The following is a 72,089-nucleotide window of genomic DNA, read 5'->3' as shown; positions in this document are numbered from 1 at the left end:
ACGCTCACAACTGGCACACAAGCCCAGAGGCCAATATTAATCTCCCTTTTTTCAGGGAAAATTTATAAAACAAAAAAAAAAATTAAATAGGCTTTCTATGGCCCACTATTTGTGAGAGAGATGGCACGCTCAGGGCTGGCACAGATGGCACGCTCAGGACTGGCACACAAGCCCAGAGGCCAATATTAATCTCCCTTTTTTTCAGGGAGAATTTATAAAACCAAAAAAAAAAATAAATAGGCTTTCTATGGCCCACTATTTGTGAGAGAGATGGCACGCTCAGGGCTGGCACAGATGGCACGCTCAGGACTGGCACACAAGCCCAGAGGCCAATATTAATCTCCCTTTTTTTCAGGGAGAATTTATAAAACCCAAAAAAAAATAAAATAGGCTTTCTATGGCCCACTATTTGTGAGAGAGATGGCACACTCAGGACTGGCACACAAGCCCAAAGGCCAATATTAATCTCCCACTGTAGTTTTATCAGGGAGAATTTATACACCCCACAAAAAAAAATACAGAAAAATGAAAAGGCTTTCTATGGCCCACTATGTGAGAGAGATGGCACACACAGGGATGGCACTCTAGCAGAAATGCCAAATTGCCAATCTTAATCTCCCACCAAAAAAAAAACAAAAAAAAAAAACAGGGAATGTCCTACAATTACTATCTCCCTGCCTGCAGTAATCTCAGCCAGGTATGGCAGGCAGCTACTATCTCCCTGCCTGCAGTAATCTCAGCCAGGTATGGCAGGCAGCAATAAGGAGTGGACTGATGCACAAATGAAATAAAAAGTGTGGACAAACAAAAAAGATAGCTGTGCAGAAAGGAAGGAACAAGAGGATTTGTGCTTTGAAAAAAGCAGTTGGTTTGCACAGCGGCGTACACACAGCAATGCAGCTATCAGGGAGCCTTCTAGGGCAGCCCAATGAGCTACAGCGCTGAGGGGAAAAAAAAAAAAAAAAAAACTTCCACTGTCCCTGCACACCGAGGGTGGTGTTGGACAGTGCAAATCGCTGCAGCACAAGCGGTTTTGTGGTTAATGGACCCTGCCTAACGCTATCCCTGCTTCTGACAAAGCGGCAGCAACCTCTCCCTAAGCTCAGATCAGCAGCAGTAAGATGGCGGTCGGCGGGAACGCCTCTTTATAGCCCCTGTGACGTCGCAGACAGCAAGCCAATCACTGCAATGCCCTTCTCTAAGATGGTGGGGACCAGGACCTATGTCATCACGCTGCCCACACTCTGCGTTTACCTTCATTGGCTGAGAAATGGCGCTTTTCGCGTCATTGAAACGCGACTTTGGCGCGAAAGTCGCGTACCGCATGGCCGACCCCGCACAGGGGTCGGATCGGGTTTCATGAAACCCCGACTTAGCCAAAAGTCGGCGACTTTTGAAAATGTTCGACCCGTTTCGCTCAACCCTACCAGCGGCTTTCAACCTGGGCCAGCATTTTCCCCAGATCACCTCCTCTGGGACCCAAACTGACCAGGTCTATACCCTTCACTTTCATCATTCGAGGATCACAACCGTGGAATTTTTTGTAATGCCTCGGAATTGTCTTGAGACTAGAAATATCCTCCGCCGTTCTTGCCTTTTCAATGTCCAGGAAATGTTCCCGGACACGAACCCTTAACTCTCTAGTGGTAAGGCCAATATATACCTTACCGCAGGGGCAGGTCGAGTAATAAATCACCCCCTTCGATGTACAAGAGATAAATTTCCTAATCTCAAAGGCTTTGGACCCATCAAAATTTGTAAATTTCTTACTCTTAACACAATTAGTGCAGGCTTTGCAGCGACCGCACGGGAAGAAGCCTACCAAGTCCTTATTGGTGTCCTGTTTCTTACTTGGCTCATAGTGGCTATGCACCAAAATGTCACGGATGTTTCTTGACTAATATTCTGTATATTTGCTCCAAACCTGACCTGTCGTTATGCCTGGCGTTAGAGGGTTGATAAGGTAGGGGTAACCGTATTCTGCCACAGCGAATGGTGTGCTTGTGGCTGGTTTTGCTTGTCCCTAACGTGTAGTGTGGTTTCGCCAACATAACGGAGCCCACAGGGACATTTGATGACACATGCGACAAAGTTGGAATCGCATGTGAAATACCCCCTAATGGGAAATGATTGGCCTGTTCTAGCATGCATGACTGCAAAAGATTTAATGACGATGAAGCAGACCCTCAACTGAAACAGGGGAATGTGCCACATTTCCTGGTGACCAGGATTTGCTCGGTGGGTAATATTTTGATGCTACCTACAGTGGGGAAAAAAGTATTTAGTCAGCCACCAATTGTGCAAGTTCTTCCACTTAAAAAGATGAGAGAGTCATGTAATTGACATCATAGGTAGACCATAACTATGAGAGTCAAAATGAGAAAACAAATCCAGAAAATCACCTTGTCTGATTTGGCAAGATTTGTTTTGCAAATTATGGTGGAAAATAAGTATTTTGTCATTAACAAAAGTTCATCTCAATATTTTGTTATAAATCCTTTGTTGGCAAAGGTCAAACATTTTCTGTAAGTCTTCACAAGGTTGGCACACACTGTTGGTGGTATGTTGGCCTATTCCTCCATGCAGATCTCCTCTAGAGCAGTGATGTTTTGGACATGTTGCTGGGAAACACAGACTTTCAACTCCTTCCAAAGGTTTTCTATAGGGTTGAGATTTGGAGACTGGCTAGGCCACTCCAGGACCTTCATATGCTTCTTATGAAGCCACTTCTTCCTTGCCCTGGCGGTGTGCTTGGGATCATTATCATGCTGAAAGATCCATCCATGTTTCATCTTCAATGCCCTTGCTGATGAAAGGAGGTTTGCACTCAAAATCTCACGATACATGGCCCCATTCATTCTTTCATGTACACAGATCAGTTGTCCTGGTCTCTTTATAGAGAAACAGCCCCAAAGCATGATGGTGCTACCCCCATGCTTCACAGTAGGTATGGTGTTCTTTGGATGCAACTCAGCCTTCTGTCTCCTCCAAACACGACGAGTTTTGTTTCTACCAAATAGTTCTACTTTGGTTTCATCAGACCATATGACATTCCCCCAATACTCTTCTGGATAATCCAAATGCTCTCTAGCAAACTTCAGATGGGCCTGGACATGTACTGGCTTAAGCAGGGGGACACATCTGGCACCGCGGGATCTGAGTCCCTGGCGGCATAGTGTGTTACTGATGGCAGCCTTTTGTTATGGTAGTCCCAGCTCTATTCAGGTCATTCACTAGGTTCCCCTGTGTGGTTCTGGGATTTTTGCTCACCGTTCTTGTGTTCATTTTGGCCCCACAGGGTGATATCTTGCATGGGGCCCCAGATTGAGGGAGATTATCAGTGGTCTTGTATGTCTTCCATTTTCTTATTATTGCTCCCACAGTTGATTTGATCACACCAAGTTGCTTGCCTATTGCAGATTCAGTCTTCCCAGCCTAGTGAAGGGCTACAATTTTGTTTCTGGTGTCCTTCTTTGGTCTTCTCCATAGTGGAGTTTGGAGTGTGACTGATTGATATTGTGGACAGGTGTCTTTTATACTCATAACAAGTTCAAACAGGTGCCATTACTACAGGTAATGAATGGAGGACAGAGGAGCCACTTAAAGAAGTTATAGGTCTGTGAGAGCCAGAAATCTTGCATGTTTTTAGGTGACCAAATATTTATTTTCCACCATAATTTGCAAAATAAATCTTTCCAAATCAGACAAGGTGATTTTCTGGATTTGTTTTCTCATTTTGACTCTCATAGTTGTGGTCTATATATGATGTCAATTACAGACCTCTCTCATCTTTTTAAGTGGGAGAACTTGCACAATTCGTGGCTGACTAGGTACTTTTTTCCTCCACTGTATCTGAGCTTGGATCATGTAGTCTTTAATGTTATGGGGTCTTCTAGTGCACATGAGAGCAGGTGATTTGTACGCTTCAATTTCTGGTTATGCTCTGTATGCCAGTGTTGGTGAAAAATCTTGTGGATTCTGGGCATGAAATGATAGGGAGGTAGGTGGGTACAAAAGGAACTCAATCAAGCTGTGAAACAAGGAAATTGGATGGGTAATGTCTGTCCCCAAATTTTTTCGACCAGTAGTTCAGCTTGGTGGGTGGATTATTTTGTCTGGAGATCCCTTGGAATTGTGAACTGAGTAAGTTTATTATTCCCAGGCAGACAAGATTGCGCTCCTCATGTATGATTTTTTTTTGTACAAACATATGGTTCAATATCAATTTTTTTTAACCTACGGATGAAAAGAGAGCAACTGCTAGTCTGAATTGCTGTTTCTATCACCTCACCAGACAAAAAATATACATGTCCAATGTATAGAATTAATTATTACAGAAAGTTAAGTTTACACAATCGCATGAAAAAATCATCCAATTTTCATCTAGAATTAATGCATGTTTTTTCATCTGTATTGTCATCTGTTATGCACATCTGTATGACAGCTGATTTTATACATGAGCAGTTAATAAAATTTACAACACAAAAAACAATCTCCTATATTAACTCCTTCAGCCCCCAAGCCTGATTTCACCTTCATGACCAGGCCAAATTTTACAATTCTGACCAGTGTCACTTTATGAGTTAATAACTCTGGAAAGCTTAACCCCTTTCTGCCATTAGATGTACTATTCCGTCCATGTGGGGTGGGCCCTACTTCCCAAGGACGGAATAGTACGTCATAGGCTCCCACCGTGAGCGCGGCCGATCGCGGCCGGGTGTCAGCTGCTTATCGCAGCTGACATCAGGCACTATGTCACGGACCGCCCCCGGCACATTAACCCCCGGAACACCGTGATCAAACATGATCGCGATGTGCCAGTGGTGCAGGGAAGCATCGCGCAGGGAGGGGGCTCCCTGCGGGCTTCCCTGAGACCCCCGCAGCAATGCGATGTGATCGCGTTGCTCCGGGGGTCTCCTACCTTCTTCCCTGCAGCAAATCCCGGATCCAAGATGGCCGTGGATCCGGGTCCTGCAGGGAGGGAGGTGACTTACCAAGTGCCTGCTCAGAGCAGGCACTTGGTAACGCTGCAGCGCTCTGAGATAGATCAGTGATCTGACAGAGTGCTGTGCAAACTGTCAGATCACTGATCTGTATTGTCCCTCCCTGGGACAAAGTAAAAAAGTAAAAAAAAATTTTTAAAAGTGTGTAAAAAAAAAAAGAAAAAAACCTAAATAATGAAAAAAAAAAAAATTATTATTCCCATAAATACATTTCTTTATCTAAATAAAAAAAAAACAACAAAAGTGCACATATTTAGTATCGCCGCGTCCGTAACGACCCGACCTATAAAACTGTCCCACTAGTTAACCCCTTCAGTAAACACCGTAAAAAAAAAAAAAAAACCGAGGCAAAAAACAACACTTTATTATCATACCGCCGAACAAAAAGTGGAATAACACGCGACCAAAAAGACGGATATAAATAACCATGGTACCGCTGAAAGCGTCATCTTGTCCCGCAAAAAACGAGCTGCCATACAGCAACATCAGCAAAAAAATAAAAAAGTTATAGTACTCAGAATAAAGCGATGCAAAAATAATTATTTTTTCTATAAAATAGTTTTTATCGTATAAAAGCGCCAAAACATTAAAAAAATGATATAAATGAGGTGTTGCTGTAATCGTACTGACCCGAAGAATAAAACTACTTTATCAATTTTACTAAACGCGGAACGGTATAAACGCCTCCCCCAAAAGAAATTCATGAATAGCTGGTTTTTGGTAATTCTGCCTCACAAAAATCGGAATAAAAAGCGATCAAAAAACGTCACGTGCCCGAAAATATTACCAATAAAAACGTCAACTCGTCCCGCAAAAAACAAGACCTCACTTGACTCTGTGGACTCAAATATGGAAAAATTATAGCTCTCAAAATGTGGTAACGCAAAAAATATTTTTTGCAATAAAAAGCGTCTTTCAGTGTGTGACGGCTGCCAATCATAAAAATCCGCCAAAAAACTCGCTATAAAAGTAAATCAAACCCCCCTTCATCACCCCCTTAGTTAGGGAAAAATAAAAAAAATTAAAAAAATGTATTTATTTCCATTTTCCCATTAGGGTTAGGGCTAGGGTTAGTGCTAGGGTTAGGGTTAGGGCTAGGGTTAGGGCTAGGGTTAGGGCTAGGGCTAGGGTTAGGGCTAGGGCTAGGGTTAGGGCTAGGGTTAGGGTTAGGGTTAGGGCTAGGGTTAGGGTTAGGGCTAGGGTTAGGGCTAGGGTTAGGGTTAGGGCTAGGGTTGGGGCTAGGGTTATGGTTAGGGCTATGGTTAGGGCTAGGGTTAAGGCTACAGTTAGGGTTAAGGCTACAGTTAGGGTTGGGGCTAAAGTTAGGGTTAGGGTTTGGATTACATTTGCGGTTGGGATTAGGGTTAGGCGTGTGTCTGGGTTAGAGGTGTGGTTAGGGTTACCGTTGGAATTGGGGTTAGGGGTGTGTTTGGATTAGGGTTTCAGTTATAATTGGGGGGTTTCCATTGTTTAGGCACATCAGGGGCTCTCCAAATGCGACATGGCGTCCGATCTCAATTCCAGCCAATTCTGCGTTGAAAAAGTAAAACAGTGCTCCTTCCTTTCCGAGCTCTCCCGTGTGCCCAAACAGGAGTTTACCCCAACATATGGGGTATCAGCGTACTCAGGACAAAAAAAAATACAAAACTGGGGGCTAAAAAATAATTTTTGTGGGAAAAAAAAGATTTTTATTTTCACAGCTCTGCGTTATAAACTGTAGTGAAACACTTGGGGGCTCAAAGTTCTCACAACACATCTAGATAAGTTTGTGGGGGGGGGTCTAGTTTCCAATATGGGGTCACTTGTGGGGGGTTTCTACTGTTTAGGTACATTAGAGGTACTGCAAACGCAATGTGACGCCTGCAGACCATTCCATCTAAGTCTGCATTCCAAATGGCGCTCCTTCCCTTCCGAGCCCTCCCACGCGCCCAAACGGTGGTTCCCCCCACATATGGGGCATCAGCGCACTCAGGACAAATTGGACAACAACTTTTGGGGTCCAATTTCTCCTGTTACCCTCTAGAAAATACAAAACTGGGGGTTAAAAAATAATTTTGCGGGGATTTTTTTTTATTTTCATGGCTCTGCGTTAGAAACTGTAGTGAAACACTTGGGGGCTCAAAGTTCTCACAACACATCTAGATAAGTTCCTTGGGGGGTCTAGTTTCTAATATGGGGTCACTTGTGGGGGGTTTCTACTGTTTAGGTACATTAGGGGCTCTGCAAACGCAATGTGACGCCTGCAGACCATTCCATCTAAGTCTGTATTCTAAATGGCGCTCCTTCCCTTCCGAGCCCTCCCATGCGCCCAAACGGTGGTTCCCCCCCACATATGGGGTATCAGCGCACTCAGGACAAATTGCACAACAACTTTTGGGGTCCAATTTCTCTTGTTACCCTCGGGAAAATACAAAACTGGGGGCTAAAAAATAATTTTTGTGGAAAAAATTTTAGTTTTGTTTTTACGGCTCTGCATTATAAACTTCTGTGAAGCTCTTGGTGGGTCAAAGTGCTCACCACACATCTAGATAAGTTCCATATGGGGTCTACTTTCCAAAATGGTGTCACTTGTGGGGGGTTTTAATGTTTAGGCACATCAGTGGCTCTCCAAACGCAACATGGCGTCCCATCTCAATTCCTGTGAATTTTGCATTGAAAAGTCAAATGGCGCTCCTTCCCTTCCGAGCTCTCCCAAGCGCCCAAACAGTGGTTTACCCCCACATACGGGGTATCAGCGTACTCAGGACAAATTGTACAACAACTTTTTGGTTCCAATTTCTTCTCTTACCATTGGGAAAATAAAAAAATTGGGGGCGAAAAGATAATTTTTGTGAAAAAAAAAATGATTTTTTATTTTTACGGTTCTGCATTATAAACTTCTGTGAAGCACTTGGTGGGTCAAAGTGCTCACCACACCTCTAGATAAGTTCCTTAGGGGGTCTACTTTCCAAAATGGTGTCACTGTGGGGGGTTTCCACTGTTTAGGTACATTAGGGGCTCTGCAAACGTAATATGACGCCTGCAGACCATTCCATCTAAGTCTATATTCCAAATGGCGCTCCTTCCCTTCCGAGCCCTCCCATGCGCCCAAACGGTGGTTCCCCCCCACATATGGGGTATCAGCGCACTCAGGACAAATTGCGCAACAACTTTTGGGGTCCAATTTCTCTTGTTACCCTCGGGAAAATACAAAACTGGGGGCTAAAAAATAATTTTTGTGGGAAAAAATTTTTGTTTTATTTTTACGGCTCTGCATTATAAACTTCTGTGAAGCTCTGGGTGGGTCAAAGTGCTCACCACACATCTAGATAAGTTCCTTAGGGGGTCTACTTTCCAAAATGGTGTCACTTGTGGGGGGTTTCAATATTTAGGCACATCAGTGGCTCTCCAAACGCAACATGGCGTCCCATCTCAATTCCTGTGAATCTTTCATTGAAAAGTCAAACGGCGCTCCTTCCCTTCCGAGCTCTCCCATGCGCCCAAACAGTAGTTTACCCCCACATATGGGGTATCAGCGTACTCAGGACAAATTGTGCAACAACTTTTTGGTTCCAACTTCTTCTCTTACCATTGGGAAAATAAAAAATTGGGGGCGAAAAATAATTTTTGTGAAAAAAAATGATTTTTTATTTTTACGGTTCTGCATTATAAACTTCTGTGAAGCACTTGGTGGGTCAAAGTGCTCACCACACCTCTAGATAAGTTCCTTAAGGGGTCTACTTTCCAAAATGGTGTCACTTGTGGGGGGTTTCAATGTTTAGGCACATCAGTGGTTCTCCAAACGCAACATGGCGTCCCATCTCAATTCCAGTCAATTTTGCATTGAAAAGTCAAATGGCACTCCTTCGCTTCCAAGCTCTGTCATGCGCCCAAACAGTGGTTTACCTCCACATATGGGGTATCGGCGTACTCAGGACAAATTGTACAACAAGGTTTGGGGTCCATTTTCTCCTGTAACCCTTGGTAAAATAAAACAAATTGGAGCTGAAGTAAATTTTTTGTGAGAAAAAGTTAAATGTTAATTTTTATTTAAACATTTCAAAAATTCCTGTGAAACACCTGAAGGGTTAATAAACTTATTGAATGTGGTTTTGAGAACCTTGAGGGGTGCAGTTTTTAGAATGGTGTCACACTTGGGTATTTTCTATCTTATAGACCCCTCAAAATGACTTCAAATGAGATGTGGTCCCTAAAATAAAATGGTGTTGTAAAAACGAGAAATTGCTGGTCAACTTTTAACCCTTATAACTCCCTAACAAAAAAAAATGTTGGTTCCAAAATTGTGCTGATGTAAAGTAGACATGTGGGAAATGTTACTTATTAAGTATTTTGTGTGATATATCTCTGTGATTTAATTGCATAAAAATTCAAAGTTGGAAAATTGCAAAATTTTCAAAATTTTCGCCATATTTCCATTTTTTTCACAAATAAATGCAGGTAATATCAAAGAAATTTTACCACTACCATGAAGTACAATATGTCACGAGAAAACATTGTCAGAATTACAAGGATCCGTTGAAGCGTTCCAGAGTTATAACCTCATAAAGGGACAGTGGTCAGAATTGTAACGTGCAAACCACCCTTGGGGGTAAAGGGGTTAAACGGATCCCGATGATTATGAGACTGTTTTTTGTGAAATATTGTACTTCATGATAGTGGTAACATTTCTTCAATATTATTTGTATTTATTTGTGAAAAAAACTGAAATTTGGCAAAAAGTTTGAAAATTTAAATTTGTTTAAATAACATTTCCCACATGTCTACTTTACATCAGCACAATTTTTGAAACAAAGTTTTTGTTGTTAGGAAGTTATAAGGGTTAAAAGTTGATCAGCGATTTCTCCTTTTTCCAACAAAATTTACAAAACTATTTTTTTAGGAGAAAATGAAAATCACTCACTTGTCTCTTTCGTCCCGCTACATTTAGCCCAACTTGGGTCTCTCCCTAAGGTGGCTAGCATTTATGTATCGCTTTCTCACCGAGCCCCACTCCATACAGCCAACCAATTCCAGCCCTATGCTGATGAGGGCCTAAAGCCCGAAACACGTGTCCACAGGTAGGAATTGGTTGGCTGTGTACATTTAGAAACTAATCCGCAGCATTGACGCTTGGCGGTTCCAAGCGCTGTGGATTAGACTGGGGTGGAAAGAGATGATTTGCATAGCTCCGCCTACTGCAAAGGATTCTGGGTAAACATGTTATTCTTTGTATTATGCTGCTTGCAAGTACTTTCCGTTTCAGGAAAGCATCCACTATGTATTTCCTTTAAGTAGAGGGCTTTTCGGTCTCTTTCGTCCCGCTACATTTAGCCCAACTTGGCTAGCATTTATGTATCACTTGTCCAGCTGATGCAAATATTGAATGGAGGAGATGAAAATAGAATAAAAATCTTGTCCTTTATTAGTACATCATAAAAACAAGTTCACGCGTTTCAGGCAAAACTACCCTTAATCATAGCATGGTAAAAACATATTGCAACCCAATATATAAAGGCACATATCAAAAGGCTACAACCAAAACGCATCAGCTTGTTTTTACGATGCACTAATAAAGGTCAAGATTTTTATTCTATATTCATCTCCTCCATTCAATATTTGCATGAGCTGGACAAGTGAGTGATTTCCTTTTTTACCTGGGAGTCGGCCAACAGAAACTTGGTGGTGATCTGTGCTCTGCACATGTCTACTGAGATTTGGGCTTAAATACGTCTGGTTGGGTGAGCTGATGAAATCCTAGTATTTGCATTTTTTTAGGAACCACATTACACTTGAAGTCACTTTGAGGGGTCTATATGATAGAAAATACCCAAAAGTGACACCATTCTAAAATCTGCACCCCACAAGGTGCTCAAGACCACATTCAAGAAGATAATTATCCCTTCATCTGATTCACATGAATTTTTAGAATGTGGAATTTGTGTTGTGAAATTTCTCTTGAGTATGCTGATACCACATATGTGGGGGAAAACCACTGTTTGCTGTTTGGGCGCATAGCAGGGATCAGAAGGGAAGGAGCACCATTTAAGTTTTTGAATATAAAATTTGCTGGAACAATTAGAGGATGCCTTGTCACGTTTGAAGAGCCCCTGATGTTGTAAACAGTGGAAACATTATTTTAGAAATTAAACCCCTCAGTGAACTTAGCTAGATGTGTAGTGAGCACCTTGAACCCCCAGGCGCTTCACAGAAGTTTATAAAATTGAGGTGTAAAAATTTAGGAAAAAAAATTTTTCCGCAGGATGCCATGTCATGTTAGGAGAGCCCCTCATGTGCCTAAACAGTTGAAACCCCCACAAAGGACCCAATTTTGGAAAGTAGACCCCTCAGAAAACCTATCTAGATGTGTGAAGAGCACATTGAACCCCCAAATGCTTCTTAGAACTTTATAACATTGAGCCGTGAAAATAAAAAAAATACATTTTTCCCACAAAAATGTGTTTTAGCCCCAAAATTGTGTTTACATATGGGTAAGAGGAGAAAATGCAGGAGGAAATCTTCTGTTTGGACGCACAGTAATTGCATGGAAACAAAAAAGCATCATTTGACTTTTTGATTCCAAAATTTGCTGGAATAATTAGCAAACGCCATATCGCTTTTGGAGAGACCCTGATGTGCCTATACAGTGGAAACCCCTCAAAAGTGAAACCATTTTGGAAGCAAGACCCCCTCATAGAACTTATAGAGATGTGTGCTGAGCACCTTGAATCCCCAAGTGCTTCAAAGAAGTTTATAATGCTGAGTCGTGAAAATAAAAAATATTTTTTTTCCCTCCAAATTTTTTTTAGGCCAAAATTTTTGATTTTCACAAGAGTAACAGGAGAAAATGGAACCCAATATTTGTTGTGCAATTTCTCCTAAGTATGCCGATACCTCATATGTGGTTAAAAACTACTTTTGAGGCACAGTGCAAAGCCATATTGGAGTTCAGATTTTGATGGACTGTTTTGGGGGGGCCATATCACATTGGCAGAGCACATGAGGTGCCAGAACAGCAGAACCCCCCTGTAAGTGACAACATTTTACAAGCTACACTTCTCAATTAATTCATCTAGGGGTGCAGTGATCATATTGACAACACAGTTGGGTCACAGAATTTTATACCACTGGGCAGTGAAGAAAAAATGATTACATTTTTACCACCAAAATTTTATTTCAGCACAGATCTTACATTTTCACAATGTGTCCCACCTTTTCTGCTGAATGTAGAAATACTCTATATATGGCTGAACAGTACTGCTTAGCCATATTTCAAAACACGATGTGGACGGGGGACTATTTTCCTGCTGGAGGGCAGATTTTCCTAAAATAGTTTGCGGACTCCATATACAGAGCCCCAAGTGTTAAAAGAGCAGATTCCCCCCTCAACTGACCTCATTTTGGAAATTATACACCTTTGGGAATTTATATACAGGTGTAGTGCCGATTTTAACTCCTTGGATGTTTTCCAGAAATAAGCAGCAGTGCATGTTGCTGAGTGAAAATTACAAACTGCCGTTGTAGTGAGCTTTGTCCCAGCATCTGGCTCAGGCAGATACTCTGCGTCTGGCTACTGCTGTTCTTCCAGGCTCTGCCATTGTAGCTAGTACTGGTCAGTGGCGAGGACTTGCTTCTGGGACTAAGTCCTGCTTTCTCCCTTCTGAGCATGGTCAAAGGAAGACCTCTCATTGGAAGTCAGGGGTCACACGTTGAGGTCCTGAAGCAACTCCCATTGGTCCTCTAGGAACGTCCTGAAGTTGCTGTAACTTTAAAAGGTTCACATGGCCATGCGCTAGTATCAATCTTTGTTATGAGCTTTGCGCCAGTGTGGTCATGTATGCTTGTGGTCAGGGCCTGGCTGAAATAAGCCACTAGAATACCGGCACTTCCGGTGAGGAATTGTTTGTGTGTTTCTCTGACTGCATGACCACTGACTGCTATCAGCTCAGCGGTTAGCTGTGTACTCTTGTGAGCTTAACAGGACACAGTGCTTTTCTTTCACGGCGACACTGTGAAGTAACAGAGGTCGCTTATACCGCCATATAGTGCCATTCGTTAGCAGCAGGTTCTCCTCCTGCACGGTGGACCCCGGGCTGCGAAAGCACAAATAATAACATCTGTATTTACTCAGTGCGTTCCGCCAGCCCTAACACATGCACCCATAAATTAGGTGGCTCTCATCATTACAGAAATGCCAAACATGTGGACACTAAGTGTGGTTTAGGCACACCGTGGGGTTCAGAATGGAGAGTTGCATTGAGATTTGGGAGCGAAGAATTTGCTGAATTTCTTTTCAGAGTGCGAGAAGCAATTTAGCTTTTCCATAGCTTTTGTTCTAACAGTAACTTGAAAGGCCCTTATATTTCCATTGACAGATGATGGACCTGAGTGGGGACTTTTTTTGTAGATTGAGTTGAAACTTTTATTGGGAACATTTTACATAACATTTGGGATCACATTTGTCCCATGCTCTACGCTGAGCACTTACTTTCGGGTTTCCATCTAAATATCTGAGTGGCATGATTCATGAAACCCCTTTTTTTCAGGATCACAGCTCAGACAGTGTCCACAGTGTCTCCATCTGCCTCATTATAGCAAATCTTCCACCGGCGGTTCCACCTGAATCACGTATTTCAGAGATTTGCATGGAAACTACTGTGTAAGCCATTGGAGTAGAGCGCAGGATAAATGCGAGCCGAGGTTTACTGTGATCTTTGGGAGGCAGAATGAAAAAAATCAACAGCAGGTGAAGAAGTGGTTTTATTTATTTTTACACCATTCCTAGTGCAGTATAAGCGATTAGACAACTTTATTCTTCGGATCGGTGCGATTACAGTGATACCAGATTTATATTGGTGTTTAGCTGCTATCACACACTTTAAAAAAAAATAGCATTGTTATATTTTGACAGCTATAATTTTTCCAAATATCAGCCAACACAATCATGTGACAGCTTGTTTTTTGCCAGATGAGTTGACGTTTTTATTGATACCATTTTCAGACACACAAAATTTTTTGATTGCTTTCTATTCCAATTTTTGGGTCACACTAAACATAAAAAACCTTAAAATCTGCAATTTTATTGGGTATATCAAAAAATGGCAAACAACACACATATATAGATATAAGCCCTATTAAAGTCCTAGATCTCCCCTATCCTTAAGTCTGCGTAACAGCGGAGGTTGGCACCCTATTGATATACGAGAAATGGCGACCCCTCTCCTCGGCGGCTGTCCCTGAGTGACCCTATAAAGTCCCTATGATAGACTTAAAGAAATAAAGGGAGAAGCACTCATTCAGTAAACAATCTATGTAACTCAAACCCGACAGCAAAGACAAGAGAGGGAAGATGGGCATGCATAATGGCCAAGTTTTAACATCGATATTGTCTTTGGTTCTGAGAAAGAAATAGAAGAATCCCTATGATAATATAGCATATGATGTTTATATATATATATATATATATATATGTATATATATATATATATATATATATATATATATATACTAGCTGAAGAGCCCGGCGTTGCCTGGGCATAGTAAATATCTGTGGTTAGTTATAGCACCTCACTTCTCTTATTTTCCCATCACGCCTCTCATTTTCTCAATCACATCGTTCATTTTCCCCCTCATATCTCTCTCATTTTCTCCCTTACACCTCTCATTTTCTCCCTCACTCCTCTCATTCCCCCCTAACACTTGTCATTTCGACCTCACATCTGTCATTTTCCGATCACTCCACTATTTTCCCTCACTCCTCTTTCGACGCCACATCTGTCATTTTCCGATCACTCCACTATTTTCCCTCACTCCTCTCATTTTGCACTCACACCTTTTCATTTTCACCTCAGTATATACATGTTTGTCATCTCCCTTATATATAGTATACACCTGTATGTCATCTCCTGTATATAGTATATACCTGTGTGTCATCTCCCCTGTATATATAATATACCTGCTGTGTGTCATCTCCCCTGTATATAGTATATACCTGTATGTCATCTCCTCCTATATATAGTATATACCTGTATGTCATCTCCTTCTATATATAGTATATACCTGTATGTCATCTCCTCCTGTATATAGTATATACCTGTGTGTCATCTCCCCTGTATATAGTATATATCTGTGTGTCATCTCCTCCTGTATATAGTATATACCTGTATGTCATCTTCTATATATAGCATATACCTGTATGTCATCTCCTCCTGTATATAGTATATACCTGTAGGTCATCTGCTCCTGTATATAGTATATACCTGTGTGTCATCTCCTCCTGTATATAGTATGTACCTGTATGTCATCTCTATATAGTATATACCTGTGTGTCATCTCTCCTGTATATAGCATATATCTGTGTGTCATCTCCCCTGTATATAGTATATACCTGTGTGTCATCTCCTCCTGTATTAGACCTCGTTCACACATTATTTGCTCAGTATTTTTACCTCAGTATTTGTAAGCTAAATTGGCAGCCTGATAAATCCCCAGCCAACAGGAAGCCCTCCCCCTGGCAGTATATATTAGCTCACACATACACATAATAGACAGGTCATGTGACTGACAGCTGCCGTATTTCCTATATGGTACATTTGTTGCTCTTGTAGTTTGTCTGCTTATTAATCTAATTTTTATTTTTGAAGGATAATACCAGACTTGTGTGTGTTTTAGGGCGAGTTTCGTTTGTCAAGTTGTGTGTGTTGAGTTGCGTGTGGCGACATGCTTGTAGCGACTTTTGTGAGATGAGTTTTGTGTGGCAACATGCATGTAGCAACTTTTTGTGTGTCGAGTTGCATGTGACAGGTTAGTGTAGCAAGTTGTGTGCAGCAAGTTTTGCGCATGGCGAGTTTTGCGCATGGCGAGTTTTATGTGTGGTGCCTTTTGAGTATGTGCAAGTTGTGTGTGAGGCAACTTTTGCATGTGCTGCAACTTTTGTACATGTGGCAATTTTTCCGCGTGTGCAAGTTTTGCGTGTGGCGAGTTTTCCATGAGGTGAGTTTTGCACTTGTGGCGAGTTTTGCGTGAGCCTAGTTTTTGCATGTGGCGAGTTTTGCGCGTGGCGAGTTTTGAGCGGCGACTTTTGTGTTTCGACTTTTATGTGCCGAGGTTGGTGTATGTGTGGTGAAATGTGTGCTGAGGGTGGTATATGTGTTCAAGCACGTGGTAGTGTGTGGTGCATTTTGTGTGTGTTCATATCCCCGTGTGTGGTGAGTATCCCATGTCGGGGCCCCACCTTAGCAACTGTACGGTATATACTCTTTGGTGCCATCGCTCTCATTCTTTAAGTCCCCCTTGTTCACATCTGGCAGCTGTCAATTTGCCTCCAACACTTTTCCTTTCACTTTTCCCCATTATGTAGATAGGGGCAAAATTATTTGGTGAATTGGAAAGCGTGGGGTTAAAATTTCACCTCACAACATAGCCTATGATGCTCTCAGGGTCCAGACGTGTGACTGTGCAAAATTTTGTTGCTGTAGCTGCGACGCTTCCAACACTTTTCCTTTCACTTTTTTCCCCATTATGTAGATAGGGGCAAAATTGTTTGGTGAATTGGAATGCGCGGGGTTAAAATTTCGCCTCACAATATAGCCTATGACGCTCTCGGGGTCCAGACGTGTGACTGTGCAAAATTTTGTGGCTGTAGCTGCGACGGTGCAGATGCCAATCCCGGACATACACACACACACACACACACACACACATTCAGCTTTATATAGTAGATATAGATATAGATATATATATATATATATATATATATATATATATAAATTAAATTATCAATCTAACTGGTGGTCCATTAGATACTACTTATTTCCAAGGAATTTTAGATGTATGTCAATCAATAAAACATAATACCAATAAAGGTACCACTCCTAATACAGATAGATCAGATGCCCTATCAAGATTATCACATTGTGTCAGACAAGATATTGGGCAGGATAACACAGACACCTGATCATGTCACTGAGTGGCACACTCATTATATGTAGAACAGAGTGCATTCTGCTTTGTGTATTGTGCTTTCTGCAATGATAATATGGAAGGTGGCAGCGGTAGGTTTAAAGAAATACACCTTGTTCCAAATTATTATGCAAATTGGATTTAAGTGTCATAAAGATTTAATTGTTTTGTTTTTCAAATAACTTATGGATGGTATTGTGTCTCAGGATTCAGTGGATCACTGAAATCAATCTTAAACACATGTGATAATTAGTTTTCCTGGTGATTCTAATTAAATGATGTTCCACATTATTAAGCAGGCCACAGTTTGTCAAGTAACATGGGAAAGACTATTCGGCCACCCTTATACAGTGCTCACAAGCAGAAACGGTTGTAGTGGGCCAAGACATACATGAAAACTAATTTTCAAACAGTCTTGTTTACTGATGAGTGTCGAGCAACCCTGGATGGTCCAGATGGATGGAGTAGTGGATGGCTGGTGGATGGCCACCATGTCCCAACAAGGCTGCGACGTCAGCAAGGAGGTGGAAGAGTCATGTTTTGGGCCGGAATCATTGGGAAACAGCTGGTATGGCCTTTTAAGGTTCCTGAAGGTGTGAAAATGACCTCTGCAAAGTATATAGAATTTCTGATTCATAGCGTTACTATACCTGCTTTCTCAGCGCGCCAAGCCTCTCTCCTCTCAGTGCGCTCCATGCACGCGTGCACAACACACATCCATCCTCTAGATCGCGCTACACCCGCCTCCCTCAGCGTCTCAAACCTCTCTCCCAGGCCACCTATTGCGCATAATAACCCAAAAGAGAAATGGACACAGTGAGCTAAAATATAACAATTTTTATTATGTATAATTATTAAACAATAGAGAGAAGTAAAAAGCTTATTTAACAAGATGCACAAAAGAATAAAATAAGAGAGGCGACACTAGTGCCGCACACGGAGCAAATGATGTACTATAGGGGCAACACAAAGACTAAGATTATATGTAGTTCTACCACATTACCAATGTAAAAAGTATATATAAAATATATATAAGAGACAGTCCTCACTGAAAGTCATGTATAATGCATAAATGCAGATAGAGAAAGGACCGGCTAGTAGAATAAAATATATGAATCTATGGCAAGTAATGTATAGTATGTGTGCTCCCAGAGATATTAATACAGGACGATATACACTATGATATGCAAAAAGAAAACAGTGATAAAGTGCCTAGTGCAAGATATATATATCTATATATTCAAAGGTAATCCATACCATAGGAAGAGTGGCAGAATATGTAATACAGCACAAGATAAGCCAAAATAAAGCCAAGCTATAGTGGACGATATATACTAGGATATGCAAAAAGTAAGCAGAAATAAAGTGCTTAGTGCAGAGTATGCCTGAAGTATCTGAGAAGTACAATATGCATAGATAGGGTACCGACCTGGATCCGTGTGCGGGAGAGGGAGCCCCGACGCGCGTTTCGCATGTATTGCTTCCTCGGGGGGCGCTAGTGTGAGAGGGAATGGGGGTCTCTTTATATCCAAGCGGTAGCGTCGGCGCCTGCCCCGGCACTGCACTTACCGGAAGCGGCAGAGTCAGCGTCCAACGTCACGAGACCGCGCCCCGCACTGACGCGTCAGTGGAAGGGGCCGGAGACGTGATGCAAGTAGGACGCGTATCTACGGCAACCCGAGCAAGCCGGCCGTGACATGCGCACACCGCGGCGGACAGAGATGAAAGAAGGAGGCGGACATAGAGATGGTGCCGGGCTGATAGAAGCTGAGGACAACTAATGCCCATGCAAACAATAAGAAGAGATAATAGTGCATATGTGTGGTATAGGGCCTGCAGAGGAAAAATACAATGCCAGAAACACTATAGAGTAAGCACTATAAGGGAAGCACTATAAGAAGGAGGGACACTGTTCAATGGTGGGGGAAGGAACCCCAAATATCAGGAGGCTATGTGATGTGCATATTGAGGTGCAAATATATATAGTTAAATTGAAAAAATGCACAAGTGTATGCATAGAAGAGATGATAATAAAAAGCAATGTGAATGCGCAGTGAGATAGACAGTGAGTCATGGCAAAAATTGATAAATAGATAGCAATTTGAGTACAATAACAAATATTTTAATATTGGTCGATAAGAACCAAGAAGGACCAACCACAAACAAATACAATAAAATACGTAGAAACGCAGTGTAGACACGGTGAGCTTTATCCTCAGCTACATCAGCAACAAGAAGAAGAATCAGTAGACGACTCCTAAGATCAATGGGATGAAACAAAATATAATGAGGACAATCTGTTAAAATAAGAGAGAGAACGATAAGTATCAAAGAAAAAATACATGAATAAAAAACCACAAAACACTAGACTAAAACAGGTTTGATATAGGAAATACTGTATTGATCATAGACCTATAAAAAACCTTTATAAAAATGGAACAAAACTAAGGACCTCATTTAGGCCCTTAGGACGAACGCAATCGATGCAAACTATCCACTGTGCCTCTAGCTGGGCAAGACGCTTCTTCATGTCACCGCCGCGGCCATCTGCCAATACCCGATCAATGCCCCGTATCATCAGAAGCTGACTGTTACAGCTATGTTTTTCTTTAAAGTGTCTAGGTATTGGCTTCAAGAATTCATCAGCCGATGAATTCAATGCCGCTTTTATATCCCGGATGTGTTCCCTGGTTCTAACTCTTAGCTGACGCGATGTAAGGCCCACATAGATGAGTCCACAGGGACATGTGGCGTAATACACCACATGATCGGTGGAACAGGTGATGTGCTGGGTTATCTGAAATTCCTTGGATCCATCGCTGGAGACACAGGAGAAACAACGTTCCAGATTTTTGCATGCAGTGCAGTCGCGGCAGGGGAAAAAACCCCATCTAAGACCCTTAGAGCCAAAGGCACATTTGGATTCTTGGCCTCTATAGTAGCTGTGGGTTAACAAATCACGGAGATTTTTATTTCTGCGATACGTTATGGAGGGTTGATTGGTAAGACAGTTGGTGAGTGTGGTATCATATTTAATGATGGGCCAGTATTTGTTCAAAATATCTCTCACCATTGTGGATTTATTTGAATAGGTGGCTATAAATCTCACCTGGTTGGATACTTGAGTTTCCCTTTTGGACCTCAGGAGGCTAGTCCTATCAATCCTGGATTTATATCGTCTATATATATATTTTTGCAATCTGGCAGGGTACTGAAAGTGATTTGTTGAAGTTTGTTGAAGAATTAAATAGTAACGACTCTAATATCAAACTTACCTGCCATTACAGCCGTGACAGCGTTGACTTCCTTGATGTGCGTATCCACAGGGATGACGACGATCTATTACAGAGTGACCTACATCGGAAAGAGACCTCAGTCAACAGTCTATTACACTCCACATCTGCCCACCCAAGACATCTTAAAAACAGTATCCCCTATGGACAATTTCTCAGAGCAAAACGTATCTGCTCTCAGGACACATCTTACCAAAAGCAAGCAGAAGACATCTCTGACCGGTTCTTGGACCGAGGATATTCCTCTAGGATAGTCAGACGATGCAGGAGGAGAGCTTCCAGGATTGATAGGACTAGCCTCCTGAGGTCCAAAAGGGAAACTCAAGTATCCAACCAGGTGAGATTTATAGCCACCTATTCAAATAAATCCACAATGGTGAGAGATATTTTGAACAAATACTGGCCCATCATTAAATATGATACCACACTCACCAACTGTCTTACCAATCAACCCTCCATAACGTATCGCAGAAATAAAAATCTCCGTGATTTGTTAACCCACAGCTACTATAGAGGCCAAGAATCCAAATGTGCCTTTGGCTCTAAGGGTCTTAGATGGGGTTTTTTCCCCTGCCGCGACTGCACTGCATGCAAAAATCTGGAACGTTGTTTCTCCTGTGTCTCCAGCGATGGATCCAAGGAATTTCAGATAACCCAGCACATCACCTGTTCCACCGATCATGTGGTGTATTACGCCACATGTCCCTGTGGACTCACCTATGTGGGCCTTACATCGCGTCAGCTAAGAGTTAGAACCAGGGAACACATCCGGGATATAAAAGCGGCATTGAATTCATCGGCTGATGAATTCTTGAAGCCAATACCTAGACACTTTAAAGAAAAACATAGCTGTAACAGTCAGCTTCTGATGATACGGGGCATTGATCGGGTATTGGCAGATGGCCGCGGCGGTGACATGAAGAAGCGTCTTGCCCAGCTAGAGGCACAGTGGATAGTTCGCATCGATTGCGTTCGCCCTAAGGGCCTAAATGAGGTCCTTAGTTTTGTTCCATTTTTATAAAGGTTTTTTATAGGTCTATGATCAATACAGTATTTCCTATATCAAACCTGTTTTAGTCTAGTGTTTTGTGGTTTTTTATTCATGTATTTTTTCTTTGATACTTATCGTTCTCTCTCTTATTTTAACAGATTGTCCTCATTATATTTTGTTTCATCCCATCGATCTTAGGAGTCGTCTACTGATTCTTCTTCTTGTTGCTGATGTAGCTGAGGATAAAGCTCACCGTGTCTACACTGCGTTTCTACGTATTTTATTGTATTTGTTTGTGGTTGGTCCTTCTTGGTTCTTATCGACCAATATTAAAATATTTGTTATTGTACTCAAATTGCTATCTATTTATCAATTTTTGCCATGACTCACTGTCTATCTCACTGCGCATTCACATTGCTTTTTATTATCATCTCTTCTATGCATACACTTGTGCATTTTTTCAATTTAACTATATATATTTGCACCTCAATATGCACATCACATAGCCTCCTGATATTTGGGGTTCCTTCCCCCACCATTGAACAGTGTCCCTCCTTCTTATAGTGCTTCCCTTATAGTGCTTACTCTATAGTGTTTCTGGCATTGTATTTTTCCTCTGCAGGCCCTATACCACACATATGCACTATTATCTCTTCTTATTGTTTGTATGGGCATTAGTTGTCCTCAGCTTCTATCAGCCCGGCACCATCTCTATGTCCGCCTCCTTCTTTCATCTCTGTCCGCCGCGGTGTGCGCATGTCACGGCCGGCTTGCTCGGGTTGCTGTAGATACGCGTCCTACTTGCATCACGTCTCCGGCCCCTCCCACTGACGCGTCAGTGCGGGGCGCGGTCTCGTGACGTTGGACGCTGACTCTGCCGCTTCCGGTAAGTGCAGTGCCGGGGCAGGCGCCGACGCTACCGCTTGGATATAAAGAGACCCCCATTCCCTCTCACACTAGCGCCCCCCGAGGAAGCAATACATGCGAAACGCGCGTCGGGGCTCCCTCTCCCGCACACGGATCCAGGTCGGTACCCTATCTATGCATATTGTACTTCTCAGATACTTCAGGCATACTCTGCACTAAGCACTTTATTTCTGCTTACTTTTTGCATATCCTAGTATATATCGTCCACTATAGCTTGGCTTTATTTTGGCTTATCTTGTGCCGTATTACATATTCTGCCACTCTTCCTATGGTATGGATTACCTTTGAATATATAGATATATATATCTTGCACTAGGCACTTTATCACTGTTTTCTTTTTGCATATCATAGTGTATATCGTCCTGTATTAATATCTCTGGGAGCACACATACTATACATTACTTGCCATAGATTCATATATTTTATTCTACTAGCCGGTCCTTTCTCTATCTGCATTTATGCATTATACATGACTTTCAGTGAGGACTGTCTCTTATATATATTTTATATATACTTTTTACATTGGTAATGTGGTAGAACTACATATAATCTTAGTCTTTGTGTTGCCCCTATAGTACATCATTTGCTCCGTGTGCGGCACTAGTGTCGCCTCTCTTTTTTTATTCTTTTGTGCATCTTGTTAAATAAGCTTTTTACTTCTCTCTATTGTTTAATAATTATACATAATAAAAATTGTTATATTTTAGCTCACTGTGTCCATTTCTCTTTTGGGTTATTATATTAGATATTATGGCGGAGCTCTGTATCTCCGGTGCCCTATTTATAGGTTTATTCACCTATTGCGCATGCGTTATCTCCCCGTGATTTCCCCGCTCCTCCGCATTTCCGGTCCCGGCACTATATTTACCTGCTGACCATCAATGACAGTACACATCACCACAGGGACTCTAACGCCCCGGACCCGCAGGTATAGTTTATGGCATTTAGGCCATGTTACTCATTATTTACGCATTCTTTTAGCTCTCACTGGGACCGTGTCCTCTCCTCCTACGTCCTCGGATTCCTTCATATAGTGCCTATGGGTAGGTCCTTCATTCCCCTATCTCTTCCATCCCTCGTTTTTTTCTATTTCCTTCATTCAGCATATCTTTTCTTCCCACAGCTCTTCTTAGGAGCCTCTACAAAAAATTGTTTTCCTACTGCGGTGTCTCCTTATAATTTACTCTATTTCGAAGTCAGTCCTTATGTTTGCACTTCCCCTATATATCAAGGTGACATTTTAATTTTTTTGCCGTATGTCTTAGACTACAAGTGGTGCTGACCATCTGCGCTTTTGCCATGTCTTGCTTATGTCTGCACTATGGAACGCAACCTGCATTCATTCTATTATGGGCATTGTATATTATATGTATAGGTTATTGTATATATCTCCACACGCATTTCTATATGTTTTGGACCCTATTTTATTCGTTTTGTATTGGAATATTTGAACATAGCTTCTGTATAGCACTTTTTGTTTGCATAATGCCTAATTTACTGTGTCTCTATTGTTTTTCCAGTGAGGTTTGATAAAGACTCATTATGGGGTGGAAACATTACCTCAACACCTTTACACTACTGTGGTGAACGCAATAAAATTCACTCATGTTTTGCATTTGAAAATTTATACTTTGAGTGCGGCTGTTTTTTACAGTTAAATAGCTTTTTTGTTCAGTGAATGTGACCTCCTAATGCTGCAAATTCCACAAATGAGCATTTTCAGTTCTTTAAAACATATCAAATGTTTAGAAATTCTACTGTGCCTAATAATTTGGAACAGTGCATTTTGAGTTTTTATTCATTTTGGAGATTATACTGTTATCATTGGGAGGTTTCTTCAATAAAATTCGATGGATACTCTAACGGGTCATTTGCATCGATCACTTAGGAAAATCCGAGAAAAATATCATTTGCATAATAATTTGGAACATGGTGTATGAGTCAACTCACAAAATCAGAAAAGAAGTCAAATGTTGAGAAGAAACATCAAACCCTGCATAAATTGGTTAGTAGTTTGTTAAATGGGTCTATTTATCCCCTATAGAACGCCTCAATGCGTTTCTCCAGACAAGGTTCATCAGGAGGCCAGATAGATGGTGTCTGCGGTCATAAAGAAGATCCCCGATGCTGCATTGTGTGGTGTGTTGGTTCAGTTTTAATCCTCCACCTTGTTAGTACGTGACTTACGGTATGCAGTAGTGATTCGCCATGATGTGATACGTCATTCTCCCTTTAATACTGCATAAGACTGGGACTTGCATAACGTCACTTACAGTGTTGTGCACTCAATGTATTTGGAGCCGCGCCAGGTCTTGGCACCAATACTGCATGAGACCAGGAATCGAGTAACATCACTTCCAGCATGGCGCACTTGATGTATTTGAAGCCATGCCATAGCTTGGCACCGTACGTGGCCCACATAAGTTACAAAGATGCATAGCCATTTTAATAATACTAGATGGTGGCCCGATTCTAACGCATTGGATATTCTAGAATATGTATTTATGTATGTATAAAGCAGCCACATAGTATATAGTACAGGCCACGCAGTATATAGGAGCCATGTAGCATATAGCAGACAAATACTACGTGGCCTGTGCTATATACTATGTGGCTGCTATGTATACATACATATTGTAGAATACCCGATGCGTTAATACAGGCCACGCAATATATAACAGTGGCCACGCAGTATATAACACAGCCACGTACTATATAACACAGCCCACGCAGTATATAGCAGCCACGTAGTATATAACACAGGCGATGTAGTATATAACACAGGCCACGTAATATATAGCACAGCCCACGCAGTATATAGCAGCCACGTAGTATATAACACTGCACACGCAATATATAGCAGCCACGTAGTATATAACACTGCCCACGCAGTATATAATAGTGGCCACGTAATATATAGCACAGCCCATGCAGTATATAGCAGCCACGTAGTATATAACACTGCCCATGCAGTATATAGCAGCCACGTAGTATATAACACTGCCCACGCAGTATATAGCTGCCACGTAGTATATAACACTGCCCACGCAGTAAATAACAGTGGCCACGTAATATATAGCACAGCCCACGCAGTACATAACACAGCCCACATAGTATATAACACTGCCTATATAGTATATAGCAGCCACGCGGTTTCTAACACAGCCCACGTAGTATACAGCAGTGTGGGCACTATATCCCTGTTAAAAAATAATTAAAATAAAAAATAGTTATATACTCACCCGCGGGGATCCAGCATAGATTCAGCAAACCTCTGGCGCGGCTGCTGCCATCTTCCGTTCCCAGGATGCATTGCGAAATTACCCAGATGACTTAGCGGTCTCGAGAGACCGCTAAGTCTTCTGGGTAATTTCACAATGCATCGCCGGGAAAGGAAGATGGTGGCAGGCGCGAGCGCATCGTCGGACGACGGAGGGTGAGAATAGCAGGTTTTTTGTTTTTTATTATTTTTAACATCAGATCTTTTTACTAATGATGCCGCGCCGACTGGGCGCGACCAATCAGTGAAGCGGGATTTAAATCACGCTGCTACTAACCCTGAGTGACCAACTTTTTACTATTGATGCTGCCTATGCAGCATCAATAGTAAAAAGATCTAATGTTAAAAATAATAATAATAAAAAAAAAAAAAAATCAACCTTCTGTTGGTCCCCGGATCCAACCCAGGCCTTTCCCGCTCCTCGCGACGCTCGGGTCCATGCATTGCGGTCTCGCGAGATGATGATGTGGCGGTCTCACGAGACCACTACATCATCGTCTTGCGAGACTGCAATGCACCGCGCGTCCAGTCAGCCACATTGGCGCGGGATTTAAATCCCGCTTCGCTGATTGGTCGCGCCCAGCCGGCATGCACAACCAATCAGCGACACTAGCGCGGGATTTAAATCCTGCTTCGCTGATTGGTCATGCCCAGCCGGCGCGTGCGACCAATCATCGGCATTGGCGCAGGATTTAAATCCCGCTTCGCAGATTGGCTACGGCACGCCAGCGGCGACCAATCAGAGACAGGCGCAGTCCGGCCTGAAGCATAGTTCAAATCCCGTGCCTATTCGTGGCCAGACTATGCCTGTAGCTGATCAGCGAAAGGCGCAGTCCAGCCGCGAAATGGCACAGGATTTAAATCCTGCTTCGCTGATTGGTCAAGCCGGCTGGGTGTGACCAATCAGCGATATTGGCGTGAGATTTAAATCCCGCTTTGCTGATTGGTCGCGCCCAGCCAACATTGGCGCCGGGATTTAAATCCCGCTTCGCTGATTACTCACGCCCAGCCGGCGCGACCAATCAGTGAAGTGGGATTTAAATCCCGCACCAATGTCGCTGATCATCTACAGGCAGGTGCAGTCTGGCCACGAATAGGCTCGGGATTTGAACTATGCTACAGGCCGGATTGCGCCTGTCTCTGATTGGTCACGGCATGCCGGCGGCGACCAATCAGCAAAGCGTGATGTAAATCACGCACCAATTCGCGGCTGGGGGTGGGACAGACCCAGTCCGGCTGCAAATTGGTGTGGGATTTGAACCAAGCTTTTCTGATTGGTCGTGCCCGCTGGCTGCGACCAATCAGCGATATTGGCGCGCAATTTAACCCCCACTCACAGCGAGACGTAGTTCACTGAAGTTTACTGAACAAGTTCTGTCAGGTCAGTCACGGTGCCACGTAGTTCAGTCAAATTTATTGAACACTTTCTGTCAGTCACATTAAGTAATAGTTCAGTTACGTTTAATGAACATTTTCTGTCAGTCACAATGTGACATAGAAAATGTTCATTAAACGTAACTGAACTATTACTCAATGTGACTGACAGAAAGTGTTCATTAAACGTGACTGAAATACGTGGCACTGTGACTGACAGAAAATGTTCATTAAACGTCACTGAACTGTCAGTCATAGTGCCACGTATTTCAGTCACGTTTAATGAACACTTTCTGTCAGTCATAGTGCCACGTAGTTCAGTCACGTTTAATGAACACTTTCTGTCAGTCATAGTGCCACGTAGTTCAGTCACGTTTAATGAACACTTTGTCAGTCATAGTACCACATAGTTCAGTCACGTTTAATTAACACTTTCTGTCAGTCATAGTACCACGTAGTTCAGTCACGTTTAATGAACACTTTCTGTCAGTCATAGTGCCACATAGTTCAGTCACATTTAATTAAGATTTTCTGTCAGTCATAGTGCCACGTAGTTCAGTCACATTTAATTAAGATTTTCTGTCAGTCATAGTGCCACGTAGTTCAGTCACGTTTAATGAACACTGTCTGTCAGTCATAGTGCCATGTAATTCAATCACGTTTAATTAAGATTTTCTGTCAGTCACAGTGCCACGTAGTTCAGTCACATTTAATTAACATTTTCTGTCACTCATAGTGCCCCGTATTTCAGTCACGTTTAATGAACATTTTCTGTCACTCATAGTGCCCCGTATTTCAGTCACGTTTAATGAACATTTTCTGTCAGTCATAGTGTCACGTAGTTCAGTCACGTTTAATGAACATTTTCTGTCAGTCATAGTGTCACGTAGTTCAGTCACGTTTAATTAAGATTTTCTGTCAGTCACAGTGCCACATAGTTCAGTCACGTTTAACCCCTTCATGACCATGGGATTTTTCATTTTTCCGTGTTTGTTTTTCACTCCCCTCCTTCCCAAAGCCATAACTTTTTTAATTTTCCGTCAATTTGGCCATGTGAGGGCTTATTTTTTGCGGGACGAGTTGTACTTTTGAACGACATCATTGGTTTTAGCATGTCGTGTACTAGAAAACGGGAAAAAAATTCCAAGTGCGGTGAAATTGCAAAAAAAGTGCAGTCCCACACTTGTTTTTTGTCTGGCTTTTTGCTAGGTTCACTAAATGCTAAAACTGACTTGACATTATGATTCTCTAGGTCAGTACGAGTTCATAGACACCAAACATGACTAGGTTATTTTTTTATCTAAGTGGTGAAAAAAAATTCCAAACTTTGCTAAAAAAAAAAATTGCGCCATTTTCCGATACTCGTAGCGTCTCCATTTTTCGTGATCTGGGGTCGGTTGAGGGCTTATTTTTTGCATGTCGAGATGACGTTTTTAATGATAGCATTTCGGTGCAGATACGTTCTTTTGATCGCCCGTTATTGCATTTTAATTTTTTTTATTTTTTTAACATTTTTTTCAACTTTTTTTTTTTACTTTTGCCATGTTTCAATAGCCTCCATGGGAGGCTAGAAGCAGGCACAACGCGATCGCCTCTGCTACATAGCAGCGATCTGCTGATCGCTGCTATGTAGCAGAAATGCAGGTGTGCTGTGAGCGCCGACCACAGGGTGGCGCTCACAGCTACCGGTGATCAGTAACCATAGAGGTCTCAATGAACCTGAATGTTTAATGAACATTTTCTGTCAGTCATAGTGCCACGTAGTTCAGTCACGTTTAATTAACATTTTCTGTCACTCATAGTGCCCCATATTTCAGTCACGTTTAATGAACATTTTCTGTCAGTCATAGTGCCACGTAGTTCAGTCACGTTTAATAAACATTTTCTGTCAGTCATAGTGCCACGTAGTTCATACACATTTAATGAACATTTTCTGTCAGTAACAATGCCAGGTAGATCAATGACATTGGCGTGGGATTTAATGAAAGTGCCCGACCAATCAATCAATGAAGCGGTGTTTAAATTCCGCGCCAATTCGCAGCTGGCCTGCGCCTGTTGCTGATTGGCGCATGATTTAAACACCGCTTCACTGATTGGTTGTGCCCGGCTGGCCGCGACCAATCAGCGACAGTCGCAGTCCGGCCGTGAATTGGTGCAGGATTTGAACTACGCTTCAGGCCAGACTGCGCCTGTCTCTGATTGGTCATGCCCAATGTGCCGCGACCATTCAGTGAATCGTGATTTAAATCCCATGCCAATTCATGGCCGGACAGCGGCTGTCGCTGATTGGCGCGGGATTTTAACATCGTTTCGCTGATTGGTCACGGCCGGCCGTGACTAATCAGCGACAGGCATAGTCCGGCCACGAATAGGCGCAGGATTTGAACGACGCTTCAGGCCGGACTGCGCCTGTCTCTGATCAGCCACGACCAATCAGCGAAGCGTGGTTCAAATCCCACGCCAATTCGCGGCCATACTGCGCCTGTCACTGACTGGTGTGGGATTTAAACACCGTTTCAGTGATTTTTTCTGGCCGGCCACAACTAATCAGCGACAGGTGTAGTCCGGCCGCGAATTGACACAAAATTTGAACCATGCTTCAGGCTGGACTGCGCCTGTCTCTGATTGGTCGCCGCCAGCATGCCACGACCAATCAGCGAAGTGTGGTTCAAATCCCACGCCAGAGGTGGGATAGGCCCAGTCCAGCCAAGAATTGGCGCAGGATTTGAATCACGCTTCACTAATTGGTCGCGCCTGCCGGCTGTGACCAATCAGCGATATTGGCGTGCAATTTAACTCCCACTCACATGGACGTAGTTCACTCACATTTACTGAATAAGTTCTGTCAGATCAGTCACAGTGCCATGTAGTTCAGTCAAATTTAATGAACACTTTCTATCAGTCACAATGTGACATAGAAAATGTTCATTAAACGTGACTGAACTACGTGGAAAATTAACATTTTCTGTCACTCATAGGGCCCCATATTTCAGTCACGTTTAATGAACACTTTCTGTCAGTCATAGTGCTACGTAATTCAGTCACGTTTAATTAAGATTTTCTGTCAGTCACAGTGCCACATAGTTCAGTCACATTTAATGAACATTTTCTGTCAGTCACAGTGCCACATAGTTCAGTCACGTTTAATGAACATTTTCTGTCAGTCATAGTGCCACGTAGTTCAGTCATGTTTAATGAACATTTTCTGTCAGTAACAATGCCAGGTAGATCAACGACATTGGCGTGGGATTTAACGACAGTGCCCGACCAATCAATCAATGAAGCAGTGTTTAAATTCCATGCCAATTTGTGGCCGGCCTGCGCCTGTCGCTAATTGGCGCATGATTTAAACACCGCTTCACTGATTGGTTGTGCCCGGCTGGCCGCGACCAATCAGCGACAGGCGCAGTCCGGCCATGAATTGGTGCGGGATTTGAACAACGTTTCAGGCCAGACTGCGCCTGTCTCTGATTGAATGGTCACGGCACGCCGGGCATGACCAGTGAATCATGATTCAAATCCCGCACCAATTCGCGGCCGGACTGCGCCTGTCGTTGATTGGCGCGGGATTTAAACATCATTTCGCTGATTGGTCATGGCTGGATGCGACTAATCAGTGACAGGCATAGCCTGGCCACGAATAGGCGCGGGATTTGAACCATGCTTCAGGCCGGACTGCGCCTGTTTCTGATCGGCCACAACCAATCAGTGAAGCGTGGTTCAAATCCCACAACAATTCGTGGCCGGACTGCGCCTGTCGCTGATTGGTGTGGGATTTAAACACCGTTTCGGTGATTGTTTGTGGCCGGCCGCAACTAATCAGCGACAGGTGTAGTCCGGCCGCAAATTGACGCAGAATTTGAACCATGCTTCAGGCTGGACTGCTCCTGTCTCTGATTGGTCGCCGCCAGCATGCCTCGACCAATCAGCGAAGCGTGGTTCAAATCCCGCGCCAGAGGTGGGACAGGCCCAGTCCAGCCGAGAATTGGCGCAGGATTTGAATCACGCTTCACTAATTGGTCGCGCCTGCTGGCTGTGACCAATCAGCGATATTGGCGCGCAATTTAACCCCCACTCACATGGACGTAGTTCAGTCACATTTACTGAATAAGTTCTGTCAGATCAGTCACAGTGCCATGTAGTTCAGTCAAATTTAATGAACACTTTCTATGTCACAATGTGACATAGAAAATGTTCATTAAACGTGACTGAACTTTCGTGGCACTGTGACTGACAGAAAATGTTCATTAAACGTGACTGAACTGTCAGTCACAGTGCCACGTAGTTCAGTCACGTTTAATGAACACTTTCTGTCAGTCACAGCGCGCTGAACAGATACTTCTTTACTGTACGCTATCACAATTTACGCTTTCTGTCTTAGAATGGGTCGTAAGCGAAAATACGCCAATGACAGAAAAACAGCAGCAAGGCAACGACAATGTCGAGAGTAACAGACACTTCAACAAATTGCCGCTAGACAAGCCCAGGATGTGGAATCTCACAGACAATGGCGGGAACAGGAGACACCACAACAAACTGCCGCCAGACAAGCCCAGGATGCGAAATCTCACAGACAACGTTGTCAACAGGAGACACCACAACAAACTGTCGTACGACAGGAACAACATGATCGCCAAATTCATAAAAACGAATGCTCTACCAACTAAGGCAAGCTCAGGACAATTTTCAACATCTTGCACATTACGTAACAGACAATGAAAGTACAATTATTGAACACTACAGTGGGAATATGAATGCAGTTTGCTCTAAATGCGACTCTCAGAATTTCATTGATGAAAAACCATCGGACAATCAGTTTACTCAATGCTGCCAAAAAGGAAAAGTTATGCTACCGAGACCTCACTACTCAGATCTGTTTGAGCAGTTGATGAAAGGAACGCATCAACACAGTAGAAATTTTATGGAAAATATCAGAAGCATCAACAGTTCTCATATGTTTGCTTAATTTGGTGCCAACTTGCACCGCCCCCTGGATTCGGACCATATTGTTTTAAAATTCACGGCCAGATCTACCACCGCACTGGAACATTTCACTCAGAAATAGGACAACAACCAAAATTTGTACAATTATACATCATTGATACAAATTAGGCTACAGAACAAAGGATGAACCTGAAAGAAAACGAAACGTGTGATGCTGAACTGATGAACCAAATTGCTGTACATTTACAAAAAATAAGCCCATTTGCTGCCGCATATCACATGCTAAAAGATGTAGAAGCTGAGGAGGAACAGAGGGCTATACAAAATGGTACTGAAATGCCATGTATTGTCATGGCCATTAAACAAGAACGTAAACAGGATACCCGACTTTACAACAAACCACATGTAAGTGAGGTCTCAGTTGTTTTTCAAAACGATGTTGGAGAGTCTCGTTTTCAAAGGGATATATTAGTCCATCTTAAGCCAGACCAAAACAATCCTTTGGTTCCTAAGACACAACGAATTAGCGTTTTGCACGGCAACCTTGATGCTCTTCTGTATCCGCTATTCTTTCCAAGATGTGATCAAGGGTGACATGAAAATCTAAACCAGCAAGGAACTTCAAGAAGAATTACACAGCTGCAATACTACAGTTTTCTTCTGTCTGTCCGAAATTACTTCAATCCTATTTTAACCGGTGGGAAACAGACACAACAGTACTTAGTTGACGCATATGTTAAAATTGAAGCTAATTGTCTATATTTCATAAGAATGAACCAAAAACAACTTAAAGTTGAAGACTACTGCGTTCTTCAAGAACATTTGCAAAAACAATCAATTGAAAAAGGAATTCCAATTGGAAAAACAGTAATTCTCCCGTCATCGTTTGAAGGTAGCCCCCGCAACATGCAACAGCGTTATCAAGATGCAATGGCAATAGTAACAAAGTATGGAAGACCTGACATTTTTATGACAATGACCTGTAATTCTAAATGGCCGGAAATTACCGAAAATCTAGAACCCTGGCAAAAAGTTGAACACAGAACGGACTTAGTCGCACGCGTATTTCGACTGAAACTCAGCAGCCTTTTGAAAGACATCAAAAATGGACTTTTTGGAACAGTCGTAGCAATGGTACACGTCATAGAGTTTCAGAAACGAGGTCTCCCACATGTGCATATACTAATTATCTTAGACGCAGATTCCAAGTTTCGTACAGAGGAAGAAATTGACAACATAGTGTGGGCTGAAATTCCTAACCAAGAAAAGTATCCTGGACTGTATAATATTGTAGTCTCCCATATGGTTCATGGCCCATGTGGTGTAGCAAATCCAAAAAGTCCATGCATGGAAAACGGAAAGTATACAAAAGGGTTTCCAAAGGAGTTGAAACAGCACACTGTTAGAATCAGGCTGCACTCAGATGTCGTCCGAGTGCAGTCTGTAACGCCGAAGGTGACGGGAACAAAGAGTGGACTGTTAGAATCAGGCTGCACTCAGATATCGTCCGAGTGCAGTCTGTTACGCCGAAGGCGACGAGAACAAAGAGTGGACCCACTGGACCGTGGCACCGAACCTCCCCTGAGCGAGTACTCCAGAGTGGAACCAACCCCTATACAGGGACTGTTAGAAGGCAAGCACAGGGAAAACTAGTACCACAGAGGCCAGGACCAGGGATCGGCTCCAGGAAAAGGAAACAGGGAGAAAAACGGGGAAAAACAGAAAGGGAAGAAGGTGACGGAGGAAAACCTGGGCGAGAAGTAAAGGACCTAAGGAACGGACTGAGGAAAGGGAAAACACAGGAACTGCGGAACACAGGAGCAGGAACTGAAAGAGAAAACAGGAGAACAAGAGGTTAAACAACACAGGGCTGGAAAGGCACAAGACTGGGAATGCACAGGACTGGTAAAGCACAGAAAACTATGCGGCCTAACTAAAGCAGGAAAACACAATAATCAGGCGCCTCCACAAAGGGAGGAGGGCCAGAAATACCTGAGGCCAGACTTTGATTGGCAGGAAGTACTTCCGGGTCAGGTCATGGAGGGATAGAAGAGCAGAAGGAGCGCGCGCGGTCAGAGCCTACTGCGCCTGCGCAACCCACAGGAGGTTGAGTGCAGGGAGGACGCGCGCCAGGATGCATGCACCGAGCCCCGGAGTGAGGAGGACGCAGCAAGGACACCAGCTGACCTGGACTCGAGGAGCGCCAGGAACAGGAGCTGAGGTAACAGTACCCCCTCTCTTACACCCCCTCCTACTACTCTTTGACAAAAACTTCTTAAGGGTACCGTCACACTAGACGATATCGCTAGCGATCCGTGACGTTGCAGCGTCCTCGCTAGCGATATCGTCCAGTGTGACAGGCAGCAGCGATCAGGCCCCTGCTGTGCTGTCGCTGGTCGGGGAAGAAAGTCCAGAACTTTATTTCGTCGCTGGATCTCCCGTGGACATCGCTGGATCGGCGTGTGTGACACCGATTCAGCGATGTCTTCACTGGTAACCAGGGTAAACATCGGGTAACTAAGCGCAGGGCCGCGCTTAGTAACCCGATGTTTACCCTGGTGACCATCCTAAAAGTAAAAAAAACAAACACTACATACTCACCTACCGCTGTCTGTCCCCGGCGCTGTGCTCTGCACTCCTCCTGTACTGGCTGTGAGCGTCGGTCAGCCGGAAAGCAGAGCGGTGACGTCACCGCTCTGCTTTCCGGCCGCTGTGCTCACACAGACAGTACAGGAGGAGAGCAGAGCACAGCGCTGGAGGACAGACAGCGTTAGGTAAGTATGTACTGTTTGTTTTTTTTACTTTTAGGATGGTAACCAGGGTAAACATCGGGTTACTAAGCGCGGCCCTGCGCTTAGTTACCCGATGTTTACCCTGGTTACCGGCATCGTTGGTCGCTGGAGAGCGATCTGTGTGACAGCTCTCCAGCGACCAAACAGCGACGCTGCAGCGATCCGGATCGTTGTCGGTATCGCTGCAGCGTCGCTTAATGTGAAGGGGCTTTAAGAATGCGAGGAGCATTAATGTTCTCCCTAGGTTCCCAAGACCTCTCCTCAGGACGAAAACCCTTCCAATCAACCAAAAAGAATGTCTTGCCCCTGACTCTTTTGGATGCTAAGATATCCTCCACCTCAAAAACGTTATCTGCAGAGATTGGAGGAGGAGAAGGACTCGTAACGGAATGAAAGCGATTAAGAATGACCGGTTTTAGGAGAGAGACGTGGAAGATGTTAGGAATACGGAGTGAGACAGGTAACCTGAGCTTGTAAGCAACATTGTTAATGCGCCGGAGGACTTCAAAAGGACCGATATAACGAGGTCCAAGCTTGTAAGAAGGAATCTTCAATCTAATATATTTTGAAGACAGCCAAACCTTTTCGCCAGGAAGAAAAGATGGAGCCTCCAGACGCCTCTTGTCAGCATGTCTCTTCATGCGTTCACCTGACCTCTTCAGGGCTTCCTTAGCCTCCAGCCAGATCTTGGAGAAATCCACAGTCACGGAGTCAGCTGCTGGAACCCCGGCAGAGGCAAAGATGGGCAATGGAACCCTGGGATGCATGCCATAGACCACAAAGAAAGGAGACTTGCCTGAAGACTCACCAGGGTGGTTATTGTAGGCAAACTCAGCCCATGGAAGAAGACTTGACCAATTATCGTGATGTGCATTAGAGAAATGGCGAAGATAGGTCGCCAACACCTGATTGACACGTTCCACTTGCCCATTGGTTTGAGGGTGATACGCGGAAGAGAAATCCAATTTGACCTCCAGGAGACCGCAGAGAGACCTCCAAAATCGAGAAGTAAACTGCACACCTTGATCTGACACCATGTGTGACGGGAAACCATGAAGTCGGAAAACATGCTGGACAAAAACTTTTGCCAGTTCATGAGCTGAAGGTAGTTGCTGTAACGGAACAAAGTGTGCCATCTTGGAGAAGCGGTCTACTACTACCAGGATGGTAGTGAAACCGGAAGAGCAGGGTAGATCCGTGATGAAATCCAAGGCAATGTGTTGCCAAGGAGTAGAAGGAACAGGTAACGGAAGCAAAAATCCAGAAGGTAATCTTCTGGGAACTTTAACCTTGGCGCAAGAGGACCAAGAAGCAGAGAAGTCAATCACATCTTGGCGGAGAGAGGGCCACCAGTAAAACCGAGAGATGAGCTCCAAAGTCTTTTTAACCCCGACATGACCAGAGATTTTGGAGGAGTGGCCCCATCGCAACACTTGAGTTCTCTTGGTCTCAGGAACAAAGGTCTTGCCAGGCGGTGGAGTAATCAACCTCACGGGAGCCACAGAGATGACCTTGAGAGGATCAATGATGTGAGAGAGATCCTCCTCCACATCTTGAGGTTGAAAAGACCGGGATAAGGCATCTGCTTTGACATTCTTCAGACCAGGACGAAAATGCAATTCGAAATCAAAGCGAGCGAAGAACAAGGACCACCTGGCCTGTCGGGGATTGAGCATCCGGGCAGACTGGATGTAGGCCAGATTCTTGTGGTCAGTGAAGATGATAAACGGATGAACAGCTCCCTCAAGCAAATGGCGCCACTCCTCAAGGGCCATCTTGATGGCTAGCAACTCTCTATCCCCAATAGAATAGTTGCACTCCGCAGGAGAGAAGGCTTTAGAAAAGAATCCGCAGGAAACCAATCGACCGGAAGAAGACTTTTGGGATAACACTGCGCCAGCTCCAGTGGAAGAGGCGTCCACTTCCAGGATGAACGGCTTATTAGCCTCAGGCCGATGCAATACTGGTGCGGTAGAGAAAGCCTGTTTAAGACTAGAGAAAGCCTCTTCGGCCTCTGAAGATCAAACAATAGAACTGGATCCCTTCCGAGTGAGGTTGGAGATAGGCTTGATGATGGACAAGAAATGCGGAATAAATTGTCGGTAGTAGTTAGCAAAACCGAGGAAGCGTTGGATAGCTTTCACCCCAACCGGACGAGGCCACTGTAGGATAGCGGACAACTTCTCTGGATCCATCTCCAATCCATTCTCAGAGACAATGTACCCCAAAAAGGGCAAAGAAGATCGTTCGAAGAGACACTTTTCCATCTTAGCATAAAGGCGATTCTCCCGGAGGCGCTGCAGGACCAGACGAACGCTTCTTCTGTGGGAAGACAGATCCGGTGAGAAGATGAGGATATCATCAAGGTAGACCACAACGCAGGAGTAAAGCAGATCCCGAAAGATGTCGTTTACAAATTCTTGAAAGACTGCGGGAGCTTTACACAAACCAAAGGGCATGACAAGATACTCGTAATGTCCATCCCGGGTGTTGAAGGCAGTCTTCCACTCATCCCCTGGGCGAATACGAACAAGATTGTAGGCTCCACGTAGGTCCAACTTCGAGAAGATCCGTGCCCCTCTCAAGCGATCAAAGAGCTCTGGAATTAACGGCAAAGGGTATTTATTTTTTACTGTGATGTCATTCAAACCTCGATAGTCAATGCAGGGACGTAAAGAGCCGTCCTTCTTTTTCACAAAGAAAAAGCCGGCACCAGCAGGCGAGGAGGATTTCCTTATAAAACCCTTAGCGAGATTTTCTTGGATGTACTCAGACATGGCAGACGTCTCAGCAGGGGATAAAGGATAGATCCGACCTCTGGGCGGTGTGGTTCCGGGACGTAACTCGACAGGACAATCATAGGGCCGATTAGGCGGAAGAGTCTCGGCTTCTTTCTTGTCGAAAATGTCAGAAAAGGACCAATAGGCAGGAGGCAAGCCCACGGGGCCAGACGAGGATTGAGAGACCGTAACTGGTCGGACAGAAGCCAAGCACCTCTCTTGACACGGATGTCCCCACCGAAGAATCTCACCAGAACACCAATCCAGGACGGGTTCGTGAGTCCGAAGCCAAGGAAGACCGAGCAAAAGGGGATGAGACAAATTGGGCAAAACGTAGAGAGCAATCTTCTCTTGGTGCAGAGCTCCCACTTGCAGAGTTACCTACTCGGTAACCATAGAGATGGTCTCCTGCAGAGGCTTGCCATCAACGGAAGCAATCATTCGTGGACACCTCAGGGCGACCACCGGAATCTGGTATTTCGTCACCTCCTTAAGCCGGATAAAGTTACCTGCCGCACCCGAATCCAAATATGCTAGTTCCGAGCCACGTCTCTGACCCTGAATTATAAGAACAGAAAGAGTAAGAGGTGGAGAGGGTTCAAACACACTTAGGGAGGCCTCTCTTACCTGTCCTAAGTGGAGGCGTTTCCCGGCCTCTCAGGACATGAATGCAGGAAATGAGATGCTCCACCACAGTACAAGCAAAGACCTTGTGCCAGCCTCTCTCTTCTGCGTTGGTCCGCCATCTTGACCCGATCAACCTGCATGGGTTCAGGAGCAGCACTACCGGAAGAAACCGAAGGCCGAAGAGTGAGAGGACACTGAACAGATAAAGAGGAAGGGCGCATAGGCCTCCTCTCCCTAGCAGCCTCTCTAGAGCGCTCTTGGAAGCGCAAATCAATGCGTGTAGCAAGTGAAATGAGCTCCTCCAAGGAAGTAGGAGTATCCCGTCCTGCGAGCTCATCTTTAATCTTTCCCGACAAACCACGCCAAAAGGTACCTACCAACGCCTCGTTGTTCCACCCTAGTTCAGAAGATAGGGTACGAAAGCGTATGGCATACTGCCCCACAGAGAGGGTACCCTGATGAAGATTAAAAAAAGCCTCAGTCGTGGAAGCGAGCCTTCCGGGCTCATCAAAAACCCTTCTGAAAGTGTCCAAAAAGGTGACTATACTGGTCACAATAGGGTCGTCTCGTTCCCAGAGGGGATTCACCCAGGAAAGGGCCTCACCCTCCAAATGAGACACGATAAAGGCGACCTTAGCCCGGTCGGGAGGGTACTGTTGGGGCCAGGGGTGGATTAAAGGGAACCTGTCACCCCGTTTTTTGAGATTGAGCTATAAATACTGTTAAATAGGGCCTGCGCTGTGTGTTCCTATAGTGTATGTAGTGTACCCCGATTCCCCATGTATGCTGAGAAGTAACTTACCAAAGTCGCCGTTTTCGCCTGTCAATCAGGCTGGTCAGGTCGGGAGGGCGTGGTGACATCGCTGGTTCTTCCTCAGCTTTACGTTGGTGGCGTAGTGGCGTAGTGGTGAAGACACAGCGCGCGATCTGCGCTGTCATCCCTTTCGTCGGTGGGGGCGGCCATCTTCCTGGGGCCGCGCGTGCGCAGATCGAGTGCTCTGCTGCACGGGGCTTCAGGAAAATGGCCGCGGGATGCCGCGCGTGCGCATTAGAGATCGCGGCGGCCATTTTCCCAAAGCCGAGTTTGCATCTCGGCTTTGGGAAAATGGCCGCCGCGATCTCTAATGCGCACGCGCGGCATCCCGCGGCCATTTTCCTGAAGCCCCGTGCAGCAGAGCACTCGATCTGCGCACGCGCGGCCCCAGGAAGATGGCCGCCCCCACCGACGAAAGGGATGACAGCGCAGATCGCGCGCTGTGTCTTCACCACTACGCCACTACGCCACCAACGTAAAGCTGAGGAAGAACCAGCGATGTCACCACGCCCTCCCGACCTGACCAGCCTGATTGACAGGCGAAAACGGCGACTTTGGTAAGTTATTTCTCAGCATACATGGGGAATCGGGGTACACTACATACACTATAGGAACACACAGCGCAGGCCCTATTTAACAGTATTTATAGCTCAATCTCAAAAAACGGGGTGACAGGTTCCCTTTAAGGGTAGCCAGGGCCCCGGGCTGTTCACACACTGTGGGCCCCCCCGGTCATGTGACGGGGGTCATGTGATTGGGGTCATGTGACGGGGGTCATGAGACGGGGGTCATGAGATGGGGGTCATGAGACGGGGGTCATGATATACCCGAACCAGATTATTCCAGAAAAATGGCCGGGCCCTACTCTACTGTAACCTATTAAATATTTGTTAAAATCTGCAATACAATTTAGGTATATCTTGACCAATAATATCACATATATGGAACAAATACAACCGCACCGTGACCAGACCACAAATTACAACCACAGTGATCGAATAATATCACATACAAGGAACAAATACCACCGCACCATGTCAAGACCACATATTACCACTTGGTGACCAAATAGCACATACAAGGGACAAATACCACAACACCATTTCCAGACCACATATTACCACCACATAGTGACTGAGTACCACAATACTGATCAGTAATAAAAAAAACAAAAAACACAATACTATCACCATAAGTGCCAGTATTCACAGGAGATCTGTAATTAGTATGCAGTGTCTGTGTAGAGGTAATACAGTGATCACCGGTGGTATTATACACAGGAGCTCTGTATATAATGTATAGGTAATACAGAGATCACTGGTGACATTGTACACAGGACCGCTGTATATAGTATATAGTGTATAGTGTCAGTGTATAGGTAACACTGACTCACCAGTGACGTCTCTAGGTGAAGTCCTTCATCTTTCATCCAGCACCGACCGCCATCATTTCTTCCAGCCAGGACTCGTTTCTGCAGGAAATAACACAGTTATCTCGAGCTCCACTTGCAGAACACATTACTTAATTTTTCACAACTTCTACATTACACCACATGAAGATAAAAAGGCGATATAGTGTCACTCTGCACAATAACAGGACCGCCCCCCCCCATTTAAAACAGTATACTCAAAAAATAAAATAAATACATCACTGCAGTAATAATATCCCTTAATTAGCCCCTATGGTAATAATATTCCCCACCCTGGCTCCGTTTATCTCATTCCTGGCTCCAGCCATATGTTCTCCCATCCTGCACTCATGAGTATCCATTGTACACCATATGATCTCCCCATCCTGCCCCATCTGTCTCCATCGTATCCATCCTGCCCCATGATCCAATCCTGCCCCATGTCTTTCATTCTGCCCCGTGTCTACATTCTGCCCATGCCTCCAGTCCTGCCCCAGTGTGTCCAGCATATTACCCCCTGTGTGTCCAGCATATTACCCCCAGTGTGTCCAGCAATCTGCCCCGTATGTCCAGCATATTGCCCCCAGACAGTGTGTCCAGCAATCTGCCCCAGTGTGTCCAGCATATTACCACCAGTGTGTCCAGCAATCTGGCCCAGTGTCTCCAGCATTGCCCCAGTGTGTCCAGCAATCATCTACCCCAGTGTATCCAGCATTGCCCCAGTGTGTCCAGCAATCATCTGCCCCAGTGTCTCCAGCAATCTGCCCCAGTGTCTCCAGCAATCTGCCCCAGTGTCTCCAGCAATCTGCCCCCAGTGTGTCCTCCAGCAATCTGCCCCCAGTGTGTCCTCCAGCAATCTGCCCCAGTGTGTCCTCCAGCAATCTGCCCCAGTGTGTCCTCCAGCAATCTGCCCCACTGTCTCCAGCAATCTGCCCCACTGTCTCCAGCAATCTGCCCCACTGTCTCCAGCAATCTGCCCCCAGTGTGTCCTCCAGCATTGCCCCCCAGTGTGTCCTCCAGCAATCTGCCCCACTGTCTCCAGCATTGCCCCACTGTCTCCAGCATTGCCCCACTGTCTCCAGCTTTGCCCCCAGTGTGTCCTCCAATCTGCCCCAGTGTCTCCAGCATTGCCCCCCCCCAGTGTGTCCTCCAATCTGCCCCACTGTCTCCAGCATTGCCCCCAGTGTGTCCTCCAATCTGCCTCACTGTCTCCAGCATTCTGCCCCACTGTCTCCAGCAATCTGCCCCAGTGTCTCCAGCAATCTGCCCCAGTGTCTCCAGCAATCTGCCCCAGTGTCTCCAGCAATCTGCCCCAGTGTCTCCAGCAATCTGCCCCCAGTGTGTCCTCCAGCAATCTGCCCCCAGTGTGTCCTCCAGCAATCTGCCCCCAGTGTGTCCTCCAGCAATCTGCCCCCAGTGTGTCCTCCAGCAATCTGCCCCAGTGTGTCCTCCAGCAATCTGCGCCAGTGTGTCCTCCAGCAATCTGCCCCACTGTCTCCAGCAATCTGCCCCACTGTCTCCAGCAATCTGCCCCACTGTCTCCAGCAATCTGCCCCCAGTGTGCCCTCCAGCATTGCCCCCAGTGTGTCCTCCAGCAATCTGCCCCACTGTCTCCAGCATTGCCCCACTGTCTCCAGCATTGCCCAACTGTCTCCAGCATTGCCCCCAGTGTGTCCTCCAATCTGCCCCAGTGTCTCCAGCATTGCCCCCCAGTGTGTCCTCCAATCTGCCCCAGTGTCTCCAGCATTGCCCCCCCAGTGTGTCCTCCAATCTGCCCCACTGTCTCCAGCATTGCCCCCAGTGTGTCCTCCAATCTGCCTCACTGTCTCCAGCATTCTGCCCCACTGTCTCCAGCAATCTGCCCCACTGTCTCCAGCAGTCTGCCCCACTGTCTCCAGCAATCTGCCCCACTGTCTCCAGCAATCTGCCCCACTGTCTCCAGCAATCTGCCCCACTGTCTCCTCCAGCATTGCCCCCCCAGTGTGTCCTCCAATCTGCCCCACTGTCTCCAGCATTGCCCCCAGTGTGTCCTCCAATCTGCCTCACTGTCTCCAGCATTGCCCCCAGTGTGTCCTCCAATCTGCCCCACTGTCTCCAGCATTGCCCCCAGTGTCCTCCAATCTGCCCCAGTGTCTCCAGCATTGCCCCCCCAGTGTGTCCTCCAATCTGCCCCACTGTCTCCAGCATTGCCCCCCCAGTGTGTCCTCCAATCTGCCCCACTGTCTCCAGCATTGCCCCCCCCAGTGTCCTCCAATCTGCCCCACTGTCTCCAGCATTGCCCCCCCAGTGTGTCCTCCAATCTGCCCCACTGTCTCCAGCATTGCCCCCCCAGTGTGTCCTCCAATCTGCCCCACTGTCTCCAGCATTGCCCCCAGTGTGTCCTCCAATCTGCCCCACTGTCTCCAGCATTGCCCCCCAGTGTGTCCTCCAGCATTGCCCCCCAGTGTGTCCACCGATAACTGATCCAAAAAAAAAACAAAAAAAAAAAACAAGCAGTCTCCTCACCTGTCCGCGCTCCAGGCGGCGAGCTCCCTGCAGCAGCGCACACTCGCCGGCGACTGACAATGACGTCAGACGCCGGCGACGTGTGCGCTGCGGCCGACTTCAGCTGCCAGCCTCCAATTGGCTGGCGGCTGTTGTTGTTAACTATTGACGTGTGGGAGCGTGCCCGCACATCAATAGGAAAACGCTGCAGCGCCGGAAAGGGCCCGGTGAGCAGATGAGAAGGGGCCCGATGCGGGCCCCCTCTCTCTGCTCACCGGGTCCGGGGGCACACAAACGCCGCTCGGCGGGCAGTCACAGTCTCACAGACGATTAGCGGAGGGTCAATTTGTGCGGTAGCCCAGGGCCCCCCCAGACCATTGGGCCCTGGGCTACCGCCCATATTGACCCTCTGATAATCCGCCCCTGGTTGGGGCAACAACTCGAAGTGTAAACGACACTGGTTGAGGAAACCCCGACACAGTTTGGGATCGCCGCTGTAGCGAGGTGGTTTACCCAAACGAGGAGTAGGCGCTGTGGCAGTATCAGGAGGTCGGGAAGAACTTTGCGAAGAAGCCGATTGCAAGGAATGTAAGCGATCATCCACGGACGCCATATAAGACAGGATGTGCGCCTGGGTATCACGCTGCTGTACCAGCTCTTGCTGGAGGCTGGCCAACTGAGTAGCATTCCCAGGATCCGCGGCTTGTAAAGCAGACAAGTGGGAATCCATTGTCTTCATAAAAGACATGATGCGAGTCTGGTTTTCACGCAAGAAAACCAACTCCTTCTGGGCAGAGGCCCCAGCGGGGTCCATGGCCTGATTATACTGTTAGAATCAGGCTGCACTCAGATGTCATCCGAGTGCAGTCTGTAACGCCGAAGGTGACGGGAACAAAGAGTGGACTGTTAGAATCAGGCTGCACTCAGATGTCGTCCGAGTGCAGTCTGTTACGCCGAAGGCGACGAGAACAAAGAGTGGACCCACTGGACCGTGGCACCGAACCTCCCCTGAGCGAGCACTCCAGAGTGGAACCAACCCCTATACAGGGACTGTTAGAAGGCAAGCACAGGGAAAACTAGTACCACGGAGGCCAGGACCAGGGATCGGCTCCAGGAAAAGGAAACAGGGAGAAAAACGGGGAAAAACAGAAAGGGAAGAAGGTGACGGAGGAAAACCTGGGTGAGAAGTAAAGGACCTAAGGAACGGACTGAGGAAAGGGAAAACACAGGAACTGCGGAACACAGGAGCAGGAACTGAAAGAGAAAACAGGAGAACAAGAGGTTAAACAACACAGGGCTGGAAAGGCACAAGACTGGGAATGCACAGGACTGGTAAAGCACAGAAAACTATGCGGCCTAACTAAAGCAGGAAAACACAATAATCAGGCGCCTCCACAAAGGGAGGAGGGCCAGAAATACCTGAGGCCAGACTTTGATTGGCAGGAAGTACTTCCGGGTCAGGTCATGGAGGGACAGAAGAGCAGAAGGAGCGCGCACGGTCAGAGCCTACTGCGCCTGCGCAACCCACAGGAGCGCGCAGCTGAGTGCAGGGAGGACGCGTGCCGGGATGCAAGCACCGAGCCCCGGAGTGAGGAGGACGCAGCAAGGACATCAGCTGACCTGGACTCGGCGGCAGCAGGAGGAGCGCCAGGAACAGGAGCCGAGGTAACACACACTATTAAAGACTTGGATGGCTATCCATACTACCGGTGACAACACATTGATAACATTGTTTGCAACAAAAAAATTATAACTAACTCATGGATAATCCCATACAACCCGTACTTATCAAAACACTACAACTGTCACATCAACGTAGAAATCTGTGCTTCAATAAAAAGTGTAAAATATCTTTTCAAGTACATCTACTAGGGGCATGACAAAGCTAACATCGAAATACAACAGAAAAAAGACAATCACGATGAATCATCAACTTTTGTTGACTCAAGATACTTGCTTTTCCAATGCATTCACAGTCCCATGCCACTATACGTTTAACTATTCATTTACCAAACCAACAGCAGCTTTATTTCTTTGAAGATGCTGAAGTCAAAGATGTCTCAAAAACTTTAAAGGGACACTGTCACCTGAATTTGGAGGGAACAATCTTCAGCCATAGAGGCGGGGTTTTCGGGTGTTTGATCCACCCTTTCCTTACCCGCTGGCTGCAATATTGGATTGAAGTTCATTCTCTGTGCTCCATAGTACACACCTGCACAAGGCAAGATTTCCTTGCGCAGGCGTGTACTATGGAGGACAGAGAATGAACTTCAACGTCAACATTAATGGAATGGTTTTTGCTGAACCTACGTGACGAAAACGCAAGGCAGTATTTGTACCGAGAGATTCCAGAGCATTACGTTTAGAATAAAACTTGGAATCCAAGACAACGAGGAGTTAGCAAAATAATTGGATGCATGTATACTGTTAGTGTCAAGGATCAAGAAAGATATTGCCTTCAGCTGTTACTACTGCATGTCAAAGGAGCTACAAGTTATGAGGATTTGAAAACAGTTAACGGAGTATTGCAGGATACATTTAAAGCTGCAGCTTTGGCTTTCGGACTTCTATTGTATGATACTGTGTGGAGACTTACTTTAGAAGACGCAGTTACCCTACATATGCCTAAGCAACTTCATGACTTGTTTGCCTACATCTGTGTATTTGGACCACCTACAAATCCGGCTCAACTCTGGACAAATTTTAAAGAACAACTAATCGAGGATTACTGCTTACATTTTCACAACAGAAGTGGAAATTGTCAAAATTGTGAATCTTTTGCCATGCAAGATGTCCAAAATGTGTTACTACTGCATGGAAAAACTTTTTCAGACTTTAATTTGCCACAGCCTGCAATTCAAGTTACACAAGTTCCAGAGTATGACGAAGCTTACGAATTATTGTTGGAAACAGAGAAAACAAACTCCTTAAATGAACAACAACGAATTACATATGACACTACTGTGAGCGCTATAGAAAACCAAGCAGATGCAAGGCCAAAATGTTTCTTTATTGACGGTCCAGGAGGGAGTGGTAAAACATACCTCAATGAAGTTTTAATGCATCACGTTAGAGGGTTGGGAAAAGTCATTTTGCCATCGGCTACAACAGGTATTGCAGCAAACCTTTTACAAGGAGGTCTGTTGTGAATTCTGCTCTTGGGTTCCCTCCAGTGGTTGTTGGTGGGAATGCAGTTGTCTCTGACTCGCAGTCCTAGCCAGGTGTATCGGATAATTACAATTCTGACTGGGATATTTAGGTGTGCTGAATCCTTGAACCCTTGCCAGTTGTCAATGTTTCTCTGGAAGTGTTGGATCTCTGCCTGGCCTCTCCTGCTTATCTGCCAGTTCAGCAAAGATAAGTGTCTGTTTCTTTTCCTGTGGCACACATGCAGTGTGCTTATTTTCAGTACTGTTCGTTTGTTTTTCTTTTGTCCAGATTAGACTGTGTCTGTGTTTTCTCAGTCTGGTTGGTTTCACTGGAGTTGCAGATATACGCTCCTACATCTTTAGTTGGATGTAGGAAGTTTTTTGTATATTCTGCTGTGGATTTTTTGAAGGGTTTTAATACTGACCGCACAGAACTCTGTCCTATTCTGTCCTATCTAGCTAGAGTGGCCTCCTGTGCTAAATCCTGTTTTTTCTGTCTGTGTATGTTTTTTCCTCTCCGACTCACCGCCAATATTTGTGGGGGGCTTTCTATCCTTTGGGGATTTTCTCTGAGGCAAGATAGTATTCCGATATCCATCTTTAGGGGTATTTACTAGTCCTCCGGCTGTGACGAGGTGTCTAGGTGTGTTAGGTACACTCCACGGCTACTTCTAGTTGCGGTGTTAAGTTCAGGGTTGTGGTCAGTATAGAGGCCACTTTCTCCAGTGAAAGTTCTCATGCAGCTCCAAGGTCACCGGATCATAACAGAGGTCGCACTATCCATTCACCTTTTGGGATACCAGTTCCAGTCAATGAAATCTCTGTTTCCAGAATAAAACAAGACACATTTGCAGGAAGACTGTTAAATAACGCAAATCTTTTCTTACTTGACGAGTGCACCATGGCACCCAAATACGCTTTGAGCTTAATGGACAGACTTCTGCATGAAGTAATGACTACAAATGTTGCTGAAAAAAATGAAATTCCATTGGGGGATAATGTTTTTGTCATTGGTGGAGATTTTAGGCAATGCCTTCCAGTCATACCAAATGGAACAAGAACAGATGTTATCGAGTCCAGCTTAAAAATGGCTGACCTTTGGAAACAGTTTAATAAACTCCAACTAATTAACAACATGCAATCTTCTGACCCAGAGTATAGCAACTGGCTTCTTAAACTTGGTAACGGTGAACTTAGCAATGAATACAACCTTGGAGAAGACATTATTGACATACCAGAAGACATGTTGTGCACTGACTGCATTGTAAGTGATTATACAAAAAAGGTTGCACTCTATTGTGCAAAAGCATGTCTAATCTGGAATATATGAAATAGGAATAGCAAAATGGCTTTTGAACATTAGGAAAATATTTAAGAGACGCTTTGCACAGAATTTGATATAATCAAATAGTGTGAGCCCATCAACCGTCGTCAAGGTGGTCTCATAAAACTGATGGGTCCCTGACCCCCCTGTCCAAATGTGAACACTTACCGAAGGCCAATGTCTGTATGCCTGGGTGAATGTGGACACCTCTGTTCAGCAAAGCCTACATATGAGTTAGCCGGGACCAAGTGTGATGAGATGCAATTAAAAACCACATGGTGATGGGAGGAGTGCTGAGTCAGTCAGCTACCATAGAAATAACACAAAAAAAAAAAAAAAAGACTCGCACATCCAAACTAGTGTGAATAGGTGCATACCAGGAGCAGCTACCTCCATACATAAATATACAAAAAAGGTTGCACTCTATTGTGCAAAAGCATGTCTAATCTGGAATATATGAAATAGGAATAGCAAAATGGCTTTTGAACATTAGGAAAATATTTAAGAGACGCTTTGCACAGAATTTGATATAATCAAATAGTGTGAGCCCATCAACCGTCGTCAAGGTGGTCTCATAAAACTGATGGGTCCCTGACCCCCCTGTCCAAATGTGAACACTTACGGTAAGTGTTCACATTTGGACAGGGGGGTCAGGGACCCATCAGTTTTATGAGACCACCTTGACGAAGGTTGATGGGCTCACACTATTTGATTATATCAAATTCTGTGCAAAGCGTCTCTTAAATATTTTCCTAATGTTCAAAAGCCATTTTGCTATTCCTATTTCATATATTCCAGATTAGACATGCTTTTGCACAATAGAGTGCAACCTTGTTTGTATATTTATGTATGGAGGTAGCTGCTCCTGGTATGCACCTATTCACACTAGTTTGGATGTGCGAGTCTTTTTTTTTTTTTTGTTATTTCTATGGTAGCTGACTGACTCAGCACTCCTCCCATCACCATGTGGTTTTTAATTGCATCTCATCACACTTGGTCCTGGCTAACTCATATGTAGGCTTTGCTGAACAGAGGTGTCCACATTCACCCAGGCATACAGACATTGGCCTTCGGTAAGTGTTCACATTTGGACAGGGGGGTCAGGGACCCATCAGTTTTATGAGACCACCTTGACGACGGTTGATGGGCTCACACTATTTGATTATATCAAATTCTGTGCAAAGCGTCTCTTAAATATTTTCCTAATGTTCAAAAGCCATTTTGCTATTCCTATTTCATATATTCCAGATTAGACATGCTTTTGCACAATAGAGTGCAACCTTTTTTGTATATTTATGTATGGAGGTAGCTGCTCCTGGTATGCACCTATTCACACTAGTTTGGATGTGCGAGTCTTTTTTTTTTTTTTTGCATTGTAAGTGATGTTTTTGGGCAATGCATAGAAATTGATGTGAATGACCAAAGTAGTGTTGAGAGGGCCTCTTCTCATGCAATTCTATGTCCCAAGAATGATGACGTGGCTCTGCTAAATTCCCGTGTGATGGATAGAATGCCTGGAGAGTATAAGTTGTACAAAAGTGATGATTCAGAAGATGTAGATAATGAAGATGAACAAGAGCATTATCCAGTTGAATTTTTAAATAGTCTTACGCCATCAGGAATGCCATCCCACATACTACAACTCAAAGTTGGAACAATCATAATGTTCCTGCGGAATCTAAATACAAAAAATGGTCTATTCAAGCAAGAGTGATCACTGGATCAGGAAAAGGAGATGAAGTGTTCATTCCACGCATTGATTTATGTTCTTCAGACACCAGTCTTCCATTTAGGCTTCGGCGTCGACAGTTTCCAGTTAAGCCAACTTTTGCCATGACAATAAACAAGTCACAAGGTCAAACTCTACACCGTGTTGGCATATATCTACCGGAGCCTGTTTTTGGTCATGGACAACTCTACGTTGCATTTTCAAGAGTTAAAATGAGATCCAAAGTCATGGTGCAAGTTCTTCTTACCCCGTTACAAGTAAAGTTGCTCATAGGTAGTCAAAAGGTATTCAATAAAAATGTGGTGTACAAAAATATTTTGGGTTGATATTGTTAACATATATATTGGTGTCGATGTACTTCTTTTGTTCGATGATTTATTTAAATTCAGTTAGATATTCATGTAATGGCTTAGGTATTTTGATGATCTGTTTCATAATTTCATTCAATTGTATTAAGTTCTATGAGCAATAAAATTTAATGATAATAAATATATTTTACCCATAAAATCCTGTGTATTCATTGCATTATTCTGAAATCTTCATAAATAAACTACATACATATTCTAGAATACCCGATGCGTTAGAATCGGGCCACCATCTAGTAATCATATAATCACTACACATTCTGCATCACAATAGCAGGGTGATGCACACATGGAGGGCGGGCCATATCACCACTTACACAGCCTCCAAACACAGCGGTGTAACGCAAGATTCAGGGGCAGAACATACATTCATCCCTCAGCCGGACACTTCCGCTTTCACATATCAGCGGCGCAACGCCAGTTATTGACGTCACATGCCGCACGAGGGAGATATCAGCTGATCACTTTCACTCAGGCCAGCATCCGCCGGTTCCCTGCTATTTATACAGGTCCAATTTTAAACACTACCTCATTACAGCGGTGGACATCGCGTCAGCAGCATCTCTTAAGGTATATATTCACTACTAGCTTTTAGAGCATATGCTTTGACATACTATTTATGCCCGCAATTATGTATACATACTTACCCTAGGCTGCATCCACCCTCCATCAGATGCCACTCTTGGATTACTAGACATACTTGTGGTAGGTCTTTACTTCCTATTTTTCAATAATTGTGTATCTATACCCACGGATTCATTAATAGCACTCCGCTCTTATTTATAGATTAATTATAGCCACCCTATGGTATATCTCTACCTCCATCTCCCAGAGTCATGTACGTTAGCCTCATTCATTAACTATGACTGTGACTTGATACAACTTTCCCTTCTAAACACCATCACCCTCATATTCTATTTTGCAACTTATGAAAATATGTATAAATGTACACGCATATTTTCTTGTTTATGCTTTGTTTATATATTATCATTTTTGTTTATTGTATGCGTCTGTCCCTCCTATATGATTGGTATATTATGTATCCATATATATTTTGACAGTTACTGATGAAGGTCTACTGTTGGGACCAAAACGTCTATTTTGGGACAGAATAAAAACCTATCTTTTCACACTGCAAAGTTGAGTGCCGGGTTTTGCTCTTTATATGTCATTAGGTTTGGGAACCTACCCGTGCACCTTCATTTTGGCTGTGCACGCCACACGCCTATTTATCACATCAGATATTCTGTTAGCCTGGTTATCATATGTCGTAATGATTCTGGTCTGATTGTCCTGTCTTTCCCTTTTGCTTGGTTGTACGACATTTTCTCTCCTTTGGTTACAGGCAAATCAATAGGTTTTATCCAGGATCTGCGGAGGATATCCTCTATTAGAAAAAATCTCATGTTCAGATCCTGAGCCTCTGTCTGAGCCTCTGTCTGAGCCTCTGTCTGAAAATCGTCCATATAAGAGCAGTTCCTCCTGAACTACCCGTTTGGTATGCCACGTTTCAATGCTGGGGAATGATGACTATCCCACCTAAGAAGCCCGTTCATAGATGTTGACTTATGATTCGAATCTGTTCTGAGAAAGCCTCGTCCATCCTTACTTCTATTAAGATCCAAAAAAGTGATCTTATCAGCATTATATTCAGAGGTGAACCTGAGACCCAACTGATTTTCATTGATAAAGAACTAAGGATATAGCACTAGGCGCTTACCACCAAGGGGAAACTGGTTCAGAAGCTGCTGGCGATTAAAACAGGAACTGTGGAAAAACCTGTTAATAAAACGAGTATGCTAGTGAAAATAAATGTATAATCGCCGCGCTAACCGAACTGTAATAAGAAAAACAGTGCAAATAATGAATATGGATAAAATTTGTTAGACTAGGTATTCACTTGATTGTAGAGGTAGCATACAAATATATGGGTCACAACAGGGGCTTTTTGTCCAGACTGATGCGACTGTTCAGAGGGTTATAGAAGATGATATTATGTTTTATTTGAGTTGTTTAGATGCATGAAGTTTGAACAATATACTATAGTCGTGGATAAGGGAATGTACTTACTCGTTATCATATTGAAGATGTAACTTGCACTATTTTATCCGTGCAGGGAGTAGCGGATAAGTACTAGGGTATTGCTATATCGGCTTGTGAATGCTGTAAGTGATAAAAGATATTGACGCTTTTCATAAAAGCTAGAAGCCTAAATTGTGCATAAAACAGCATGTACTAACGGTGCAATAGGATAGATCAATTATGTGAGTAGATAGGTCCGGTGCACATATGATAGTAGGTGTAGAAGATTGTAAGCTCTCACGAGCAGGGTCGTCTTATTTTGCTTTAATTATTGTATTGTTAACGTTGTTACTTATGACTTTTGTGTTTGAAACTGTTTAAACTGTAAAGCGCTGCGGAATATGTTGGCGCTATATAAATAAAGATTATTATTATTATTAGAAATCCACTTACTTGTGGTACTGATGCGGTACTGCGTGCACTGCAGGCCTTGAAAGGGCGGTAAGTAGGCAGCTGCTAGGTCAGGGTTCGACGTTGCAGGATAACTGCCGTTTGAGGAGGAGTGTTGGCGCTTGGAGCGGCAAGGTGAAAAGCCTCTGGAGTACAGAGGAGCGCTGACAGCCTGCGTGCTCCGGCCGTGAGCGATGATAGGATGCGGCGCGAGGGGTGGGCGGAGCTATGTGTGACGTCACAGATATGCAAGGACGGAAGCTTGTTTGGGACACTACCAACGCGTTTCGAGAGGTATCTCCTCTCTTCATCAGGGTTGTGTCTACTGCTGGCTGACCGTCCTTATATACCACCGCCCCTGTTATGATCCGGTGACCTTGGAGCTGCATGAGAACTTTCACTGGAGAAAGTGGTCACTATACCGACCGCAAACCTGAACTTAACACAGCAACTAGAAGTAGCCTGTTGTGAATTCGGTTGTCGGGCTCCCTCCTGTGGTCATGAATGGTACTTCGGCTGGTTCTGTCCATGGACTTCCTCTGGTGGGTGTTTCTGAGTTTCCTTCCACAGGTGACGAGGTTAATTCGTTAGCTGCTGCTCTATTTAACTCCACTTAGATCTTTGCTCCATGCCACCTGTCAATGTTCCAGTATTGGTTTAGTTCACTCCTGGATCGTTCTTGTGACCTGTCTTCCCAACAGAAGCTAAGTTCCAGCTTGTATTTTCTTTGGTTTGCTATTTTTCTGTCCAGCTTGCAATTTTTATTGTTGTCTTGCTTGCTGGAAGCTCTGAGACGCAGACCGAGCGCCTCCGCACCGTGAGTCAGTGCGGAGGGTCTTTTTGCGCCCTCTGCGTGGTCTTTTTGTAGGTTTTTGTGCTGATCGCAAAGTAACCTTTCCTATTCTCGGTCTGTTCAGTAAGTCGGGCCTCACTTTGCTAAATCTATTTAATCTCTGTGTTTGTATTTTCATCTTACTCACAGTCATTATATGTGGGGGGCTGCCTTTTCCTTTGGGGAATTTCTCTGAGGCAAGGTAGGCTTTATTTTTCTATCTTCAGGGCTAGCTAGTTTCTTAGGCTGTGCCGAGTTGCATAGGGAGTGTTAGGCGCAATCCACGGCTATTTCTAGTGTGTTTGATAGGATTAGGAATGGCGGTCAGCAGAGTTCCCACTTCCCAGAGCTCTTCCTTAATTATCAGTAACTATCAGGTCAATCCGTGTGCTCTTAACCACCAGGTCCATTATTGTCCTGACCACCAGGTCATAACAGTGCAGGTGGCCCAAAGTACTAATGCATCTCAATAGAGGGATAAGAGAAGTTCTGAGACCATTTTTTTTTCTTTGCAGTGTGATTTGTCTCTTTTTTCCCCTTTACCTCTGGGTGGTTCAGGACACTGGTGTAAACATGGACATTCAAGGTCTGTCCTCTTGGATGGATAATCTCACTACAAGGGTACAAAACATTCAAGATTTTGTGGTTCAGAATCCGATGTCTGAGCCTAGGATTCCAATTCCTGATTTGTTTTTTGGTGATAGATCGAAGTTCTTGAATTTCAAAAATAATTGTAAATTATTTCTTGCCTTGAAACCTCGCTCCTCAGGTGACCCTGTTCAACAAGTAAAGATCATTATTTCTTTGTTACGTGGTGACCCTCAAGACTGGGCATTTTCCCTTGCGCCAGGAGATCCGGCATTGCGTGATGTTGATGCGTTTTTCCTGGCGCTTGGATTGCTTTATGACGAACCTAATTCAGTGGATCAGGCAGAGAAAATCTTGCTGGCTCTGTGTCAGGGTCAGGATGAAGCGGAGATATATTGTCAGAAGTTTAGAAAGTGGTCTGTGCTCACTCAGTGGAATGAATGTGCCCTGGCAGCAATCTTCAGAAAGGGTCTCTCTGAAGCCCTTAAGGATGTCATGGTGGGGTTTCCCATGCCTGCTGGTCTGAATGAGGCTATGTCCTTGGCCATTCAGATCGATCGACGCTTGCGTGAGCGTAAAGCTGTGCACCATTTGGCGGTACTATCTGAGCATGGACCTGAGCCTATGCAATGTGATAGGACTTTGACCAGAGCTGAACGGCAAGAATACAGACGTCGGAATGGGCTATTTTTTTACTGGGGTGATTCCACTCATGCTATCTCCGTTTGTCCTAAGCGCACTAAGCGGTTCGCTAGGTCTGCCACCATTGGTACGGTACAGTCTAAATTTCTATTGTCTGTTACTCTGATTTGCTCTTTGTCATCCTATTCTGTTATGGCATTTGTGGATTCAGGCGCTGCCCTGAATTTGATGGACTTGGAGTATGCTAGGCGCTGTGGTTTTTTCTTGGAGCCCTTGCAGTATCCTATTCCATTGAGAGGAATTGATGCTACGCCTTTGGCCAAGAATAAGCCTCAGTACTGGACCCAATTGACCATGTGCATGGCTCCTGCACATCAGGAGGATATCCGCTTTCTGGTGTTGCATAATCTGCATGATGTGGTCGTTTTGGGGTTGCCATGGCTACAGGTTCATAATCCAGTATTGGACTGGAAATCTATGTCTGTGTCCAGCTGGGGTTGCCAGGGGGTACATGGTGATGTTCCATTTTTGTCTATATCGTCATCCACCCCTTCTGAAGTTCCAGAGTTTTTGTCGGATTATCGGGATGTATTTGATGAGCCCAAAGCCAGTGCCCTACCTCCTCATAGGGATTGCGATTGTGCAATTAATTTGATTCCTGGTAGTAAGTTTCCTAAGGGCCGACTGTTCAATTTATCTGTGCCAGAACACGCCGCTATGCGGAGTTATATAAAGGAATCCTTGGAGAAAGGCCATATTCGCCCGTCGTCATCACCGTTAGGAGCAGGGTTCTTTTTTGTGGCCAAGAAGGATGGTTCTTTGAGACCTTGTATTGATTACCGCCTTCTTAATAAAATTACAGTCAAATTTCAGTATCCTTTGCCGTTGCTATCTGATTTGTTTGCTCGTATTAAAGGGGCTAGTTGGTTCACCAAGATAGATCTTCGAGGGGCGTATAATCTTGTGCGTATTAAACAAGGCGATGAATGGAAAACAGCATTTAATACGCCCGAGGGCCATTTTGAGTACCTGGTTATGCCATTCGGGCTTTCCAATGCTCCATCAGTATTTCAGTCCTTTATGCATGACATCTTCCGAGAGTACCTGGATAAATTCCTGATTGTGTATTTGGATGATAATTTGGTCTTTTTGGATGATTGGGAGTCTCATGTGAAGCAGGTCAGAATGGTGTTCCAGGTCCTTCGTGCAAATTCCTTGTTTGTGAAGGGGTCAAAGTGTCTCTTTGGAGTTCAGAAGGTTTCATTTTTGGGGTTCATTTTTTCCCCTTCTACTATCGAGATGGACCCTGTTAAAGTCCAGGCCATTTACGATTGGACTCAGCCGACATCTGTGAAGAGCCTGCAGAAGTTCCTGTGCTTTGCTAATTTTTATCGGCGCTTCATCGCTAATTTTTCTACTGTTCCTAAACCGTTGACTGATTTGATCAAGAAGGGTGCTGATGTGGTCAATTGGTCTTCTGCAGCTGTAGAGGCTTTTCAGGAATTGAAGCGTCGTTTTTCTTCTGCCCCTGTGTTGTGCCAGCCAGATGTTTTGCTCCCGTTTCAGGTTGAGGTTGATGCTTCTGAGATTGGAGCAGGGGCTGTTTTGTCGCAAAGAAGTTCTGATGGCTTGGTGATGAAGCCATGTGCTTTCATTTCTAGAAAGTTTTCGCCTGCTGAGTGTAACTATGATGTTGGTAATCGTGAGTTGTTGGCCATGAAGTGGGCATTCGAGGAGTGGCGTCATTGGCTGGAAGGAGCCAAGCATCACGTGGTGGTCTTGACAGATCACAAGAATTTGACTTATCTTGAGTCTGCCAAACGGTTGAATCCGAGACAGGCTCGATGGTCGTTATTTTTCTCCTGTTTTGATTTTGTGGTTTCGTACCTTCCGGGCTCTAAGAATGTGAAGGTTGATGCCCTGTCAAGGAGTTTTGTGCCTGACTCTCCGGGTGTTCCTGAGCCGGCGGGTATTCTCAAAGAGGGGGTAATTTTGTCTGCCATCTCCCCTGATTTGCGGCGGGTGCTGCAAAAATTTCAGGCTGATAGACCTGACCGTTGCCCAGCGGAGAAACTGTTTGTCCCTGATAGATGGACTAGTAGAGTTATCTCTGAGATTCATTGTTCAGTGTTGGCTGGGCATCCTGGAATCTTTGGTACCAGAGATTTGGTGGCTAGATCCTTCTGGTGGCCGTCTTTGTCACGGGATGTGCGTTCTTTTGTGCAGTCCTGTGGGACTTGTGCTCGGGCTAAGCCCTGCTGTTCTAGTGCCAGTGGGTTGCTTTTGCCCTTGCCGGTCCCGAAGAGGCCCTGGACGCATATTTCTATGGATTTTATTTTGGATCTCCCCGTCTCTCAAAAGATGTCGGTCATTTGGGTGGTTTGTGATCGCTTTTCTAAGATGGTCCATTTGGTACCTTTGTCTAAATTGCCTTCCTCCTCTGATTTGGTGCCATTATTTTTCCAGCATGTGGTTCGTTTACATGGTATCCCAGAGAACATCGTTTCTGAGAGAGGTTCCCAGTTTGTTTCGAGGTTTTGGCGATCCTTTTGTGCTAGGATGGGCATTGATTTGTCTTTTTCCTCGGCTTTCCATCCTCAGACAAATGGCCAAACCGAACGAACTAATCAAACTTTGGAAACATATCTGAGATGCTTTGTTTCTGCTGATCAGGATGATTGGGTATCCTTTTTGCCGTTGGCTGAGTTCGCCCTTAATAATCGGGCCAGCTCGGCTACTTTGGTTTCGCCGTTTTTCTGCAATTCTGGTTTCCATCCTCGTTTCTCTTCAGGGCAGGTTGAGTCTTCGGACTGTCCTGGTGTAGATACTGTGGTGGATAGGTTGCAGCAGATTTGGACTCATGTGGTGGACAATTTGACATTGTCCCAGGAGAAGGCTCAACGTTTCGCTAACCGCCGGCGCTGTGTGGGTCCCCGACTTCGTGTTGGGGATTTGGTTTGGTTGTCATCTCGTTATGTTCCTATGAAGGTTTCCTCTCCTAAGTTTAAGCCTCGTTTCATTGGTCCGTATAAGATTTCTGAGGTTATCAATCCTGTGTCATTTCGTTTGGCCCTTCCTGCTTCTTTTGCCATCCATAATGTGTTCTATAGGTCGTTATTGCGGAGATACGTGGCGTCTGTGGTTCCATCCGTTGATCCTCCTGCCCCGGTGTTGGTTGAGGGGGAGTTGGAGTATGTGGTGGAGAAGATTTTGGACTCTCGTATTTCGAGACGGAAACTCCAGTACCTGGTCAAGTGGAAGGGTTATGGTCAGGAAGATAATTCCTGGGTTTTTGCCTCTGATGTTCATGCTGCCGATCTGGTTCGTGCCTTTCATTTGGCTCATCCTGGTCGGCCTGGGGGCTCTGGTCAGGGTTCGGTGACCCCTCCTCAAGGGGGGGGTACTGTTGTGAATTCTGTTGTCGGGCTCCCTCCTGTGGTCATGAATGGTACTTCGGCTGGTTCTGTCCATGGACTTCCTCTGGTGGGTGTTTCTGAGTTTCCTTCCACAGGTGACGAGGTTAATTTGTTAGCTGCTGCTCTATTTAACTCCACTTAGATCTTTGCTCCATGCCACCTGTCAATGTTCCAGTATTGGTTTAGTTCACTCCTGGATCGTTCTTGTCACCTGTCTTCCCAACAGAAGCTAAGTTCCAGCTTGTATTTTCTTTGGTTTGCTATTTTTCTGTCCAGCTTGCAATTTTTATTGTTGTCTTGCTTGCTGGAAGCTCTGGGACGCAGAGGGAGCGCCTCCGCACCCTGAGTCGGTGCGGAGGGTCTTTTTGCGCCCTCTGCGTGGTCTTTTTGTAGGTTTTTGTGCTGATCGCAAAGTAATAATAATAATAATAATCTTTATTTATATAGCGCCAACATATTCCGCAGCGCTTTACAGTTTAACAGTTTCAAACACAACAGTCATAGGTAACAATGTTAACAATACAGTAATAAAGCAAAATAAGACAAAATAAGATAACCCTGCTCGTGAGAGCTTACAATCTACAATGAGGTGGGGGAGATACAAAGTACAGGTGTGTATTTACAATGATGTATTTACAATGATGGTCCAGCCATCTTCATGGAGTGGGGGGTAGATGGAGATACTGAATGGGCTACACACACAAGCATAAAATGAGTTTGATTAGGGAACGTGATAGGCCGCTCTGAACAAATGACTTTTGAGGGAGCGCCTAAAACTATGCAAGTTGTGGATGGTCCTAATATCTTGGGGTAGAGCATTCCAGAGGATTGGTGCAGCACGGGAGAAGTCTTGTAGTCGGGAGTGGGAGGTACGGATTAGTGCAGAGGTTAGTCGAAAGTCGTTTGCAGAGCGCAGTGGTCGGCTAGGCCGATAGACAGAAATGAGGGAGGAGATGTAAGGGGGTGCCGCACTGTGGAGAGCTTTGTGGGTGAGAACAAGTACTTTGAATTGTATCCTGTAATGAATGGGCAGCCAGTGTAACGACTGGCGAAGAGTGGACACGTCCGAGTAACGATTAGCCAGATGGACAACCCTGGCTGCCGCATTAAGGATGGACTGGAGAGGGGAAAGTCGAGTGAGGGGGAGGCCAATTAATAGAGCGTTACAGTAGTCCAGACGGGAGTGGATTAGGGCTACAGTGAGAGTTTTTGTTGTCTCCATGGTGAGAAAAGGGCGGATTCTAGAGATGTTCTTTAGGTGTAAGCGGCACGAGCGGGCAAGAGATTGTATGTGGGAGGTGAAGGAGAGATCAGAGTCAAACATAACACCCAGACAGCGTGCCTGCTGCCGGGGTGTTATTATGGTGCCACCCACGGAGAGGGAAATGTCAGATTTAGGGAGGTTAGTAGAAGGCGGGAGCAGAAGAAGTTCAGTTTTGGAGAGGTTGAGTTTCAGATAGAGAGCGGACTGTTGTGAATTCTGTGGCTGAATTCACTCCTGTGGTCACAAGTGGTATTGCAGCCTCTGGGCTTCCTCCCTCAGGTGTTTTGGTGAGCTCGTTGGCTGCCTTGCTATTTAACTCCACCTGAGTCTGTCTTCCTTGCTCCTTGTCAATGTTCCAGTGTTGGATCTGAGCTACTGCATCTTTCCTGTGGCCTGCTGCTCTGCTAGATAAGTGTTACTTTGTTTTTGTTTCCATTTTTTTCTGTCCAGCTGTGCTATTCTCTTTTGCTGGAAGCTCTGAGACGCAAAGGGTGCACCGCCGTGCCGTTAGTTCGACACGGTGGGTCTTTTTGCCCCACTTTGCGTGGTTCTGCTTTAGGGTTTTTTGTAGACTGCATAGTTCTCTTTGCTATCCTCGCTCTGTCTAGAATATCGGGCCTCACTTTGCTGAATCTATTTCATTCCTACGTTTTGTCTTTTCATCTTGCTAACAGTCATTATATGTGGGGGGCTGCCTATTCCTTTGGGGTATTTCTCTGAGGCAAGTCAGGCTTGTATTTCTATCTTCAGGCTAGTCAGCTCCTCAGGCAGTGCCGAGTTGCATAGGTAGTGTTAGGCGCAATCCACTGCTGCTTTTAGTTGTGTGAGGATAGGTTCAGGTATTGCAGTCTGCAGAGATTCCACGTCTCAGAGCTTGTTCTATTGTTTTTGGGTTATTGCCATATCACTGTATGTGCGCTGATTACTGCACACTGTGTTGCCTGATAGCACAGCATAACAGTACAAGGAGCCAAACCAATGATTCTCAATAGAGGGAAAAAAGAAGTCCTGACATCATTTTTTTTTCCTCAGCTCTGTCTTCAGTTTTTTTTTTTTTTTTCCCCTAGACATTAGAGTGCTTCAGGACACAGCTGTTGACATGGATATTCAGGCTCTGTGCTCCTCAATGGATAATCTCGTTATAAATGTACAAAAGATTCAAGATACAATTGATCAGAAATCTATGCTAGAACCAAGAATTCCTATTCCTGATTTGTTTTTTGGTGACAGAACTAAGTTCCTGAGCTTCAAAAATAATTGTAAGCTATTTCTGGCCTTGAAACCTCATTCTTCTGGTAATCCTATTCAACAGGTTTTGATTATTATTTCTTTTTTGCGCGGCGACCCACAGGACTGGGCGTTTTCTCTTGCGCCAGGAGACCCTGCATTGAGTAATGTTGATGCGTTTTTCCAGGCGCTTGGATTGCTTTACGATGAGCCTAATTCAGTGGATCAGGCTGAGAAAAATTTGCTGGCTTTATGCCAGGGTCAGGATGATGTAGAAGTATATTGTCAGAAATTTAGGAAGTGGTCAGTACTCACTCTGTGGAATGAATCTGCACTGGCGGCTTGGTTCAGAAAGGGTCTCTCTGAAGCTCTTAAGGATGTCATGGTGGGATTTCCTATGCCTGCTGGTTTGAATGAGTCTATGTCCTTGGCCATTCAGATCGGTCGTCGCTTGCGCGAGCGTAAATCTGTGCACCATCTGGCGGTATTGTCTGAGAGTAAACCTGAGCCTATGCAGTGCGACAGGACTATGACTAAAGTTGAACGGCAAGAACACAGACGTCTGAACAGGCTGTGTTTCTACTGTGGTGATTCCACTCATGCTATTTCTAATTGTCCTAAGCGCACTAGGCGGTTCGATAGCTCTGCCGTCATTGGTACTGTACAGTCCAAATTCCTTCTGTCCATTACCTTGATATGCTCTTTGTCATCGTATTCTGTCATGGCGTTTGTGGATTCAGGCGCTGCCCTGAATCTGATGGATTTGGATTATGCTAAACGTTGTGGATTTTTCTTGGAGCCTTTGCGGTGTCCTATTCCGTTGAGAGGAATTGATGCTACACCTTTGGCCAAGAATAAGCCTCAGTACTGGGCCCAGCTGACCATGTGCATGGCTCCTGCACATCAGGAAGTTATTCGCTTTCTGGTACTGCATAATCTGCATGATGTGGTCGTGTTGGGGTTGCCATGGCTACAAACCCATAATCCAGTATTAGATTGGAACTCTATGTCGGTAACCAGCTGGGGTTGTCAGGGAGTACATGGTGATGTTCCATTTTTGTCAATTTCGTCATCCATTCCTTCTGACATCCCAGAGTTCTTGTCTGACTTTCAGGATGTATTTGAAGAGCCCAAGTCTGATGCCCTACCTCCGCATAGGAATTGTGATTGTGCTATCAATTTGATTCCTGGTAGTAAATTCCCTAAGGGTCGTTTATTTAATTTGTCCGTGCCTGAACACACCGCTATGCGCAGTTATGTGAAAGAATCCCTGGAGAAGGGACATATTCGCCCATCGTCATCACCATTGGGAGCAGGGTTCTTTTTTGTAGCCAAAAAGGATGGTTCGCTAAGACCGTGTATTGATTACCGCCTTCTTAATAAGATCACTGTTAAGTTTCAGTATCCCTTGCCATTGATATCTGACTTGTTTGCTCGGATTAAGGGGGCTAGTTGGTTTACTAAGATTGATCTTCGTGGTGCGTATAATCTGGTGAGAATCAGGCAGGGAGATGAATGGAAAACGGCATTTAATACGCCCGAGGGTCATTTTGAGTATCTGGTGATGCCGTTCGGACTTGCCAATGCTCCATCTGTTTTTCAGTCTTTTATGCATGACATTTTCCGTGAGTATCTGGATAAATTCCTGATTGTTTACTTGGATGACATTTTGATCTTCTCTGATGATTGGGAGTCTCATGTGAAGCAAGTCAGAATGGTTTTCCAGGTACTGCGTGCTAATTCCTTGTTCGTGAAGGGATCAAAGTGTCTCTTCGGTGTGCAGAAAGTTTCATTTTTGGGGTTCATCTTTTCCCCTTCTACTATCGAGATGGATCCGGTTAAGGTCCAGGCCATCCAGGATTGGACTCAGCCGACATCTCTGAAAAGTCTGCAGAAATTCCTGGGCTTTGCTAATTTTTATCGTCGCTTCATCTGTAATTTTTCTAGCATTGCCAGACCATTGACCGATTTGACCAAGAAGGGTGCTGATTTGGTTAATTGGTCTTCTGCTGCCGTGGAAGCTTTTCAGGAGTTGAAGCATCGTTTTTGCTGTGCCCCTGTGTTGTGTCAACCAGATGTTTCTCTTTCGTTCCAGGTCGAGGTTGATGCTTCTGAGATTGGAGCAGGGGCGGTTTTGTCACAGAGAGGTTCTGGTTGCTCAGTGTTGAAACCATGTGCTTTCTTTTCCAGGAAATTTTCTGCTGCTGAGCGTAATTATGATGTGGGCAACCGAGAGTTGCTGGCCATGAAGTGGGCATTCGAGGAGTGGCGTCATTGGCTTGAGGGAGCTAAGCATCGCATGGTGGTATTGACTGATCATAAGAATCTTACTTATCTCGAGTCTGCCAAGCGCTTGAATCCTAGACAGGCCCGTTGGTCGTTATTTTTTGCTCGTTTTGATTTTGTGATTTCGTACCTTCCGGGCTCTAAAAATGTGAAGGCGGATGCTCTGTCTAGGAGTTTTGTGCCCGACTCTCCGGGGTTATCTGAGCCGGCGAGTATCCTCAAGGAAGGAGTCATTGTGTCTGCCATCTCTCCTGATTTGCGGAGAGTGTTGCAGAAATTTCAGGCTACTAAACCTGATCGTTGTCCGGCCGAGAAACTGTTCGTCCCTGATAGGTGGACTAGTAAAGTTATCTCTGAACTTCATTGTTCGGTGCTGGCTGGTCATCCAGGAATTTTTGGTACCAGAGAGTTAGTGGCTAGATCCTTCTGGTGGCCATCTCTGTCACGGGATGTGCGTGCTTTTGTGCAGTCCTGTGGGATTTGTGCTAGGGCTAAGCCCTGCTGTTCACGTGCCAGTGGGTTGCTTTTGCCCTTGCCGGTCCCGAAGAGGCCTTGGACACATATTTCGATGGATTTCATTTCTGACCTTCCCGTTTCTCAAAAGATGTCGGTCATTTGGGTGGTCTGTGATCGCTTTTCTAAAATGGTCCATCTGGTGCCCTAGGTTAAATTGCCTTCCTCCTCTGATTTGGTGCCTTTGTTCTTCCAGCATGTGGTTCGTTTGCATGGCATTCCTGAGAATATTGTTTCTGACAGAGGTTCCCAGTTTGTCTCGAGGTTCTGGCGAGCCTTTTGTGGTAGGATGGGCATTGACCTATCTTTTTCCTCGGCCTTCCATCCTCAGACTAATGGCCAGACCGAACGAACCAATCAGACCTTGGAAACATATCTGAGATGTTTTGTTTCTGCTGACCAGGATGATTGGGTGTCATTTTTGCCGTTGGCTGAGTTCGCCCTTAATAATCGGGCCAGCTCGGCTACCTTGGTCTCTCCATTTTTCTGCAATTCTGGGTTCCATCCTCGTTTCTCTTCAGGACAGGTTGAGTCTTCGGACTGTCCTGGTGTGGATTCTGTGGTGGATAGGTTGCAGCAGATTTGGACTCATGTAGTGGACAATTTGACATTGTCCCAGGAGAAGGCTCAGCTTTTCGCTAATCGTAGACGCCGTGTGGGTCCCCGACTTCGTGTTGGGGATCTGGTTTGGTTATCTTCTCGTCATATTCCTATGAAGGTTTCCTCTCCTAAATTTAAACCTCGTTTTATTGGTCTGTATAGGATTTCTGAGATTCTCAATCCAGTGTCTTTTCGTCTGACCCTCCCAGACTCCTTTTCCATACATAATGTATTCCATAGGTCGTTGTTGAGAAGATACGTGGCACCTATGGTTCCATCTGTGGAGCCTCCTGCCCCTGTTTTGGTGGAGGGGGAATTGGAGTATATTGTGGAGAAAATTTTGGATTCTCGTGTCTCTAGACGGAAACTCCAGTATCTGGTCAAATGGAAGGGTTATGCTCAGGAGGATAATTCCTGGGTTTTTGCCTCTGATGTCCATGCCCCAGATCTTGTTCGTGCCTTTCATGTGGCTCATCCTGGTCGGCCTGGGGGTTCTGGTGAGGGTTCAGTGACCCCTCCTCAAGGGGGGGGGTACTGTTGTGAATTCTGTGGCTGAATTCACTCCTGTGGTCACAAGTGGTATTGCAGCCTCTGGGCTTCCTCCCTCAGGTGTTTTGGTGAGCTCGTTGGCTGCCTTGCTATTTAACTCCACCTGAGTCTGTCTTCCTTGCTCCTTGTCAATGTTCCAGTGTTGGATCTGAGCTAATGCATCTTTCCTGTGGCCTGCTGCTCTGCTAGATAAGTGTTACTTTGTTTTTGTTTCCGTTTTTTTCTGTCCAGCTGTGCTATTCTCTTTTGCTGGAAGCTCTGAGACGCAAAGGGTGCACCGCCGTGCCGTTAGTTCGGCACGGTGGGTCTTTTTGCCCCCCTTTGCGTGGTTCTGCTTTAGGGTTTTTTGTAGACTGCATAGTTCTCTTTGCTATCCTCGCTCTGTCTAGAATATCGGGCCTCACTTTGCTGAATCTATTTCATTCCTACGTTTTGTCTTTTCATCTTGCTAACAGTCATTATATGTGGGGGGCTGCCTATTCCTTTGGGGTATTTCTCTGAGGCAAGTCAGGCTTGTATTTCTATCTTCAGGCTAGTCAGCTCCTCAGGCAGTGCCGAGTTGCATAGGTAGTGTTAGGCGCAATCCACTGCTGCTTTTAGTTGTGTGAGGATAGGTTCAGGTATTGCAGTCTGCAGAGATTCCACGTCTCAGAGCTTGTTCTATTGTTTTTGGGTTATTGCCATATCACTGTTATGCTGTGCTATCAGGCAACACAGTGTGCAGTAATCAGCGCACATACAGTGATATGGCAATAACCCAAAAACAATAGAACAAGCTCTGAGACGTGGAATCTCTGCAGACTGCAATACCTGAACCTATCCTCACACAACTAAAAGCAGCAGTGGATTGCGCCTAACACTACCTATGCAACTCGGCACTGCCTGAGGAGCTGACTAGCCTGAAGATAGAAATACAAGCCTGACTTGCCTCAGAGAAATACCCCAAAGGAATAGGCAGCCCCCCACATATAATGACTGTTAGCAAGATGAAAAGACAAAATGTAGGAATGAAATAGATTCAGCAAAGTGAGGCCCGATATTCTAGACAGAGCGAGGATAGCAAAGAGAACTATGCAGTCTACAAAAAACCCTAAAGCAGAACCACGCAAAGGGGGGCAAAAAGACCCACCGTGCCGAACTAACGGCACGGCGGTGCACCCTTTGCGTCTCAGAGCTTCCAGCAAAAGAGAATAGCACAGCTGGACAGAAAAAAACGGAAACAAAAACAAAGTAACACTTCTCTAGCAGAGCAGCAGGCCACAGGAAAGATGCAGTAGCTCAGATCCAACACTGGAACATTGACAAGGAGCAAGGAAGACAGACTCAGGTGGAGTTAAATAGCAAGGCAGCCAACGAGCTCACCAAAACACCTGAGGGAGGAAGCCCAGAGGCTGCAATACCACTTGTGACCACAGGAGTGAATTCAGCCACAGAATTCACAACAGCGGACATAATGTCAGAGACTGCGGACAGACAGTCAGTGGCGTTCTGTAGTACAGCGGGAGTAAGGTCAGGGGATGACGTGTATAGTTGTGTGTCATCAGCGTAAAGATGGTACTGAAAGCCAAATCTGCTGATGGTCTGTCCAATTGGGGCTGTGTAGAGGGAGAAGAGAAGGGGGCCAAGGACTGAGCCCTGAGGTACCCCGACAGCGAGAGGAAGAGGAGATGAAGTGGAGCCAGAGAACAGAACACTGAAGGAGCGGTCAGAAAGATAGGAGGAGAACCAGGAGAGAGCAGTGTCCTTAATGCCTAGTGACTGGAGCCTAGAGAGTAAGAGAGGGTGGTCAACAGTGTCGAAAGCTGCAGAAAGATCGAGAAGAATGAGCAGAGAGTGGTCACCATTACGTTTTGCTGTCAGAAGGTCATTGGTCACCTTGAAAGTAACCTTTCCTTTCCTCGGTCTGTTCCGTAAGTCGGGCCTCACTTTGCTAAATCTATTTCATCTCTGTGTTTGTATTTTCATCTTACTCACAGTCATTATATGTGGGGGGCTGCCTTTTCCTTTGGGGAATTTCTCTGAGGCAAGGTAGGCTTCATTTTTCTATCTTCAGGGCTAGCTAGTTTCTTAGGCTGTGCCGAGTTGCATAGGGAGCGTTAGGCGCAATCCACGGCTATTTCTAGTGTGTTTGATAGGATTAGGGATTGCGGTCAGCAGAGTTCCCACGTCCCAGAGCTCGTCCTTAATTATCAGTAACTATCAGGTCATTCCGTGTGCTCTTAACCACCAGGTCCATTATTGTCCTGACCACCAGGTCATAACAGTAGCCGTGGAGTGTACCTAACACACCTAGACACCTCGTCACAGCCGGTGGACTAAATACCCCTAAAGATGGAAATCGGAATACTGTCTTGCCTCAGAGAAAATCCCCAAAGGATAGACAGCCCCCCACAAATATTGGCGGTGAGTTGGAGAGGAAAAAACATACACAGGCAGAAAAAACAGGATTTAGCACAGGAGGCCACACTAGCTAGATAGGACAGGATAGGACAGAGTTCTGTGCGGTCAGTATTAAAACCCTTCAAAAACTCCACAGCAGAATATACAAAAAAAACTTCCTACATCTAATTAAAGATACAGTGGGGCAAAAAAGTATTTAGTCAGTCAGCAATAGTGCAAGTTCCACCACTTAAAAAGATGAGAGGCGTCTGTAATTTACATCAGACCTCAACTATGGGAGACAAACTGAGAAAAAAAAATCCAGAAAATCACATTGTCTGTTTTTTTAACATTTTATTTGCATATTATGGTGGAAAATAAGTATTTGGTCAGAAACAAAATTTCATCTCAATACTTTGTAATATATCCTTTGTTGGCAATGACAGAGGTCAAACGTTTTCTGTAAGTCTTCACAAGGTTGCCACACACTGTTGTTGGTATGTTGGCCCATTCCTCCATGCAGATCTCCTCTAGAGCAGTGATGTTTTTGGCTTTTCACTTGGCAACACGGACTTTCAACTCCCTCCAAAGGTTTTCTATAGGGTTGAGATCTGGAGACTGGCTACGCCACTCCAGGACCTTGAAATGCTTCTTACGAAGCCACTCCTTCGTTGCCCTGGCGGTGTGCTTTGGATCATTGTCATGTTGAAAGACCCAGCCACGTTTCATCTTCAATGCCCTTGCTGATGGAAGGAGGTTTGCACTCAAAATCTCACGATACATGGCCCCATTCATTCTTTCATGTACCCGGATCAGTCGTCCTGGCCCCTTTGCAGAGAAACAGCCCCAAAGCATGATGTTTCCACCACCATGCTTTACAGTAGGTATGGTGTTTGATGGATGCAACTCAGTATTCTTTTTCCTCCAAATACGACAAGTTGTGTTTCTACCAAACAGTTCCAGTTTGGTTTCATCAGACCATAGGACATTCTCCCAAAACTCCTCTGGATCATCCAAATGCTCTCTAGCAAACTTCAGATGGGCCCGGACACGTCTGGCACTGCAGGATCTGAGTCCATGGTGGCATAGTGAGTGTGTTACTTATGGTAGGCCTTGTTACATTGGTCCCAGCTCTCTGCAGTTCATTCACTAGGTCCCCCCGAGTGGTTCTGGGATTTTTGCTCACCTGTTGTGAGTTCTGTTGTTGGGCTCCCTCCTGTGGTCATGAATGGTACTTCGGCTGGTTCTGTCCATGGACTTTCTCTGGTGGCTGTGGGTGTTTCTGAGTTTCCTTCCTTAGGTGACGAGGTTAATTCGCTAGCTGGCTGCTCTATTTAACTCCACTTAGATCTTTGCTCCAGGCCACCTGTCAATGTTCCAGTATTGGTCTAGTTCACTCCTGGATTGTTCTTGTGACCTGTCTTTCCAGCAGAAGCTAAGTGACTGCTTGTTTTTCTCTGGTTTGCTATTTTTCTGTCCAGCTTGCTATTTCGATTGTTCTTGCTTGCTGGAAGCTCTGGGACGCAGAGGGAGCGCCTCCGCACCGTGAGTCGGTGCGGAGTGTCTTTTTGCGCCCTCTGCATGGTCTTTTTGTAGGTTTTTGTGCTGGCCGCAAAGTAACCTTTCCTATCCTCGGTCTGTTCAGTAAGTCGGGCCTCACTTTGCTAAATCTATTTCATCTCTGTGTTTGTATTTTCATCTTACTCACAGTCATTATATGTGGGGGGCTGCCTTTTCCTTTGGGGAATTTCTCTGAGGCAAGGTAGGCTTTATTTTTCTATCTTCAGGGCTAGCTAGTTTCTTAGGCTGTGCCGAGTTGCATAGGGAGCGTTAGGCGCAATCCACGGCTATTTCTAGTGTGGTTGATAGGATTAGGGATTGCGGTCAGCAGAGTTCCCACGTCCCAGAGCTCGTCTTATATTATCAGTAACTATCAGGTCATTCCGTGTGCTCTTATCCACCAGGTCCATTATTGTCCTGACCACCAGGTTATAACAGTACAGGTGGCCCAAAGTACTAATGCATCTCAATAGAGGGATAAGAGAAGTTCTGAGACCATTTTTTTTTCTTTGTAGTGTGTTTTGTCTCTCTTTTCCCCTTTACATCTGGGTGGTTCAGAACACAGGTGTAGACATGGACATTCAAGGTCTGTCCTCTTTGATGGATAATCTCACTATAAGTGTACAAAACATTCAAGATTTTGTGGTTCAGTATCCGATGTCAGAGCCTAGGATTCCAATTCCTGATTTGTTTTTTGGTGATAGATCTAAGTTCTTGAATTTCAAAAATAATTGTAAATTGTTTCTTGCCTTGAAACCTTGCTCCTCAGGTGACCCTGTTCAACAAGTAAAGATCATTATTTCTTTGTTACGCGGTGACCCTCAAGACTGGGCATTTTCCCTTGCGCCAGGAGATCCGGCATTGCGTGATGTTGATGCGTTTTTCCTGGCGCTTGGATTGCTTTATGACGAACCTAATTCAGTGGATCAGGCAGAGAAAATCTTGCTGGCTCTGTGTCAGGGTCAGGATGAAGCGGAGATATATTGTCAGAAGTTTAGAAAGTGGTCTGTGCTCACTCAGCGGAATGAATGTGCCCTGGCAGCAATCTTCAGAAAGGGTCTCTCTGAAGCCCTTAAGGATGTCATGGTGGGATTTCCCATGCCTGCTGGTCTGAATGAGTCTATGTCTTTGGCCATTCAGATCGATCGACGCTTGCGTGAGCATAAAGCTGTGCACCATTTGGCGGTACTATCTGAGCATGGACCTGAGCCTATGCAATGTGATAGGACTTTGACCAGAGCTGAACGGCAAGAGCACAGACGTCGGAATGTGCTATGTTTTTACTGTGGTGATGCCACTCATGCTATCTCCAATTGTCCTAAGCGCACTAAGCGGTTCGCTAGGTCTGACACCATTGGTACTGTACAGTCTAAATTTCTATTGTCTGTTACTCTGATTTGCTCTTTGTCATCCTATTCTGTTATGGCATTTGTGGATTCAGGCGCTGCCCTGAATTTGATGGACTTGGAGTATGCTAGGCGCTGTGGTTTTTTCTTGGAGCCCTTGCAGTATCCTATTCCATTGAGAGGAATTGATGCTTCGCCTTTGGCCAAGAATAAGCCTCAGTACTGGACCCAATTGACCATGTGCATGGCTCCTGCACATCAGGAGGATATCCGCTTTCTGGTGTTGCATAATCTGCATGATGTGGTCGTTTTGGGGTTGCCATGGCTACAGTTTCATAATCCAGTATTGGACTGGAAATCTATGTCTGTGTCCAGCTGGGGTTGCCAGGGGGTACATGGTCATGTTCCATTTTTGTCTATTTCGTCTTCCATTCCTTCTGAAGTTCCAGAGTTTTTGTCGGATTATCGGGATGTATTTGATGAGCCCAAAGCCAGTGCCCTACCTCCTCATAGGGATTGCGATTGTGCAATTAATTTGATTCCTGGTAGTAAGTTTCCTAAGGGCCGATTGTTCAATTTATCTGTGCCAGAACACGCCGCTATGCGGAGTTATATAAAGGAATCCTTGGAGAAGGGTCATATTCGCCCGTCATCGTCACCATTGGGAGCAGGGTTCTTTTTTGTGGCCAAGAAGGATGGTTCTTTGAGACCTTGTATTGATTACCGCCTTCTCAATAAAATTACAGTCAAATTTCAGTATCCTTTGCCGTTGCTGTCTGATTTGTTTGCTCGTATTAAAGGGGCTAGTTGGTTCACCAAGATAGATCTTCGAGGGGCGTATAATCTTGTGCGTATTAAACAAGGCGATAAATTCCTGATTGTATATTTGGATGACATTTTGGTCTTTTCGGATGATTGGGAGTCTCATGTGAAGCAGGTCAGAATGGTGTTCCAGGTCCTTCGTGCGAATTCCTTGTTTGTAAAGGGGTCAAAGTGTCTCTTTGGAGTTCAGAAGGTTTCATTTTTGGGGTTCATTTTTTCCCCTTCTACTATCGAGATGGACCCTGTTAAAGTCCAAGCCATTTACGATTGGACTAAGCCGACATCTGTGAAGAGCCTGCAAAAGTTCCTGGGCTTTGCTAATTTTTATCGGCGCTTCATTGCTAAATTTTCTAGTGTTGCTAAACCGTTGACTGATTTGACCAAGAAGGGTGCTGATGTGGTCAATTGGTTGACCACTGTAGAGGCTTTTCAGGACTTGAAGCGTCGTTTTTCTTCTGCCCCTGTGCTGTGCCAGCCAGATGTTTCAGGTTGAGGTTGATGCTTCTGAGATTGGAGCTGGGGCTGTTTTGTCGCAAAGAAGTTCTGATGGCTCGGTGATGAAGCCATGTGCTTTCTTTTCTAGAAAGTTTTCGCCTGCTGAGCGCAATTATGATGTTGGTAATCGAGAGTTGTTGGCCATGAAGTGGGCATTCGAGGAGTGGCGTCATTGGCTTGAAGGAGCCAAGCATCGTGTGGTGGTCTTGACAGATCACAAGAATTTGACTTATCTTGAGTCTGCCAAACGGTTGAATCCGAGACAGGCTCAATGGTCATTATTTTTCTCCCATTTTGATTTTGTGGTTTCGTACCTTCCGGGCTCTAAGAATGTGAAGGCTGATGCCCTGTCAAGGAGTTTTGTGCCTGACTCTCCAGGTGTTCCTGAGCCGGCGGGTATTCTCAAAGAGGGGGTAAATTTGTCTGCCATCTCCCCTGATTTGCGGCGGGTGCTGCAAAAATTTCAGGCTGATAGACCTGACCGTTGCCCAGCAGAGAAACTGTCCCTGATAGATGGACTAGTAGAGTTATCTCTGAGATTCATTGTTCAGTGTTGGCTGGGCATCCTGGAATCTTTGGTACCAGAGATTTGGTGGCTAGATCCTTTTGGTGGCCGTCTGTCACAGGATGTGCGTTCTTTTGTGCAGTCCTGTGGGACTTGTGCTCGGGCTAAGCCCTGCTGTTCTCGTGCCAGTGGGTTGCTTTTGCCCTTGCCAGTCCCGAAGAGGCCCTGGACGCATATTTCTATAGATTTTATTTCGGATCTCCCCGTCTCTCAAAAGATGTCGGTCATTTGGGTGGTTTGTGATCGCTTTTCTAAGATGATCCATTTGGTACCCTTGTCTAAATTGCCTTCCTCCTCTGATTTGGTGCCACTATTTTTCCAGCATGTGGTTCGTTTACATGGTATCCCAGAGAACATCGTTTCTGACAGAGGTTCCCAGTTTGTTTCGAGGTTTTGGCGATCTTTTTGTGCTAGGATGGGCATTGATTTGTCTTTTTCCTCGGCTTTCCATCCTCAGACAAATGGCCAAACCGAACGAACTAATCAGACTTTGGAAACATATCTGAGATGCTTTGTTTCTGCTGATCAGGATGATTGGGTGTCCTTTTTGCCGTTGGCTGAGTTCGCCCTTAATAATCGGGCCAGCTCGTCTACTTTGGTTTCGCCGTTTTTCTGCAATTCTGGTTTCCATCCGCGTTTCTCTTCAGGGCAGGTTGAGTCTTCGGACTGTCCTAGTGTAGATACTGTGGTGGATAGGTTGCAGCAGATTTGGACTCATGTGGTGGACAATTTGACATTGTCCCAGGAGAAGGCTCAACGTTTCGCTAACCGCCGGCGTTGTGTGGGTCCCCGACTTCGTGTTGGGGATTTGGTTTGGTTGTCGTCTCGTTATGTTCCTATGAAGGTTTCCTCTCCTAAGTTTAAGCCTCGTTTCATTGGTCCGTATAAGATTTCTGAGGTTATCAATCCTGTGTCATTTCGTTTGGCCCTTCCTGCTTCTTTTGCCATCCATAATGTGTTCCATAGGTCATTGTTGCGGAGATACGTGGCGCCTGTGGTTCCATCCGTTGATCCTCCTGCCCCGGTGTTGGTTGAGGGGGAGTTGGAGTATGTGGTGGAGAAGATTTTGGACTCTCGTATTTCGAGACGGAAACTCCAGTACCTGGTCAAGTGGAAGGGTTATGGTCAGGAAGATAATTCCTGGGTTTTTGCCTCTGATGTTCATGCTGCCGATCTGGTTCGTGCCTTTCATTTGGTTCGTCCTGGTCGGCCTGGGGACTCTGGTGAGGGTTCGGTGACCCCTCCTCAAGGGGGGGTACTGTTGTGAGTTCTGTTGTCGGGCTCCCTCCTGTGGTCATGAATGGTACTTTGG

At 45.0% G+C, this 72,089-nt stretch overlaps 1 pseudogene; it reads left to right on the top strand.

Moving 5' to 3' along the window:
* The first annotated feature begins 17,431 nt into the window (after window positions 1-17,431).
* Window positions 17,432-52,890, top strand: LOC138674522 (uncharacterized; annotated as a pseudogene).
* The last annotated feature ends 19,199 nt before the right edge of the window (window positions 52,891-72,089 follow it).

This window comes from Ranitomeya imitator, chromosome 4 (genome assembly GCF_032444005.1).
Source record: "Ranitomeya imitator isolate aRanImi1 chromosome 4, aRanImi1.pri, whole genome shotgun sequence".
In the NCBI taxonomy this organism is placed as follows: Eukaryota; Metazoa; Chordata; class Amphibia; order Anura; family Dendrobatidae; genus Ranitomeya; species Ranitomeya imitator.
Note: the sequence above shows the minus strand (reverse complement) of the source record. Positions and strands in the feature narration are given on the sequence as shown.